At 41.5% G+C, this 72,089-nt stretch overlaps 4 protein-coding genes across 4 annotated transcripts in view; 1 reads left to right on the top strand and 3 right to left on the bottom strand.

The window, feature by feature from the left end:
• LOC133126146 (sodium- and chloride-dependent transporter XTRP3-like) overlaps positions 1–9,215 on the bottom strand; it is a 19,078-nt gene extending 9,863 nt beyond the window's left edge. The window contains exons 1-5 of the mRNA XM_061238018.1: positions 9,089–9,215; positions 3,283–3,423; positions 1,661–1,752; positions 1,121–1,348; positions 193–303 (exon numbers count right to left, since the gene is read on the bottom strand). Of these exons, the coding sequence (XP_061094002.1) occupies positions 193–303; positions 1,121–1,348; positions 1,661–1,752; positions 3,283–3,423; positions 9,089–9,215 (699 nt within the window). The remainder of the gene's footprint in view (positions 1–192; positions 304–1,120; positions 1,349–1,660; positions 1,753–3,282; positions 3,424–9,088) is intronic.
• A 16,818-nt stretch (positions 9,216–26,033) lies between these two features.
• Positions 26,034–30,162, top strand: ggctb (gamma-glutamylcyclotransferase b). Its single transcript, XM_061242714.1, has 4 exons — positions 26,034–26,141; positions 26,761–26,906; positions 27,157–27,289; positions 29,761–30,162. The coding sequence occupies exons 1-4, from the start codon at positions 26,034–26,036 to the stop codon at positions 29,923–29,925; spliced, it is 552 nt and encodes a 183-aa protein (XP_061098698.1). The 3' UTR covers positions 29,926–30,162.
• Positions 30,163–33,915: 3,753 nt separating this feature from the next.
• Positions 33,916–35,824, bottom strand: LOC133131350 (small nuclear ribonucleoprotein Sm D1). The gene is made up of 4 exons (XM_061247028.1): positions 35,690–35,824; positions 35,382–35,458; positions 34,796–34,987; positions 33,916–34,117 (listed from the first exon to the last, which is right to left on the bottom strand). The coding sequence occupies exons 1-4, from the start codon at positions 35,701–35,703 to the stop codon at positions 34,041–34,043; spliced, it is 360 nt and encodes a 119-aa protein (XP_061103012.1). The 5' UTR covers positions 35,704–35,824; the 3' UTR covers positions 33,916–34,040.
• Positions 35,825–40,216: 4,392 nt separating this feature from the next.
• On the bottom strand, positions 40,217–68,777 carry limd1a (LIM domains containing 1a). Its single transcript, XM_061217162.1, has 8 exons — positions 66,734–68,777; positions 60,040–60,141; positions 53,032–53,099; positions 52,153–52,215; positions 49,342–49,472; positions 45,241–45,292; positions 42,568–42,636; positions 40,217–42,059 (listed from the first exon to the last, which is right to left on the bottom strand). Exons 1-8 carry the CDS (start codon positions 68,121–68,123, stop codon positions 41,916–41,918), a joined length of 2,019 nt encoding a protein of 672 aa, XP_061073146.1. The 5' UTR covers positions 68,124–68,777; the 3' UTR covers positions 40,217–41,915.
• Positions 68,778–72,089: the final 3,312 nt, after the last annotated feature.

Genomic DNA, 72,089 nt, shown 5'->3' with positions numbered 1-72,089 from the left:
CACACAATATGAACATGCTGTACATATACAAACACAAGATATTAAGTCACCATAGGAATCCTAGAAAGATCACAAACTCACACACATAAACACAGTCAGTGTATAGCAGACAATAAGATGTGGGCTTTGCCCTGCTTCCCAGACAGTGTAAAACAACCTTTGGATTCCAGCAATAAGTATTGATTGCTTTACCTTAGGAGTAAACATGTAGCGCAAGCCATTCAATGCTCCATGCAGTGTGACTCCTCGGATCAAATAGATGATCAGGACCAGGTAGGGAAAGGTGGCTGTAAAATACACTACCTGAAAAGGAGAGGAAAGGCTTTATACATATGTGCATTTGTATTAGCATTATATTCACTATGCTTCATTGCAAATCTTCAGATACCTTTGTCTCTGCAGTATTAGTGCCAGCCCTGGCAATGGTTACAGCTCTGTGTTTAGAACCTTGTTATTTGGCTTATATAAGCAAATAATAATATATTGATTAATCAAATTAAAATAGTCAAATGTGGGCCCTCAAGCCCTTGATTAGTTGCATCAGGATGTTGGAACTCATTCTATGCATGGCCTCAGTCAGAACTTTAACCTTGCTCCTTAAAACCCTAAATCTAAGTCCCCCGACTTCAGACTCCCCTACTGACAAGTATGGCTGCTCATTATCTCTGAACCACATATTTTTCCTCTTACGGGCGTTCTTGCTACCACCTCGATGGCGTGTGCAAGGGGTTAACAATGCATTCCTTCCTAACCCATCCCCCGTCAATCTCTCATCAGGGGGGCCTAGGGCCGGGTCCTCGACAAGGATGTGCTTGAGATTGAACACATCAAACCCCTGGACTGGCTGGGGTACTCGGAAAGGTTTGGGAACCACTGGTTTAGGTCATTGCTAACCACTAAGTGTATGTGTCAATCATTTCCAGTCTTAGAAGCAAGAGGCTACTTATCTTGGTGTGTGTTTGTTTTCAGGGCTTCTAGTTGAAGTATAGCAACAAATTATTCCTAATGTTCTAAAAAGCTGAGGATTCAAAGAGAACATGCTTTTGCATCTTATTTGCATGATCCTCATTCAGGCATCTAACCGTGGTCTGGAGGGAAAGCTCCCCAAAAATAGTCTTACCTTGCCAGTGGACTCGACCCCCCGTATAACGAAGAAATAGACAATTATCCAGGCCAACAGGAGGCACAGTGCCTGGCCCATGTGAATGCTCCCATTCACGTTGATGGAGGAGCTGATGTTAAGTGTCTCCCTGTAGAAGAAGTATTGCGTGGGTGTGGCTATTTCACACTCTTCCAGGTACCCAGTCTGGTTTTCATTTAATGGACAGTCTGCCCAGGGTAGCACCTCCTGGAATACAATATGGGGTGGGGTGGGAACACACAAAAACACTCTCTGGACAGGATGAACACATTTCCAAAGTGATGTAATAATGATACTCCAAAATAGTTTCCATGTTTAAAAACCTGAACAAATCGTCTCTCCAAAAGCCACTAAGCGTTTGAACTGATAACCAGAGGACACCATAGCAGCAAACAAAACCTATATAAATAACCACAATTATGCACAAATAATGGGAAGTATTTACATAAAGTTGTAATTGTATAGAATAGCTTGTCAAGTCAAGTAGTAGAAGCAAAGACCCTAACTGATCCAGCTTACCTGGAATGAATGAAAAAGGTACCAGAAGGCCCATCCATTGATAATATTGTAGTACAGACACAGGAATAAGGATGTCATAACACTTGCTATACCTGAAAGTAATGAGAAGGAATTCAACTTTTGTCACATTTCCTTACCTTCACTGAACCCTTACTGTGCTTTTTCTCTCCTGTCACCTTAGGTTTTCAGTTCATGTAGCTGGCTTAAGTCAATACATTAGATCTTGTACGTTATTAACCAAAATGGTTAATAATTATGAGATAATGGTCAGTACATTTTTGCTAAATTCTCAGTCAGCACTTCATGCTAAATTAATCTTCAACATGGAAACCCAACTTATGAGACCATCTACATAATTGTCATTAGCGGTATGCATGAATGGTACATAGTGTATCTGCATAGTGTGTAGGTTATGTGTGTAGGTGTGCATGCAGATGTGTAAGCATTTGTGAGTATATAATAACAGAATAGTGTCAAGAACAGGCCATTACGGTCTGCCAGCTTGTGCCATCAAGACCTTCCAGCTGCAGAATGCTGCGGAACGCTGCAGCCCGCCTGACCACCTGCCAGCCCAGGTCAGCTCATGTCACCCGACTTTTTATTGTCCTCTACTGGTTGCCTATTGCTCTACACATCCGCTTTAAGGAGCTGGTGCTGGCATTCCAGGCAGCTAAGGCTGCTTCTTCACTTTACATCCAGACTCTAATTGCTCCCTACACCCCAGCAAGACTACTCTGACCTGCCAGCTCTGGTCACCGAGTGGTTCCCTCATTACGAGCACCAGGGGCACACTCAAGCCTGTTACCTGTTCTGGTTCCTCAGTGGACTGAAATAGTTTTACATGTAATCCATTGTCAGATTCATCAAATAGGCCCTAGTCTTTATCTTTGTTGTATTCTTAGAGGGAAGTACAGTTTCAAATGCTAAGGTATTTCAGTGTTCCTTGTTCCTGGTGCTAGGTATGCACTTTGCACTTTATTGTATGTCCCTCTGGATAAGAGCATCTACCAAATGCCAATAATGTAATATAATTTAATTCTGTTAGCTAACATTTAACTAGCTATCTGTCCAGGTAGATGTATGTGCCATGTTATTTGATGAACTGTAATTTACGACAAATTTCCATGTTGATGAATTTACCTGATATACTAGGCTAATCTAAAGGCCCCTTAATATAGATAATAATATGAACCAATTCTAGAATTTAGAGGTGGGGTTGTAGCACAGCATTTACATGCAAGAAATTAAAGAAATTGACTGCCTAGAAAGCATATAGCCTTTGGATTGAGCTCATATGGGAACATGAGAAGGTTTTTAACACAGGAGTGTGGTCCTGTCTGCCAGCTTCAGACAGGAGAGTAAATATAATGGACCTCATATAAGAACATTTTCATATTCCTAATGTTAATTTCTCTTACTCTTTTGTTGGAAGGGTGTACAAGTGTGCCACGTCAGGATATATACATTTTTGTTTTGAATTCCCCTCCTGCCAAATTTTACATTTAGTTTCATTGGTTATTATTTTCCAGGAATTCACTCATCTGTGGTTTTGTATAAGATATAGATGCACGTGTGTAGTGTGTACTGTATGTCTGGAGGAATTTGCGTCCTCACATGCTTACCCACTCCCCCAAGGTATGGGCTGATGGCACTCCATGCCCCGATGCTGCCCAGACGCATCTTTTGTCCAATTGCCAGTTCCATGTAAAACAGTGGCACACCCTCCACCGCCAACATGATTAGATATGGGATCAGAAATCCACCTGAGGAGACAGAGCCACCTTCTTCTCAGCAAACCAATCACTTTTGAGATCATCGTCAGGAAACTAAACTTCACATTTCAATGCATTTACATGATTCAATGTTTTTTTATAGAGTAAAGTAATCTCAGTTTTTCTAAATAAATCCAAACAAAGTGAAATTTTACTTAAATTAGTTCATCTCAGTCTAAAAGAACTATATGGTGTCATTCAATCACTTCCTGTTTCACTGGAGCATAAAAATGAAGGTAACAAGCAATCCAAACAATGCAAAATCCCTTTGTCATCCATCAGCATGGGAAAAGTCAAAGAACTGTCAACTCAGAAGAGACAGGTGGTAAGTGACCCTCAGAAGTCTGGTAATGGGTGCCAAAGAAATGGTTAAACATACCATTTTGCACTGTAAGGGCAACAATACCATGTGCCACGTCAGATTTAACAAACGCTCATAACTTCAGAATACAGTCCAAAATGAAGATGTCCATTATAATTCAGCATGTTCGGTACTGTAGGTGGTTTCCATCAGATAGATGGCATTAGGAATAACAAGAAGGGACGTAGTCTCCCACTGGTCTAGGGTCAGGCTGTAACAGAGGATAGTGAGATGGAGTATGTGTTTTCCTGCAACTTGGCAGGCATGACAGGACACATTCTGTGACACATCCGTCTTAGCAGGCCAAAATAAATGTTTCAGGATACAGTCATATGCATTTCTTACACCAATATGACCAGAGAGATCGTGATCATGAGCTACACTTAGCACCTGCTGTCTATATGGCTTGGGAACAACCACTTGAATCACAGGGAACTCATTTTCAGAGTTGGGGGGGTGTCCACTTGTGCAGAACCACATCATCATTAAGAAAATATGCCACTCGTCAGGCAAATCATATTTATTACATTATTGGCATTTAGCAGACGCTCTTATCCAGAGCGACGTACAGTTGATTAGACTAAGCAGGAGACAATCCTCCCCTGGAGCAATGCAGGGTTAAGGGCCTTGCTCAAGGGCCCAAAGGCTGTGCGGATCTTATTGTGGCTACACCGGGATTAGAACCACCGACCTTGGGTGTCCCAGTCATTTACCTTAACCACTACGCTACAGGCCACCCCTGTATTTATCTATGGCAACAAAACAACATGAGGAGAAAGATGCATCTGCTCTCTATGCTCCCTTCCAAATGGCATGAGAAGATCACAAGACCCTCACTCATTTTATTCTCAGGAACTACCTCAATATCAGAGGGAATAGTATCACCATTAGCAACAGTATCAGAATGTACAGGATCGTCACAGAAGAAGGTCTGAGAGACATCAACTGCATCTTGAAGTTGTGGGTGGACAAAAACCTATTTAAGATATTTTTTCCAATCATCGCAAGCTTTCCGCGATGGAGAGCCTTTGCTGCCGGGAATGTGATTGATGGCATTGCCTGTAGGCAGAAACCGAACACAGAGTTTGCATGATTTTTGTATGCTAAATGTCATGTGATCGCCTGGATGGGTGGCTGCCCATAAAATAGTGTCTGTGTTCAAGGCTGAGATTTGAGCGGCCGTTACTTTCTGGGACACAGGCTGGAGATTCAAGCCAAACACGTCCAGTGACATTGTCCTTAGAAGTTTTTCCCCATATTGAGGAAAAGGCTACAGTGACTGTGATTTTAAAAAGGGCTACACACATAATTTAAGCATTGAATCCAAATAAGCCCAAGTGAAACAAGTGTGACAGTGCTCCTTTAACGGGTTTAGTAATTAGACCAACAGTTTTAGCTTGTGAGTTTTAATTTTTAATATGGGATAGCCAGAAATAAGATGTTCAGATTGAATTTTGTTTTTACTGTCAGCATTGTAACCACCCAAGGCTTTTGTTGTATTTCCTACAGAGAGTTTTGATTCATATCACTGGGTCTCAGAGGCAAAAAATTATTTTAAATGTTTTATGTGTTAGAACTAAGAAATACTGTGGCTTCAATTAACAAGGAAAACTTAAGAAAAAAAGTAATACACCATGGTCTCATCCAAAATGCAGTACTTAAATTCCTACAAGAACAACCCTTTCAGTTGCTCAAATGTGGTTACTTTACAAGCATAACAGCACTTATGAAAATGTTTAGTTTTATCCCAGGCGAAGGTTTGATTATGCAATTTAGCATGTGTGGCAAGGGTGCAGTTTGCGGGAAGGAAGCAGGGCAAACATGCATGCAGGCACCAGTACTCACTACTAATCTCTGTAATTGCAAAGGAAAGACAAAGCAATGCCAATATTAAAATAAAAGTTTTTGTATATAATTACCAACAATCTTAACCATCCATCCATCAATCCATTATCTTAACCCGCTTATCCCGAACAGGGACGTAGGGGGGCTGGAGCCTATCCCAGCATACATTGGGCAAAAGGCAGGAATACACCCAGGACAGGTCACCAGTCCATCACAGGGCACACACACCATTCACTCACACACTCATACCCATGGGCAATTTAGACTCTCCAATCAGCCTAACTTGCATGTTTTTGGACTGTGGGAGGAAACCGGAGCACCCGGAGGAAACCCACACAAACACCAGGGAGAACATGCAAACTCCGCACAGAGAGGCCCCGGCCGACGAGGATTTGAACCCAGGACCTTCTTGCTGTGAGGCGGCAGTGCTACCCACTGCACCATCCGTGCTGCCTACAATCTTAACCTATATAATAAATATATAGGGTTAATAACAATGAAAATAGCAAACATGTTGTCCCAATTAGCCTACTTGACACCTGATGTTAGAAGTACTCAATACAAATTCTTCCACAAAATCTTTTACTTATACTTCATATGATGTCATGTCCCCCTGAAACATTTCATAAGTTCCCGTACTGGGAGCATGAATTCCTTTCTTAGACAAAGTGAAAAGATCAATGAATGAAAATTACCCAAGATGGTGAGAGGCTTTAGAGGGCACATATGGAGGATATTGAAATATACACAAAGGGATAAATACATTTCAACTCAGCTTCTCTTTATAGGGAAGCAACACAAAATATAAGAGAAATAGAAAGCCTGCAACTCAAACAGAGGCAAAAAATTTTTTTAAATAACAGCATATCTACAACTCTGACCAACAGATCTAATATATTAGACAACAAAACATAGATATATGTAAATAAACCAACAAGCAAGGAATCACAAACCATCGTGAATTGTTCTCATTCTGAACCCATAAACAGTTTAACAGTTTATGTGGTGTTCGGGTCAAATTGAGCCCTTTCAAATTTTCACACAAAATAAATAAATAAATATGTAAATTATTTTTATTTTATTTTTTACCTTAGACTCCATGGCCTTATTTTCTGTGAAACAACATGTAAAAGAATACATTTTCCACTGATTAGCCCCCACTGAGTACCCCCACCTACAAATTTACGCCCTTAACTGTTGTTTGGGTACATTTGACCTGGGAATAATGAAAGGGTCAAAACAACCAGATCATGGTAAATATGAACTAAAAAGAGGTTTTCACTTCTTGTTACACTAAATTCATCTGTAATTTGCTTGCACACATATATTCTTGTTGCCCTTCTATGAATAAGATTTGCAGCATATTTCATGGATTGGACACACAGCCCTCCCAACCATGTTATATACATATTGCCAAAAGAAAAGATCCTAAGCCTAGTGACCCACCTCCACCATCATATGCAAAACACATTTGCATCACAATCTGTGGGTAAATTCCATAATCCATCAATAAGATCAGAAGAAGACTCAGAGGACACAAAGACACAGGCCTTGTGCAGCAAATACAACAAATAAGCCTATATGTGTCATACACACACCGGTGTATAGACATCCATGCACACACAGTGTTCCGTTTTATCCAGTGCAGGCATGTATACACAGGCACACAGACACACCGTTACACACAGTGAGTGACGAAAACTGTTAAATTCTGTTCTTGTTTTAAACACAAAGAAATCAAAGTCGAGAAAACCATGTTTCATTTGGATTTTCTCTAGAAGAACATGATTCATTACAACTTTCACAAAAAACAATGTCATTGTAATTGTTGAATGTGATCTAGCAGAGGTAATTACCAGGCATTAATCATATATTTATCGATATTGTTTGGGAATAAAATAAAGACAATATCTGTCAAGTATTTTGACACAATTTTTATTTCTATATTGCTTTAAAATCCAGTTCCAGGGCAGACAACAGTATCAACATGTCCAAAAAGTGAACAGAACACAAAGGTTAATAGCACGAGTGAAAACACAAAGACGAGACACAACAAGACCCATTTCCTGAAATAAAAGTTAATCATTGAAATATGTGAAAATGAACACAAACTGTGCAACTGTTAATAGGCTACGTTTACAACTGTTTTTACAAGTTTCTATGTGAAATAATTGCCTGGAAAGCTTGCCGTCTAGCCAAAGATATACACACAGTGATGCATCTCAAAAAATAACTGAACGGCATCGCTGGTTAACATTTCCAAATCCAAATTGATCCTATTTAGAGGGCAGCATTAAAACATAGTTGCAGGTTTTGCACACAGTTTCTCACTGACAGATCGGGGATGGGGCGGCCAACGCTGGCCGCAATGCAAGTAGAATGGCATTGAAATTGTAGCCCACCCTCTTCCTTTTTTAAACCTGAAGTTTTTTCCCTGGAATGTGCTACAATGGAGAAATACACACCCTGAAGCTGGATTCACACCAAAAGCATTTGGCCATGTACTGTTGCAGGAATGCATGGCCGGTACTGAAAATCACTGTATTGAAGTTCTTAAGGTGAGTCAAAATGACTCATCATTTTGAGAACCAGGGGGGATTCACATTGGATTTCATTAGCTTCCTAATTAATTTAAAGCATACAAAAACATACAAACTGAAACATTCCTGAATATTCAACATTCAACAATAGGATTCATTTTCCTATTTGCCATCACCTTCCTGTCAGCTTCCTGGCCCTTCTCATCTGACCTCTCTCATTAACAATGAGAACAATATACATGAAAATACCAGGAGGTCAGCAGTTTCTGAGATACTCAAACCACCCTGTCTGGCCCCTATAATCATTCCATGATCAAAGTCACTAAGATCAAATTTCTTCCCCATTTTGACATTTGGTCTGAAAAACAGCTGAACCTCTTGACCTCTTGACCCCTGCATGCTTTTATGCATTTAGTTGCTGCCAAATGATTGGCTGATTAAATATTTGCAGTGCAAGCTGGTGTACAGGTTTACCAAATAAAGTGCTCGGATGTCGGGAGTTTACTTTTAAATAAGAATAATATTATAATAATAGAATAACATTTGTTTTGAAGTTCTGCGTACATACGATGTTTGACAATGTCCTATAGTGAGTCCTCAATGTAAATATGGCACAGCAATGCAAACAAAGTCAGGTACTGCTTATCAAATAACTTCAATTTACAGTTTTTCCTATGCAATTTGGCATTTGCACGACATGTACTTAAATGAAGGTATATACCTCAATATGTCCTCTGAAGGTAAAAGCCTCTAATTTAACAGTTTCACTGAATTTTGTTAGATTATTAATCAGCAGTGATTTTGACACTGTCAGTATTTGACAAAAGGTTGAACATCCACTTGTGTAGGATAGAAAGACAGTCATGGTTAGTATGAGTGTTAAAAATCATTTTGGAAAAGCAAATCCTACCTCCACCGTGCATTTGACACAGATATGGAAAGCGCCAAACATTGCCAAGTCCGACTGCGTAAGATACACATGCTAGGACAAACTGAATGGGATTATCCCACATAGGTCTTCCTCCTTCTTTGCCCATTCCTGAATCCACTAGATTGGATTAACACACTATAAATGTAAAAACAAAATCCTTAGAATGCAAAAATCCTGCAGTCCTATCCTTGTAAATGCGGGCTACTGCAAATAAGACGGACGTTCTGTTAGTTATGCGCAGTTTTAAAGCACCATTAAAATGAATCCCCTCCCACTCCTTTGGAAGAGCGATGAATTGGTTGGAGTTGCATAACTCAGGTGAATGTTTAATTCTGACGGCGTACTTAACCTATTGTTAACACATCGTGTGCCCACTCCAATGCAATGCGTATGTGTATGTGTAACAAACTGAATAGCACATTGTCCAAATTCATTCAATACAGCCTGATGACACAGATAAATGACAGAGAATTGAATGACACGCACAACGTCAGGTAATATGGAGAAATGTAGACAAATGCATTTTCAAATGTAGTCAGTACAACAGCGCACATCATCATCTAAGCCTAATTGAGAACTTTTTTTTAACTTTGGCGAAAATAATAGCATATGTATGGTGTTAAAACAGACTTTTGTTAATAACCCTTCATGAGTTTTCAAATAATTCCGCCACTTACACGGTCGGCTAGTACCACACATGTTCTAGGGGATGAAATTATAAATTCAATTTAGTGAATTTATCCGTTAAAATGTGATTTAATCACTATACGTACACTTAACGAAAAATGATACACCACTCTTACCTGCCGTGCTTGCTTGTATTGCTTGTATTGTATTACCAGCAATAACAAAACGTGCTTCAAGATTCTTTCAAATCTATGCATTGCAGACATTTGCAATAAATACCGTGAATGTAAAATTCTCTGAATGTGAGTGCAGAGATTGACCCCAAGCATAATAGGATGGTCAATTTAAATCGAACATGATAATGTCACATTTATAACTTTTTTAGTCCAATTAAATGCCATTAATAAGAACATTGTCATTTATTAGTGTTCCATTAATAAAAACAAATTGCTGTGTAGTAGTATAAATAAAGCCAAAACTAACACTGTGATAAAAGGCTAAATTGTCTTGCATACGTATACGCAGTAACATCACGATTATGAATGTAGTAATCAGAATAACCACTTAATTTAGTCTATTATTCGCGGAATATTTTGTTTTAATATCAGTATTTATTTAATAAATGTCATTTATATTTAGTTCAATGAAATGAAATGAAAATGGCTATAGTTTAATGATAACGATAATTGACCACTTCCATTTTTCAGCGTTGATTTGCAAAGAAATGTGACGTGACACTCCACATCGATTGATCAACTACCGCTTCCTTTAGCCTGGCCAATACGTTTTGTTGTAAGTTCCTCTGAAGAGTCCGTCTAACGTGTGTGTTCGGGAAACCAATGTACCTAAGGTTTGTTTTCCAAGAGGCAGGTTTACTCTTAGAATTTCAGGAGCTGAAACACAGCTGAAGTAGAATGGATACAGATGTTTGTGGCTGTGCATGGGCGGCTTAAACACAATGGAGCCACAGACACGATGGACAAATCCCCTTTCAAATTTGATGACAACATCACCAAAAATGAGTATTCTGTATTGCCTTTTCTAAGCTATGTCTAGATGGGTTTTCTTTAGAGACTCCAAAATGACAGTTGGTAACCATATTATATTATAGGCCTTATGAGGTGTAAAATACTATTTATTGTAAGTGTAACAAGCTGAGTGAATTGGGGTCCAGTTAATTTTCCAGCTCTGCCTTTATGGTGGATCAAGGGATAAAGAAACTATCCAAAGGTGTACATTACATGTAACTGGAAATTAGTAAAATGTGGTCACAGATTTGTTTGTGTCTTAACCAACAATACTGTGCTTAGGCAGAAACTGCATACAAAATTGTATTTATTATGTGCTGTAAGTGTTGAGTGAAGTGAAGTCAATATTAGGCAATATATATTGATAAGATTATATTGCTTCTATATTGATTTTTTTTTATCTACTGAGTGATACTGGCCTTGGAGGGGGTGAAGGAACAAACTGTTACAATTATTTGCATGATTTCAAGATCAAAGTGCATTCATAAGACATGGTGTCAAAATGCCTTGATGTGTCCTACATTATTTAGACTGTTTAAACTCACATATTAAATATGTATAGTGAATGTACAAAACAATTTTGTCTGAAATTAAAACCTGAAACCAGGCCAGAAGAAAACAGGATTATATGGTTTAGCATATATTTTGCCACACAATGGGAAAGTATTTGGAAGATCCACACAAAGATAAGAACACTGATGCATTGGATTATACATAGGTCCATTAGGCTGTCTTCCGGAAACAGTTTCACTTTGCTCAGTCAGTGGGGTGGTCAATGGTGCATGGCACAGGTGCACTGGCCCTGGCTACTGAATGTTGTTTTTATTTTCGCAAGAAGCGCACAGCTCGAAGCGTGCAGCGTAGATGGAAGGGCTGGATTAAACTGAATATATTATCAGTGGGTGTTTTGATACTGAAGTCATGCATAGCCAATCAAATGTCCCTTTTCAAGCTGTACACATTGAAAAGTACAGTACCCATCGTCTATTGCTGCAATGGAAGACCAGGATATGGATATACATCGCTACTAACCAGATGTTTCAGCCAAGACATACTTTTGGGTGGTGCAGAGTTGGCATGTTTATTGAGTTCTAACATCTCATAAAGAACAGAAATCCATTTGAATTTGTATGTACAGTATTTTCCTGTCTGAATATCAACAAAACAAGATTGCTTAAACATTTGTTACGTTTTTGTTATTTGTTGTGTAAGTCTTTAGCGTTTCCGTTTACTGTTACCCTCTGCGCACACCGTAGTCAGGTTAATTGACAGGTTCATTCATTCATTCCCTGTCAATCGTTTCACCTGTCTCCCACTTCCTGATTGTTTCCCACACCTGATTGTCATTTCCCTCTCGTTACCTATGTATAAAAAACCCTTTGTTTAGTTCATTGCCAGATTGTTATGTGTCCCGACCATACTCTCCAGCAATATTTTCGAATTGATTCCTGTTACGACCTGTTTTGTCCTAGACTTTCGCCTTTTGCTTTACCCATCTTGTTTTGAACTGTAGTTAATCGACCATTTTGGCTTTTCAACTTTCGTTTCCGGATTCGTTTCTGTTTGGCTTGCCCATTTGTTATCAACCCTTTGCCTGTGACTTTGACTTGGTTTTGGATTATCCATGCTATCTTTGTTTGCTGGTGTACTGACTCTCCGGCTGGACACTTATTTACGAACTGCCTATTCCCTGCTGATTCTGTTTGCTGGTTATCGACCCTTGCCTGTATTCTCTGCTGCCAATTTTACAATAAAAACTCTGAACTCCTGACCATTTTAATTTTCCATTAAACCTGTAGCTAAATAGTTTAAATACTGACAGTAGTATCTTGAAGTTTTACTAAATAAAACCAAGGAAAATCATAGCATTCCATGATCACATTTACAACTGTAAAATGTCTATGAACTGTAGCTCAATCAAAAGTAAAAAAACTATATTATTCATACATAACAATGACATGCTTACTAAACTGAGCAATTTCCCTTAGACTGGAAAGACGGGCCCGCATCACAACTTTCACCTTGGTTATTTGCATGACCCACATGTACAAACTTTTTAGACTAGCCTACCTAAGACAAAATAACAGTTTGTTGTTTATTTGTCTTATTTTTTTATTTTTTAGTATGTTTATTATTCACATCTGATTTACAGTTTTTATTTCTATGTCATAAGCATTGCGCCGTACGCCATGCACACAATTTAGAATGTAATGAACAACAGTGGAATATTGAAGAAGGTTAAGATATGTATTTAGGCAAGTGACAAATAAGAGCTTCTGGTTTAGAAAATAAATTAATAAAATAAAAACATTGCACCTGCTATAGATTGTACATCAATGTGTTCAAGTCTCTAACCAAAATTATGCTGAAAAGTGGTCCAATGTAGAAAATGCCTACTTGCACATGACATCACACTGTTGTTGTTTTCTCAAGTCAATCGATTTAAGTTAGGCCTATGCATTTTTTCTAATCAGTGTTATCCAGCCAGACTGAAATTGTTACCCAGCAGGAAAGGCTTTTAAACAATGACTTACTGATTAGTCCCAAAAAAATAGAGCTCTATAGAATGATAAAAGCAGGTGTTTCTTTCAACTCAACTTGTTACTTTGTTGCTTGGATAGATATGACCATGTCTATAAATAAACGCCTATTGATTAGTCTGGCAATAATTGACCTCTATAGTATGATTTACAGCATGATAAGGATGTTATGACTCATATTTTATTTTATGTACTGCACTTCTTGCATAGCATATTCATTCCTTGCTCTCTTTTTTTGCAAGAAACTACTCCCTAGCTGATGGCTCCGTATTCTTGTGGGCCCCGAATTTCCCTTATAATTTGACTACTGTACTGTACATGTATTAATTCCTAATGGTAAAAATAATATATTTACAAAACCTATGAATGTGTTGCATTCTCTTATGTTACTTATGGACATGGATTGGATTCTTTTTTTTTTCTTTACAATAAAAAAAAAGCTTAATTACGATGTTAATTAAAAATGTTAATGACATTGTAATACCCAATGCCAATGTTCATTTTATAGGCCTATCTGCAAGTCGTACAGTATTCAAATCTTTAAAAATATACCCTCCCCCCCAAAAAAAAAATAGGTTCCCCAATTATTGGCACCCCTGGTCTAATACTTTGTGAAAAACACCCCCGGCAAAGATTATGTCCATGAGCCTTTTTATATAATTTGTGATAAAGTTGGGGGGATTTGGAGGGATTTTTGACCATTTGTTCAGGCAGAACTTTTCAGAATCATCGATACCCCGCTGTTCAGACCAGAAGGTTTTCATGGGATTCAAGTCCAGAAACTGTGATGACCATTGCATAAAATGGTTGTTGTTTTTACTTAACTATTTCTGTGTGGATTTTGATGTATGTTTGGAGTCATTGTCTTGCTGAACAATCTACCTATGCCCAAGTCTCAGCTTCCTAGCAGTGCCAAGATTTCCTGGTATTTTGTTGAATTTTGGTTCCATCTGACCATAGCATTCTCTTCCAGTCATAATTCCAATGAGGTTTGGCAAACTCAAGATGACACTTGGGTCCTCTTCCTTGCTTAGTCTAGAGTACCTTACTTCAACTGCCATCCAGCTCACATAGTAGTTGACACTCAAGATCCGCTCTTACCGGAGTACCTGCAGGAAAGCCACATGGACATGGGGAAAACTTGCATACTTCCCACAGAAAGGCCTTGGCTGGGATTCAAATCCTGGGCCTTCTTGCTGTACGGTGACTGTGCTGTGCTATTCACTGCACCACTGTGCAGTTTCATTACATTATAATGATTACTATAATCTCCTTTTAACTTTGAATAGATTCAGTGCAACCAACAATTGCTTACAACCACTTTTAAAGTGAAATTGGCAATACTTTTAAACCACTATTCAAATTGTTTATTTCCGTATAATGGATACTTACATAACTTATGTTTCAGAATTGTTGGGAATTGACACTGAAATACTCCTCTAGTCTAGAGCATTTCAGTGAAAATCAAGAACCAATTGTGCAACTAGGCTCAATGACAAATCGGCCAAGGTACCATTAAATGTTTCTGGAGAATTGAGAACTGTTGTGCCAGCAGACAGCATAGTGGGGGGTGCTCATATTTTGGAGGGAGGACATTTGGTGACAGGTGTGGAACGCAACCGGAAACAAAATAACAGTGGTGAAAATCTTTATTGTCTTCAATGGCAATCTCTAGCAGATGTTCTTGCAATCCTTGGGGTGTAGTGGACAAGTCAATAATAAACAGCGGAGGGGGGTGGAGGCCCCAGAGAGGAACACAGCTGTATAAGTTATTGAGGTCTTTTTTTAGCTGTATACCACTAGCAAAATACACAGCTGCAGCCATCTGTCCCAGGTTTGCTTTGGACATCAATAGATTTGTTTATTTGAAGAGTCAATTGGCCTGACTGTGCATTATGTACCCTGCAGTGATGTTTTGAACAGCCCAAATCACTGTCCAAGAGAATCATAGGCAAGTATTGCAATGAGGCAAAGTGATGTGTTGGATAGTTTATTGGCAGATGAGTACTGGTCTGAACATCAGTCCAGTGGGCTTTGTAGGGGCGTCTGGGCTGATAAAATGTATTAAATACCTTTCAACCTACTCAGTATTACTATGTGTGTGTATTACTTGAGTAATACTTTATACTAGGGGTAGATAACTCATGTTTAAATAATGAATAACTCATGCATGACTCATAATTTAATGCATGAATTCATGCATGTTGTAAAATAAACTCATGTGACACTCTGATAAATTATCAAGGCACTATTAGTTAATGTGATTGTTTGACACTTAATGGATCATCCATTTATGAATGGTAACTTATAGTTAAGTCATACATTAATTACCATACCATCAAATGAGCCATAAGGTGGACAAAAGTTTTTCAAACCAGTGCATTAGATTATACTCTCCAAACATGGTTCGATTTTGTAGGAATTATTTTTTATTTATTTCATTGAATACATTTTTTTCAATAAAGCAGCAAGAACCACTCATATACTCACATAGTTTTTGCCAGACACGTAGGCCAAAAGAATCGTATGTTTCTATTATTGAGTGACTGACATACCTTGTTGAAACACCCATGTGTGAGAAGGCTGAAGCAAGAAGTACTGTACATAGGGTCTGGTATGGAAGTTTTGGCAAGCTGTAACAAGATGTCAGAGCAAACAGCTATGTCGAGTGGGTTTATTTCAAGTCCATGCTAGCTAGATAGAAGAAAGCAAGAAATTCATACATGAATTCATGGGGCTAGAGCCTATCCCAGCATACATTGGGCAAAAGGCAGGAATACACCCTGGATAGGTCGCCAGTCCATCGAAGGGCACACACACCATTCACTCACACACTCACACACTTACACTGGAGGCTTTTGGATTTGGTTCCAAGAGGGCGAAACCCCCCCCCAAAAAAAAACCTTGTTAGCTTGATAGGGTCTGATTACCTAACCAGCATACAGCCGAGTGCTAACTAAGGAAAAAAGGGGGGGAACTCTGTCTCTGTCCCCTAACGGCAACAAAGGTGTTCACCTTAAATGCAAATCTACTTACCGTGTTTAAAATAGTTTTTTTTAAACGCGAACTAATATTAGCCTCTGATTCAAACAACTTCACTTCACTCAATCTCCTTCGTCCCTTTGCAAACACCAAACACCCAAAACCACAAACAGGAAGTGCGTAGACACATAGTGCGTAGCAAACGGCGTCAACATTGTCGCAGCCTCAACAGCGTCTCAGCCCACAAATCCATAAAGGATGTGGATGTGTGAACGTGTTCGCCACAAAATTCCAGGAGATGATGGACAGGGATACACAGAAACGGAAAATAAAACCTTCTCCCGAAACTAACCCAAAGGTGATTTTCAATGAAAACAGAAATAAAGCCCAAACGGCTGTTGAACATAAAACAACCCTTAGAAAACAGGGCGAAACACCAAACCAAACTTAGTGCTTAAAAGGTGAGCACTGACGGTTGCAGACAGAGAATCAAAAGAAAATACAACCTAGCGGAAAAATACTAGGCACGAAAAATAAAACCCTTGAGATGCAGCTCAGGAAGAAAAAACAAACCAAAATACATTACTGGGGACAACGTCCCTCTACCACCGGCTTACACGAGCCTAAAATAAAAAGAAAGACACAAAGACCCTTTAGGAAGGCTTCCGTGTACAACCCTTAATACTTCCTTACCTGTTTTGTTTTGTTTAGTAAAGTCAGACACACCAGCACAGTACCTGACTCGTAACTGACAGAGTCTACCTTGTGCTTATACTGGCTTTGCGCAAGAGTGAACAGTTGGACACAAAAGTGTTGAAAGACTGTCAGTACTGGCCTTAAATACTCTTCCGTGGGAGAATTCCCCTGGCGCTAATGAAGCCCAGGTGAAAACAATGAGCCCCAGCCCTCTGATGGTCACACTGGGTCATTACCTCCCACCATGACAGGACCCCCCTACTAAGGAGCAGCCCCAGGCGCTCCTTCCGCCTCCCGCCTGCGAAACTCACGAATAAGCTCTGGGTCCAAAATGTCCCTCAAAGGGACCCAACAGCGGTCTTCAGGACCAAACCCCTCCCAGTCTATGAGAAATTGTTTACCCCTGCCCACGCGACGCTCCACCACAATGTGACGCATCGTATAGACTGGACCCCCGTCAATTAGCCGTGGAGGTGGTGGAGAAACCTCCGCAGGGGCCAACTCACTTGTCAACACCGGTTTAAGGCGGGAGACGTGGAATGTGGGGTGGATTCTCGTAGAACGGGAGGCGCACTGTAACGGGGTTGATCTTTTTGATAATTTTGAATGTCCCTACATATCGAGGCGCGAGCTTACGTGACTCGACCCGTAAAGGCAAATCACGCGTGGACAACCACACCCGTTGTCCCACCCTATAGCAGGGCGCCGACCAGCGACGCCTGTCGGACAACCTCTTTTGGTTGGCAGTAGCCCTTAAGAGAGCAGCCCGCACCTTGCTCCAAGTGGCCCGGCACCACCGAACAAAGACCTCCGCAGAGGGCACTTCACCCCCTCTCTCCAATTCCTGGAACAGTGGTGGAGGATACTCAAACTGCACCTTGAAAGGCGAGAGACCTGTGGAAACATTCTGTAGTGAATTATGGGCTTACTCCCCCCTCATGAATTGGCGGCTCCATGAAGTGGGGTTGTCGATTGCCAGGCACCGGAGCGTGATTTCGAGTGTTTGATTGGTGTGTTCCATCTGCCCTGGTCTGGTTTCAGGGTGGAAGCCAGATGAAAGGCTCACCGAAGCAGCCAACAGAGAACAGAACGCCCGCCAGAACCAAGAAGCGAACTGGGGTCCGCAATCCGACACCACGTCCTGAGGCAGATCGTGTAATCTAAACACGTGGTCGACCACCAACCGTGCAGTCTCCACTGCCGATGTTAGTTTCGGCAGTGCCATGAAATGAGCCGCCTAGGAACAGGTAACGGCCGCAGCTGCCCTGATGGTGGACGGTGGGAGCCCTTGCTGCACGCGCATACCGGACACGCGGCCACAAACTCACGGACATCCTTTTCCATCCCGGGCCACCAGAACCGTCGGGACAACAAATATTTCGTATGGAGAACCCCACCAGCCGTGAGGCGGGTCCCCACTGTAACACTTGGGACCGGACCCCAGCGGGCTCAAAGAGCCAGTTAGGCGGACCGCCTCCTGGATCTGGCTTTCGGCGTAATGCTCTTCGCACTGCCGATTCCACCTCCCAAATAATCAGCACCACAATTTTAACCCCTGTGAGAATTGGTTCAGGATTGCGTTCCCTGTCCGTCTTGTCGAACCCTAGAGAGGGCGTCTGGTTTAGTGTTTTTGGACCCGGGGCGGTATGTCACCTTAAATGAAAAACAGTGCCCAGCGGGCCTGACGCAGGTTGCGTGTTTTAGCAGTTTGAATGTATTCTAGGTTCTTATGATCCGTCCATTTTTTACATTTACATTTTAGTCATTTGGCAGACGCTTTTAATCCAAAGCGACTTACAAGTGCATAGGTTCTACCATAAGTCAAAGCATCACATCCAGAAACTAGCAAAATACACATGAAATGCTGTTCTAAACATAGCTGTCATCAGAAGTGCATTTTTTTATTTTTTTTTTGGGGGGGGGGGAAACTACAAAGTCCTCAACAGTCAATGAGAGGTCGATTGACGGAGAGGACTTAGCAGGGATGTAGAGAAGCTCAGTTTTGGCAAGGCTGAGCTTCAGGTGATGGGAAGTCATCCACGCAGAGATATCAGCCAAGCAGGCAGAGATCCATGTGGTGATTTGGGTGTCGGGGGGGAAGGAAATGAAGAGTTGGGTGTCATCAGCGTAGGAATGATAAGAAAAGCCATGGGAAGAGATAACAGAACCAAGAGACATTGTTTATAGCGAGAAGAGGAGAGGCCCAAGAACCGAGCCCTGCGGGACTCCAGTTCGTAGGGGGTGAGGGTCGGAAACTGAGCCCCTCCAAGTCACCTGGTAGGAGCGACCAGAGAGGTAGGAGGAAAATCAAGCGAGTGCAGAACCTGTGACACCCATCCCAGACAGCGATGAGAGCAGAATCTCATGGTTGACTGTATCGAAGGCGGCCGACAGGTCGAGGAAGATGAGGACAGAGGAGAGGGATTTTGCTTTAGCAGAGTGGAGTGCCTCAGTGACCGCGAGCAGGGCGGTTTCAGTGGAGTGGCCACTCTTGAAGCCAGACTGGTTGGGGTCATGGAGATTGTTGTGGAGAAGATAAGTGGACAGTTGGGAGCAGACCGCCCGTTCCAGAGTTTTAGCGAGAAAGGGAAGAAGAGAGACAGGCCGGTAGTTGTTCAGGGCAGAGGGGTCAAGAGTAGGTTTTTTGAGCAGGGGAGTGACTCTGGCTCTCTTCAGGGAAGAGGGCATGGTGCCGGAAGAGAGGGAGGTGTTGATTAGAGAGGAGAGAAAAGGGAGAATGTCATCAGATATAGATTGTAGGAGGGGAGAGGGGATGGGGTCAAGAGGACAGGTGGTTGGGCGGTGGGAAGTAAGGAGTTTCAGTGTGTCGGTGTCAGAGAGGGGAGAAAAGGAGGTTAGGGAGTTGGGGAGGGTAGGAGGGTCAGCAGGGGTGGAGGGTTGGGAGAAGGAATTGCGAATAGCATCAACCTTCTTTTCAAAGAAGGAGACAAAGTCATCCACACTGTGAACGGATGCTCCGCCCCCTCCAGCCAGTGCCACCATTCCTCTAAGGCTAGTTTGACAGCAAGCAATTCCCTATCCCCCACGTCGTAATTTCTCTCAGCCTGTGACAGCGACCGAGAGAAAAACGCACAGGGATGCACCTTTTGATCTTGGGGAGACTGTTGAGATAGAATGGCCCCTACCCCGAGCTCGGAGGCATCAACCTCTACAATAAATGGCAGGGATGGGTTCGGAGTTATCAGGATGGGTTCTGAACAGAACCTTCTCTTCAACTCGACGAACGCCGCCTCCGCACGCGGTGTCCACACAGAACGCGCCGGGGCATTCTTTCTCGTGAGCGCCGTGATAGGTGCGACTACCGTGCTAAAATTACAAATAAAACGTCGATAAAAATTGGCGAACCCTAGGAATCTCTGCACCTGCTTGATAGATTCCGGGGTGGGCCAATTCTTTACGGCGATTTTTGCCGGATCCATCTCCGTTTTCCCTGGTGATACGATAAACCCGAGGAAGGATACTGAGTTTGCATGAAATACACACTTCTCCGCCTTAACAAAAAGGCGAGCCTCTAAAAGACCCGTTAGCACCAGTTTCACATGACGAATGTGCTCAGAGATGGTAGCGGAGAAGATCAGAATATCGTCCAGATAAATGAACACAAACTTCTCCAGCATCTCTCTGAGCACATCGTTGATGAGTGCCTGGAATACAGCGGGGGCGTTGGTAAGGCCGAACGGCATAACTAGATATTCATAATGGCCAGAATGCGTATTGAAAGCTGTTTTCCTCTCGTCGCCTTCTCGTATGCGTAGGAGGTTGTACGCATTACAGAGGTCTAATTTAGTGAACACTGATGCCATCTGCAAACGCTGAAACGCAGAGTTCATCAGCGGCAGGGATATCTATTTTTCACCGTAATAGCGTTCAGCCCCCGTTATCAATGCATGGCCTTAAGCTACCGTCTTTCTTTTTAACAAAGAAAAAACCCGCTCCCGCCGGTGATGACGACGGCCTGATGAACCCATTAGCTAAGGCGTCACAAATGTATTCTTTCATGGCCCTGCTCTCAGGGACCGACAAAGAATAAAGTGCACCCCGGGGCGGAACTGTACCGGGATGTAAGTCGATCGCACAATCGTACGACCGATGTAGAGGTAGCGTGGTCGCACGTTGTTTACTGAATACTTCGGCCAACCCGCAATATACCCTCGGGACATTGGTTGGCAGCGGGAACCCCATAGCCCCTACCATCCGGTCCTCACCCCCACTGACTGCGGTTTGAAACAGGCTCTCGGTGTCCCAGTCAGTGCCATCACTGCCCTCACCCTCGTCAATAAGACGATTCCAATCATAAACTGAGTCCCACTCCAGACTCCCCTCCTGCTCCTGCCCCTCCGGCATCCTGACAGTAGGACTAAGGGGCTCCCTAGCCTCCTCCTCATCCAATTCGGACCCTATGTCAGTGTCTATGGGAGGGACCGAAGAAGTATACATATGATTGGAGTGAGCAGCGCATTGCGGACCCCACCGGGACACGGGATTGCTCCGGTTACCCCAGTTAATTTGCGGTTGATGCTTAACTAACCAGACATGGCCTAAAACTATCGGATACGCCGGGGATTCCACCAAATAAAAATATATACGCTCCCGGTGGCCCCCAAACGGGATCCGCATAACCACCCACTCTGTCTTGTGACAAACCACCCCGGACCCCAATGGGCGGCCGTCCAGCGCCGTAATGGATTGGGGCTGCGGCATCGACCAAACCAGTAGGTTTTTTTGTTTAGCCCACTGGCGGTCAATAAAGTTATCCACCACCGTCAACGATGTGCTCAAAGTTATCCAGCGTCCGCCCTCACTACGACCCCCTTCCACGTCAGTTCAACCGAAATCACTGTGCAAAAGCTAATACCTTCAATATGTCCCACTAGTGACTTTCGCTCCACTAGTGGGACTGTTCTTTTGCTTTAAGGTCGGGGCAGTTTCTTATCATATGCAAGAAACACAGCCCTTCTCTCCAAGGTCGCCTCTTAGGACGCGCCAGAGTTGTACTGTCTAACAGCATCCGCTCCCCCATTTTGTGTGCCCCCTGTCTCCCCTCCGCCTCTATACCCCTGCTTAGAGAAGGCGGAACCGGCCAATTAAACATCCTGCTGCCTATCTAACCTGGCTCGGATCTCGTCCTGGCGCTGGAACACTAATGTCTGCTGCTCGGCGGTAGCAGCCTGCTGTGCATGCAATTCCTGCAGCGCCTGCTCCTACCTACCTAGAGCAGCCTGCTGGGCGGCTATCACCGCTTCAAGAGGGGAATCTCCCACCTCCATTCCCGCACTAGTCACTGGTCTCTCCATGATGGCTTTTGTGTTCTGTGAGGTCGGGGCTGGGCGGAGAGCCAGAAGTGACTAAGGGTAAAACCCTTCTAAGCGAACGTGTTCGCCACAAACTTCCGGGAGATGAAGGACAGGGATACACAGAAACGGAAAATAAAACCTTCTCCCGAAACAGGGGGAGGAACAGAAACTAACCCAAAGGTGATTTTGAATGAAAACAGAAATAAAGCCCAAACGGCTGTTGAACATAAAACAGCCCTTAGAAATAAGGCGAAACACCAAACCAAACTTAGTGCTTAAAAGGTGAGCACTGACAGTTGCAGACAGAGAATCAAAAGAAAATACAACCTAGCAAAAAAACACTAGGCACGAAAAATAAAACCCTTGAGACGCAGCTCAGGAAGAAAAAACAAACCAAAATACATTACCGGGGACAACGTCCCTCTACCACCGGCTCACACGAGCCCAAAATAAAAAGAAAGACACAAAGACCCTTTAGGAAGGCTTCCGTGTACAACCCTTAATACTGAATGCCTTCCTTACCTGTTTTGTTTTGTTTAGTAAAGTCACACACACCAGCACAGTACCTGACTTGTAACTGACAGAGTCTACCTTGTGCTTATACCGGCTTTGCGCAAGAGTGAACAGTTGAACACAAAAGCGTTGACAGACTGTCAGTACCAGCCTTAAACACTCTTCCCTGGGAGAATTCCCCTGGCGCTAATGAAGCCCAGGTGAAAACAATGAGCCCCAGACCTATGGTGGTCACACTGGGTCATTACCTCCCACCATGACATATACAGTATGAGGGACATTCAATTAAAAGAAAATAAAATGTATATTTTGAACATATTTTCACTGCAACATGTTTTCATCATCCAAGACATGTGTATGATCTTTTTTCTTGATTCTTGGGAGGTTAAGTGTACAAACAAATATGATTCATGACACTTGGTTGTCCAGGGAATTAGCTCCTCCGTGTGTCTGGCTAATTAGTGCATATTGGCTCGGGTGATCTTGGCCAATTAGTCTGTCAGGAGAGCAGTAGGCAAGAACGTAACCAGGGGCATGTTCATTCTGAAAATGTTTTGTAACATTTTGTTATGTTTCGTTACAGATTCTGTGTTGAACGATATGTTTTCTCCCAAGGGTGTGCAACGTTTTGGAACAGGCTTTGTGGTATGTTTGCTCCTGTTTAGTGGGTGTGTCGGGGGTGTAGCCCAAATCAATAATGGCGTAGGCCTATGCTTTAAAGGCTGGAGAATGTCTTCTCTGATGTCATAGGAGCAAACCGTTCTATGTCAGTCAGTCCGCCCATGGTTTGCAACAGGATGTTCAAGGCGCCACCGTTTCTGTTTAGATAAATGTTTGTTGGGGCTGAAAGTGGCCCTAGGGCTTGTCCCTCCCCTCTCTGGCGCTGATGAACATGGTGCTTGTCCCTCCCCTCTCTGGCGCTGATGAACATGGTGCTTGTACCTCCCCTCTCTGGCCCTGATGAACATGGTGCTCATCCCTCCCCTCTCTAGCCCTGATGAACATGGTGCTTGTACCTCCCCTCTCTGGCGCCGATGAACATGGTGCTCGTCCCTCCCCTCTCTGGCGCTGATGAACATGGTGCTTGTCCCTCCCCTCTCTGGCGCTGATGAACATGGTGCTTGTCCCTCCCCTCTCTGGCATTGCAGAACATAGTGGCGGTGGGGGCGGGCTTCTGTGACGGTCTGCGGACAACACCAAGGCGGCACCAAGGCCCCCCCCCCCCGCCTCCTGTGGTCATCCGATAATGATGCAAAAATATACGTCATGTGGGAAATCGTTTTACAAACCGCTCTGAAAAAGACCCTAAAAGACAGATCTTTACTAAAAGCTTTACCCAGATCAGGATGGAACACCAATCAAAAGCTCCAGGATGATATAAAAAGCTCCAAAACATGAAAGATATGTGCATGGGCCTTTAAACAATCAAGGGTTCATAGCTCTTTGATGCTTAATTATCTGCAGACAGCACCAACCTAAGAACTATTTTCCACTATTAACACTGTGTGGCAAATGAGATGTCCTGGATTTTACTTCTGTTGGATGATTAAATGAATGTGTGTTGATGGCAAAGTGCATCCCTTGCCCTCAAAAGCCTTACATTACGCCTCTCAGTCTCCGCAGGGCAAATGGCCTCATAATTGGGTCATTGCACAGCCTAGTAACATCCAAAACAGTGGTGAGGTAAAGTAATGAGGACACAGGTATTTTGTGTCAGAGATTTTTCCTTTTCCAAATGGTACAGTTCTAGCATCATGTGTCCTCTCTCCTACAAATCATTCATTATACTACTGAAAACATGGAAAAGCTTATAAGGATGTAGTGTTCATCAAGGGTTATGAGAAAAGTGGGTAGATTTGGAGTGTGTGCACTATGGTGTCACTTTAATGCCAAACATCTGTAGTAAAGAGTGTGCAAGAAATTAATTTGAGAGCAGAATTCTCCTTGCTCTTCTTGCCCTCAAAGTTGGCTTTGTGCACTCAGATTTGCTCAGTTTAATTTGCTTAAAATGCAGTGCGAGTAAAATTAAAAGTACTGTAATAATAGTTGCAGCTATATTTGGGATAAGGTGTATACAGTAATTTGGGTTCATTTGTTGCCCTTTCAAGGTTTTATAACATAGTCTCTGAATGTTACAGTTTGTGTTTTTAAAACATTACATTTTTAAAATCTAATTTTTATATTTTGTTTATACTAAAGTCCTTTGTTAGACAAAGCACATACTTTATTTTTGCTTTTTCTGTGTTCAGGGTGTGGGACCTGTGTATTGTTTCCAGCATATCAAGGGGAACGAATTGAACCTGAAGGTTAATCAGTGAAAGATGTAATAAAATCTCACATTTCTCCTTCAGATGGGCAAGGCTTTTATTATTTCACTGCCGAGCTGCTGCTAAGTGATTATCTGTAACATTGTCTGCAAAGTTTACTCCTTTGAAGTGTTAGAATTGTTTCAATGCATACATTTTCTGATCGGTTGATTTTTAATACCTCATGGACCCAACACACGCACTTCAATGATGACATGATGATTAGGGCAATTATTTGGAAGTCATTGCTGGTCAATCAACAGAGTAATTGTAATTAATGTACTTAATTTATGATGTTTTAAAAATATATATTTGGTAGGTCTATACTATTTTTACAGTGATGGAAAGCTCACTGATGAGATTAAAATAATGAGGGATACTATGAGCACAATGTGTTGTCCTTAACTAGACATGAAGGTGTGATAGAAAATGTACATATTGTGAGTTTTCGAAGCGTATGCAGAAAAATACACTTATATTAAGCCCAATATTACTATAGCTCTAACCTGACTGACTTGTAACCTGACTTAATGAATAATATAACCTGCATTTTAGAAAACAATGTATAATGTATAGTGGGTATACAATATGTCCTTGTAGACATACTTAAAATGAATGATTACAGGATGAATTAATTACTCTGGGTTATATGATAGCGCACCTGCTGGTTTCCACAAGGGGGCAACTGTCACAAGCTTTGCAGTGCATGGCCAGATCAGAGACAATGGATTTGCATGAGAATGGCATGCGGGGGAAGTCTAGTATAAAAGCCAAGGGGGTCTCTTTAAAGTCGACACTCATGTTCATTGCCGGGGACGCTACATCGCCCCTGTGTCCTGCTGACTGTGGTGATCTCACCTTCTCCCTCCTCCTCTTCCTCCTCCTCACCCTCCTCTCCTCATCATCTTCCTCCTGGCATGGACAAACACACCTTCCTGTACTTCGCCTATGGGAGCAATCTGCTGAAGGAGAGACTGCAGCTTAAGAACCCCTCTGCCACAGTGCACTGCGTGGCCAGGCTGAAGGTATGGGCTTTGGAAGCTGGGGAGACACATAAAGAGCACTCTTTTTGTTTTCCTGAATGGACACATTCAGGACAGATTTTCCTGAATGAAATCTTGCAGTATTGAAACTTAAGGAACTGTTACCTCGGTCTTTCCAATTAGCTGGGTCAGAGCACAATACAAGAAACATGCTTGGGAAAGTATTTAGTTGGATATTGGATGTTTTCCACCATCCACAATGAAGCTGGCTGTCCAAATCAACTGTGATAACTAATCATTATTAGTTAGTTGTTAAAAAGAAACATATTTAAATCCTGTCCTGTTACTGAGGTTAATTCAGATGTTTTAGGGCCAGTTTTAGAGACGCAAATTATTTCTGGTCCTAGACTAAATTCAGTTTTGAATAGAGATTCTCCATACAAAAATCAGTTTAATCCAGGACTAAGCTTATTCTGCGTTTGTGAAAACAGCTCGTAATCTTTTAGATTTCTATTTCTGCTGTCATGGTTCCAAACATGGAACATGAGCATGTTGGTGTCAACCTCATCACACATTCTCTCTAGAGTCTGATGGCAGTGAGCTTTCTGTATTGGGTTTTGAGTGAGGGTGAATATTCATTCTCTTATCCACATCTTTTTAGGACTACAAGCTTGTCTTTGGGAACCACCAAGGCTTGCCTAGTGCCCGTTGGCACGGGGGTGTGGCCACAATTGAGCACAGTCCTGGGGACGAGGTGTGGGGAGTGGTGTGGAGGATGAACGTGGCGGATCTTGAATCCCTGGACAGGCAAGAGTGCTTTTCTACATAAATATAATGTCCATGAGCATTTCTCTACAGCTCACCACACTATCTCAGGTTACAACAGAAGGGTGGGGACTGGCGAAGCTGTGCCTTGCATTGCTATGGTAGACAATGTTAACGTTATTACTGACATTTTAACTGGTTTTGTTCAAAATGAGAAAGCAATTTTCTTCACCTTTTACTGTACAGTGGACACAGTGTGGAAAACTGATGCTGTCTTGTCCTCACCCAGCAGACAGGAAAGTGTGAAACTGGGAGCCTACAGCCCTGCGGAGGTATCTGTCTCCACCAGGGGCCCAGAGCTGAGCTGTCGAACATACATCATGAACAGTTGTGTGTACGCACCTCCATCTCCACAGTATCTGAAGGTAAAGAAATCTTTCTTCCATTTCTTTCCCCATCGCTTCTTCTCTCTCACACACAAATTTGTTTTCACCACCAAATACTGCAATGTGTAATACAGAATACTGGTTCAGTATCCATGTACTGATTATGGATACCATGGCTTTGAAAGGATCAGAGCATCAGAAATTACAAATACAAATTCACCCATCTAAAGGGTTGATTCTTAAGTGTCCATGTATTGTACATTGTTAAAATGCAATGAAATTAAAAATTGTCTTAAGTGAGATATTTAAGAATCTGAAATTTATTTAAGTCTCAGCCCTTATCACATCCAGAAGATGGTCTGGAATAGAAAATGTTCATAAGTTTTCTGGCATGTTTTTTTACACGAAGGTGAGACAGAAAAGGTCAATATCACTACAAATCACTGTTAGGGTGTTAGTGCCCTACACTAACACCCTAACCACTGAGCCATCATTAAATTATTTTCCTGAATTGCTTTGGGTCACACACTTACATTAAAGGGCAAAGAACAATGTTGGGTTGGTGTTCTGGCTTTTGCTCCCATTCTGAGCGTCCTTTGTTTTCCAAAGACAATGGAGTACCACTGTAGCTTGGTCAGGGGCTTTGGGGACTATTGAAAACACACTCCCCTCTAGCCCCCACCCCCTGCCCTGAAAAATTCTGGAATATGCATTTTATTTTCATATTCTAGGTATAATAGGTAGCCACAACATCTTTTGGTAGAACTGGATAATCAACTTGTTACGTGTGCTTACGAGAGCTTTGTTTTATTACGTTCAAGCCAGTTGAGTCATGCATTTGAAAAAACATACATTGTTTCACTGGTGTGTGCAGCTATAATATGTGTGTAGTACAACTGGCAAAGGAAACACTGCATCATTCCCAAGAGTTCCCTTGTTTCTGTGAATATTTGGCCAAACATGGTGGTTAGTTTCACTTGTTCTTCTAAACACTCAGACATGGTGTATTTTGCAACTGCAATGCAAAAAAAGAGTCAGAGTCATCAGGTGTAATATGTCTGTGCAGTCCTAAGTATTTTGACAGTGGAGTGATTTCTGTTATTTTGGCTCTGTATTCAAGCACATTCGATCACCCAATTTTGTTAACACAAGTTTGAAAATGACATACCCAACATCAAATTGTTACTATATTGTTACTATATATTTGACTACAGGCATAATTTGCTGTTTGGGGTTTGTTTTTCCAAGAGTCAGGTTTACTCTAAAACAAAGTCACAGAAGCTCAAACACAGTGGAAATGGAAGCTTTATTTCTCACCAAAGAAATATTGTTTTGAGTGGATACAGATTATTGTGGCTGTGCCTGGTGCACTTTGAAAAACAATAGTTTTTTTCTAAGCTATGTTGAGGCAGTTTTCTAAAAAGAACATTTAAAAAATAAGTACAATAATCACAATAATGACATATTGTATAATATATTGATTGAGGTCCATTGATTGAAGTTTTTATTTCAACACATTTTCACATGCTATTTATTATTAAAAAGTGGGCTTGCTCATTTTTTATAAGCATACTGAATAATAATAAAATATTTTTAGAATGTATTTAGATGCTCACCGACATAAAATTGGGTCATGTCTCTGAAAATGCCCTCTATTTTGGAGTCAAAGGTGTTTTAACTGTCTTCCACAGAAATCGTCCATTTAGACCTCGGCATCGCAAAATGTATTTTTGCTAGCCATACAAAACATAGATAATAGCACTCCTATGTACAAATATATTTGTAGAAGTATGCAATGGCAAAACGGACAACAATTATAATTCCTCTGCAGAAATTCTAAGTAAACAATGGACATTCTATCAATGTTTCTCCGAGTTAGCATGTTTTTAGAATGAGAAACTGTTATGCATTTGGTTCGCTGGACCCTTGCTGTAAAAAGAACACTGACGCTACCTCTTGATTTGTGTGGTCTGTGGATTTCCAAAATGATTTTAATCCATGAGGTCTCCCCATGCTTGTTTTTCCAACATAAGGAACAGCTGTCGTTAAAGCAATGGCTTACAATAGGTTATACAGATAGAACCGTGATTTTTAACACTTTCAAATGGTTACAATTGTGATTACACCGTAAGAAAATGATCGAATTAAAAGAAAAACCCACACCAGCTCTGGGTGAGATTAAGGGGTTCATTCAAGGGTATTTACAGCCAGTCGGGTGATCCGTGTAGGATTACATCCCTTTTTATACATAGTCATGTAATTTCACAGTTGCCTTCTCAGCTGTTTCTGATTAGTCAGGTGTATTCAATCACTTCCTTAGTGCAGGTATAATAAAACTTTGATTGCCTTTGGAGTTTGTTATTGGTGTTTGTCAAAATTAGTACCAGAGTTGTGCCAATGACAGTGAAGGAAGTAAATGCACTTTGTACAACCTAACTCCTTCCCCATGCATGTCATTTAGCAAAGGTACACTGTTGTTAGCGATTGCCCATGTTTTGTACCTGTCACAGGTGATAGTGATGGGAGCAGAACAGAATGGGTTACCAATGGATTACCAGGAAAAACTGAAGGCCATTGAGACCAACAAGTATGAAGGACCCCTGTCTGTAATGGAGGAGCTGGACCGCGCCCTGAGGACATCAGAGATCAGTCCTACACAATTTCTGCCAAGTTAGGCTAAATCAGGATAATTACCATCTATCAGCCCCGAGGTGTGCTGAGGATATTATGAGGATATTACATGAGCGGTTTTGTGTAATGTTCTTATTTTAACTCCAGGGGTCCATTCCAGATAGCAGACTCAATAAGTCTTAAATATAAATCTGTCGTGCTTGAGCTAGATGCGGCATGAAAATTGGGTGGTCTGATACCAAAGGTGCTATGTTCTAAGTAGTTTAACACATCTATGTGTAAATACCAGGAAATAAAAGCTGAAATTCTGAACTCTTGTCTCGTGTTCATCTATTTATCTCAACCCCAAATGTATTAATTAATTCATTCATTCATTCATTCATTATCCTAACCCACTTATCCTGAACAGGGTCACTGGAGCCTATCCCAGCATACATTGGGCAAAAGGCAGGAATACACCCTGGACAGGTCGCCAGTCCATCGCAGGGCACACACACCATTCACTCACACACTCATACACTCATACCCTCATACCTATGGGAATTTAGACTCTCCAATCAGCCTAACCTGCATGTCTTTGGACTGTGGGAGGAAACCGGAGTACCCGGAGGAAACCCACTCAAATACGGGGAGAACATGCAAACGCAGAGAGGCCCCGGCTGACAGGGATTCGAACCCAGGACCTCCCTACTGTGAGGCGACAGTGCTACCCACTGCACCATCTGTGCCGTCTCAAATGTATTCAATGTATTGCAAAAACAAAAGAATTGCCCTTGCTGTTCCAGTACTCTTGGAGGGGACTGTATATGCACAGCAGTGGCCCTCATATACTGGACTGTGTTTCTTTGCTGCTGTTCATTTAATTCAGCTTAATGCTCACTGGAGTTGTTCTTGTTTTTATAACTTAGTTTAATATTCAACAGAGTAGTTTACAATGGATTCTGAACTTTCCGTCTCGCTTAGAACTATACATTCTCCAACAAGGGAATCACTGTACTTTGATCCCTTATCTTTGCACTCAAGTGTTTATTGTCTGTCATTGTGATGCCCCTCTACCTGGGCTGCATAGATAGCCTAATTGACATACTTTTTGGTGGCATTTATTTAATGCTGCATAAGAACACATCTGTGCATGAACAATAGGCGTGATCATTTTTAACCAAAGTGTGACATTGCCCATTATGAACGTCTGCTTGAGATTTACTCTCACAGCACTAACCATGCGTACACGTAGCAGCACCACATGGTAGAATAGGGAAACTGCAAGTGGAAAGCATTGCAGTAAAAGAACAGAGAACATACCCTTTCAGGTATTAAATGTCAACATATTTGTACCACTTTTTATGAATTGTAATTTTATCTACAGTGCAGTCCATAAGTATTTGGACAGCAGTACAATATCTGTTATTTTGGCTTCGCACAGTACATTGGATTTGAAATTAAACATTAAAGTGAAGACTGTCACCTTTAATTCATGGGTATTCTCATCCATATTGGGTTATCCATTTCGCAATTATATTCCTTTTTATATGTTGCCCCATTCTAGGGGGCGAAGAGTAATTGGACATTTGGCTTCTCACCTGTTTCTGATTGATCAGGTGTATATAATTGCTTCCTCAGTGCAGCTAACATAAAGCTTTCAGTATCTAGCCTTGATTCTAGAGTTTTGATTGCCTTTTGGAATGTTATTGGCATTTGTCAATATGAGGACCATTGTTGTGCTAATGAAAGTCAAAGAAGCCAATATGAGGCTTCAAAATAAGAAAAAAGAAACATTCACAGACATAGGCCAAAAATGTGTGGATAAAAAGGTGTCCGCACTTTAACCTCATATTCATTGTTCAATTCCATATCCAATGTGCTGGAGTATTTCTTACCTATTTTTCTGTAACTGTTTGCAAGTACAATAAGCGCAATATGAACATGGACATTTTATTTGTCATGGCATTGCAAAGCATTGCAAGCTTCTGGCATAATTTAGTTTATGGTAAATAATCCCTCTAAACATGAAAAGCTCCAAAATGAGAAAAAATAACAGCTTGCTAGAATCCACAGGCGTACTCCAGGAGTTAAGAAGTCGAAAATTGCACTTGATCTGAGAAAGATCTCAAAATAGTTGTTCATTGTTGAGACAATTATAGCTGGTTTGAGAACACATAATAAAACATCAGATAAGATAGTGACTTTCTTTGATTAGCTTAACGGTCAATAAACACTTCTCATCAGTGGTGAGAAAGGGCAAATGCTTTTTATAGGAGGGGAGCAAACCATATCAAGTTCTCTGGATAAGAAAGTCTTTGATCATTTCAGTCTAGTCATTTCTGTTCAGTCCTCAGATATTTTCACAATGATCTTGGTCAGCTGTGTCATTGCATCATTAGAGCATACACACAAGAAAAATATAAACAGGTTGCAGTGGTCTTCACTCCTGGGGTCTGTTCCAGATTGCGGACTCAATAAATCTTAAAGGAATACACCAACATTCTGGGAAATATACCTTTCCGACTTATCCAGATATAGATGAGATGTTCAATTTCATTTAAATTTTTGAGCATTCACTGGCTCGGTTTCCATGTTAGCATAACGTGTTAGCTTAGCATAAAGACTTGAAGCCTATAGGAGTCAGTAGCCTAACCCCTTCAAAGTGAATAAATACACCCTACAGCAACACCGAAGCTGTCTTATTTATACGGGATATCGTGTATTTGAAATACATGTGAGGGAAAAGTTTTTTAAAACGAGAGACGTTTCTTTACACATGAATGCACATGTATCCTCTTCCGTCTTCGACTGGTTGAGCGCACTGATCCGCGCACCTTCTGAAGGTAGAGCTAAACACGTGTGTTCAAGAAGGATGCAGTCTTGCTGATGAGGCATGCACAGGTCCACTGTTTACTTGGAATTTCTCTGTTGCAATTATCATTGTTGTCCGTTTCGCCGTTGCATACTTCTTCAAAAGTGTATATAGAAATGCTATTATCTTCGTCTTGGCTCTCTCGAGCGCAATTAATCCAACCGTATCTGACCAGTATTTGTAAAGTAGTTGGGACAGCATAAGCGTTACCCCCATCCCTGTGTAAGAAAATTCTGTATAACTTAAGCATATTAAAGAACCGACTACGGAAATGTTAAAGAAGTGACGACGAAGCAGCATTTTAGCGAATGGCATTACGTTTCCAATCGTGTATAATTTGTTAGGCTCGCATAAGACAACACAGCATTTGTTCGCGGGGGAAACGAAACTAGCATTTTCAAAACGCACATGGAGTTCGTTCTTGAGATTTTATGGCAAAAATGTTGACGAAAAAATGTATTTTGCGATGCCTACGTCTAAATAGAGGACTTGGAGGAGTGCCAAGGAATAAGCTCTCGTCAGAATGAATATTTCTGAAGACTATGAAAACACCATTCACAACGCAATATACGCTGAGTGAGCACATCATTAGGTCTAATAAAACTTATTAGACTTAGGTCTAATAAGACTTCAATTTGGCTTTTAATGGCAGTGCGTATAGAAGTTTAAAACTACTACACTGCCATACAGAAAACCAAATCATTTCTCCATCATAAGGCAAGATGTTACATTTCCTTCCCTGGTTCATACCCACTTGTCACATCGTGGAGGTCCGATTCAATCAGCCATCCCCTCAAAAACTGCTCACTATACTTTCCTTCACTGGACCTTCTACTATTCTAGCTAGTTTTTTGCATTAACTGTAACCAGTTCAACACATATTAATTTCTGTAATGGATTTCTTACTTCGGTTTTATCCGTCCTACCGTTACACCTTGCCGACCAGCAGTGGAGCTTTTTCTTGCCACTGTTTGAAGGTTTTTATCCCAAATGGAGATTTGTTTTACCTCATGTTTTTGACTCTGGCATGGTGTCTGCCCCTTTCCCTTCTGCCATTCTGTTACTCTGTAAAGCCTTTGTGACAGTCCTCTGTATAAAGGGCTATACTGTACAATTAAAATTGAACTGAATTGAATATTTGTTTAGATGCATGTTTTAAAAAGATTACACTACTAAAAAGTGATGTGGCTAGTGATTAGGTTTATTACAAAGCAAAACAAAAAAGATGCTTCAATTTCCACACGTTTCCTGAAATATGTGTAAACCAAACAACGAAGGCTTGCAGCATGAAGAGAGACACCTGGTTCATCTTCTGGGTCCCCCTCTGCCCCGGCCTCGGCCACGACCTCGACCCCGACCGCGGCCTCTACCACGGCCTGCCACTGGGGAAGGAATAAAGTTGAATAAAAGAAAAGCACACAATTAATTTCACACATTGGCAATGTTACAAAGATGAAAGACTGAAATGATGGCTTAATCATGAATCCGATTCAATTTCAGTCATCAATTTTAAATGCGTCATCGGTGGGAAGACCAAGTGCAAAACCAGAATTCAGACTTTGGGTGCATAGTCATGTCAATTAAAAGGCATGTGTTGAATGCGACTCTACATATGTACATACCGAATTTCATAAAAATCTGCTCAAAAAATATTTTAGAGAGAATAGTGGTACAGTGCCAACAATGCCAATCCCACTAATCCAGCCATTTCAAGAACAGGACAGCCATTTTAGAATGGTTGACAACAGTATTGCAGCCAACATAATTTTGTTGTTAAAGATATTTGGCAGTTGAACTCCGCCAAAAAAGTGTCTAAATATGAACAAGAATTATAACATTTCTTGTTTCTTTCAACTGTCAAATAAACAATGTGTGGTGATTGAACTAAAAACATTGGAAATTTCCAGTTAAGGCCATGGTAGACAGGCAATGATTTTTAAATGTATTTGAGCAACTGGTTGCAAAAAGGATGGAGATAGCGAAATGGAGCTAATATATTAGCTAATAGCTAAAAATAAAATATTTGCTACATATTAGCAGAACACTTCTGCAGCATTTACCAGCTTCCCTCTTCTTAGACTTGACTTTAGGTTCGATGTCAACCAGCAACGTGTCCAGAGGCAGGCTGTCTGGCAGAATGAAGTAGCGGATGTTGTTGCCACGAATACTTAGGGACTCCAACTGAACCGGCTCTCTGTTTTTCAGTGTCATTTTCACAGCTTTTAGGTGGGTATTCATACAGACATCAACTCCTGAGGGACAGAAACAACCGAAGTCCAACATTCAGAAGGTAAACTTTTTGCATCAGCAATCCAGTCCAGTCAGTGCCTATTTCACACTTCTGTGTACATTTGAGCAAGCTCAGGGCAAGTTTAGTTTCCGTTTCTTTCAAATAATGCCATAAAGTGCGACATACGTTTTATTATTATCCTGTTATTCTGGCTAATGATAACGTGACATTATTAAGCATCCGTAACAGTCACATCTGCAGCATTCAGTGAAAATGAAGAATAAAAACGCATTCCGAGCTCCTTAGTCAAAGTGAGCTTTGCATATAAACTTTTAATATAGCTAATCATCTCCAAACTTCTCAACTTTTGACAGGGGGAAAACAATGTGCCTAATGTTGGGTTCAGAGGTAATAACCTGTGATAGTTCCGTGGACCTGAGTGCCATTCTTCAGTTCAATGGTAACGGTCTCGTGGCTCAATTTCATCAAAAATCTGCGGAAGCGAAATGACCACAATAACATTACGAAAGGTAGGCAATGGTCACAAATGTTAATTTGTTAACGTAACATTATGATGAACACTTCCATGAAACAAGTTAACGTAGCATCTACATTTACTAGCCACCACACCTAACAGGCTAGCTATCATATCTTAGTAACGTTAGCTATTTTCTTTGTTAACATTACAGTCCAGGCTAATGATGTTTGCTTCCGAACAACTCACCGTACGAGTTTCATGTTAGCAGTAGATTCCGCAACGAAATCCTCCGCCTATATTTAAAAAATTATACTGGAGTCGAAACAGACTGCTCGTTCCAGCACTCAGTTTGTATTTGAACCAGGACGTGGATTATTTTACAGGAAGTAGCTAACTCGGCGAAAACCAACGACGGCCTCGTTTTAAAACCACTTTATTTATTAAACAGCGCCATCTCACACGTGGAGGTAAAGGAGAGATACTGTGGCAGGACCAGAAATAAGCAGATCACTTCAAAGCAGTTCTGCAAACAACAGTGGGTTAAAATTCCTCCACGATGTTATGAAAGACTGATTATGAAATTATAGGAAGGATCTGGTTGCAATTACTGCAGCTAAAGGTGGTTCAACTAGTTATTACGTTTAAAAGGGCAATTCATTTTTCACAGGGGTGATTTAGATGTTTGATAACTTCTTTCGTTAAAGGTGGGTGAATGGTGGTTGAATGTGGTTGAATTTGCCAGTTGTCTTTAGGCAACAATAAATATTATTTTTCTAAGCCTATCAGACTCTGAACCACTCTCCCCTCACTGAAAGAGCTAGTTATTTCCACTCAAGTTTTTGTCCATGTGTCACCTGGGGGGGAGGGAGAGACAGAGACACCTCATGCATGGTAAGTGATGCATGGCACTGCATGGGTTCATATAGAGTAGCATGCAGTACATTATCATTTTTCTACATGGCCAACTTGCTGCTACAATTAGTTTTCTCACCTACCATGAGGGAGCAAATAACATATAGAGAAGGCAACCAGCATGATGATGGGGAGCTGGAAGCATGCATAAGACCGCATCATGTCACAAACTACTATAGAGAGAAATTATAGCATTGTGTGTGCTATAGAGTGTGTGTGCTAGGCATGTTCACGATTAACCTGTATACATTTGAACTTCCTCCCGTCTGTAGCTGTGCTATTCCAGGCATGCTCTCCACCCACCTCTGTAATCCAATAGCTGTGCTGTTCCAGGCATGCTCTCTCCCCCTGTCTGCACCACAGTGGTATACATGGAAACTCACTGTGAGGAACTTCCAGTCCCTAACTCTAGATTTGAACCTTAGAATCTATTCTGTATCGTACAGTTTTCTAATTTACCTTTGATTAATTATTTATGTAAACCACTCCTTATTCCAAAGGTACCTTATGGATGCATTTTCTTCTCACAGCCCAGCACTACAATACTTGATTTAAGTAACTAACTAACTTGTATATGATTAAGACCTTGAAGTAAAATTAGGTGCCTTAGTGCTGGGCTAAAATAAAACCCCCCACCCACACCAGCCCTTTTAGGATAAGATTGGACAACCCTGTGCTTGTGAAATGATGCCAAACAGCCTACTCTAAGACATGCGAGTGCATTAATAATTATTGCGCTAAATGTAGTGAATCAACCGTATAAAAGGAACATAATAGTACAGTAGAGCTGACATCGTTTTATTGGCCTCCCCCCCTTCACTTGGCTCAGAAGGGTATATATACCTAAATATACACCATGCTGGGAGGGGCAGTGCGGATCTCTCACCTGCATCAGGAAGAGCAGGCAAGCCAGCAGGCTCTGGATAACGTTGATCCGGTCCAGACAGTCCATGCAGTTGCTACGGAATGTTCTGTCCTGCTGCATCAGCACCCTTCCCTCAGGGTCCACCAGGAAGCAGTTGCACGGTCAGCAACAGTGTAATGGACCCAAACAGTGTAACTGCATTTTAATCACCTGTTATTTATTTAGCAAATGTAAAACGTATTACCATTTCATCTAATTATTTCCATTCAGACTGTTCAGAACAGAATTTTCCTGTGCTTTGCTGAATCCACTGTACCAAAGGAGGCAACCCACCTATCACAGGACCTATTAGTGTTAATGTCATCGGAAACCCTATCGATAACCAAAATGTCCTTGGCACTCTCATCACAGGCTTCCATGTTAAACTTCTGGCCAGATAGGGCACCTGACCTGGAAGATGAGATGGGGAGAGATGGTGGAAGAGAGAGAAATGGAAAAGGGCATAATGGAGACATTATATTATAATGCTTATTCAACCATTGACAACCTTATTGAGGTGCAAATACGAAAACTTGTAACTTCAAATCTTATGCCTTCTGTAATTCAGTCCCACGCTCAGGAGCGGATTTTGGCTGAAGCAAATGAGGCAAAGCAGCTTTACTGAGAGATACACAGCACTGTCACATCCCCAGACTCTGAACCACTCTCTCCTTACTGAAATGGCTAGTTATTTCCACTTGAGTGGTGGATGTAACAAATATTCTTTGGTAAAAAGTAATCCTCAAGTTAAGGGAAGTGCAATTTAATTGATATATTTGCATTTTTTGCATTAAAAACCTAAATGATTGAATTAAAACAGGCTTGATTTGAAATGAAAATGCTCCAGCTAATTGTCCACCGATGCTTTTGTTAGTTTATTGTCCGACATTCACACTAGCATACCATTTATTATGTGTGGGTCTAAAAGACCACACAACTGCCAAATTCAATCAAGGTTTTCTGCCCAGATTGCTGTTTTCCGACAGCCCCTAAGCAGCAGATCAGAGTAATTTCTAACAGTTTTTAAGGCTGTGATGCACAGGCAATATTGCCAGCAAGAAGGATGGAACAGAAATCAGTGAGGCATTATGCAAAAACTTTGTGTTCACACCTTCTAGACACAACGTGATACAATATAGTGGTTACCTGCAGTCGTTCCTCAGAAATACACAAGCCAGTGGCAGGGGAGTAGGCAGGACTCTGGGGATGCAAGGGGCCCCATGGCCCATAGAATTACCACCACTAAAGCAAAGATGGTGAACCCGACTAAGGAGGCGCTGGGACTTTCCATAGCCATGAGAGACGTTTCATGTTTTCACAGCTGAGGGGATGAAGACAACATGGAGGCTTTCAACACTATTACATAATGCTGGAGACATGCCAGGAAGAGGAGGGGGGTAAAAATAATGAATACCCCATGGTTACCAGAAAAAATGAAATCAATAATTCAAGACAGAGGCAGTTTCACTGAAAGACCAAGAAGGAGGACACTGAGTACTCTAATTGAAGGGACAGTTCACCTGAAATTAAATTAAAGCATGTTTCCATACTATGTATGTTTAAGCAAACAAAGTATTCATACTACACAAGACGCATTCAACAGCTTATGAACGACTCTGCTTCGCCTCAGGCGATTTACTACCTCCACATCGGGCGTTAAAACTGCATAACGGCCAGCCCCTCAGTCATTATCCCTTACATAATAAGCCCACAATAATAACACAATAAATGTATAGTATGCCCTTGCAGCAAAGGCAGAAAATAACCAGTGATACAAATATGATTTTAAAAGGCCAATAGGGGTGGGGGGGGGGGGGGTACATTTCATCACAAAAAGAAAAACGGACAAACTCAAATAACCTGTTAATGTGCAAGACAGCACCTGATCACATTATGATTATAGCCAGAGGGGGCATGAAAAGATAGCTCAGGTTGTTGTGAAGGAGGTTATTCAGAATGCACTTTTTACAGAGGACAACCTTATCACAATAACTAGTGTTGGGCAGTACGTGAATAAAGATGAATTCAAAGTGTACTGGGTGTACTAGATCATTACTCTCAATGATTTGTTCGTATGGTTGTGCATGAATCAGCGGTGAAGGCGGGTATTCTAGCAGAAATTTAAGAAAATCTGGCTGATTGTGATCTAAGGTTGTCATAACTAGACAGGAAACTGACCCAAGCTGAGTTAACAACCAAAGGAAACCTAATCGTTAAATTTTTCAAACGATATATTATGTATAGTAGCTTGTGAAACAGTGATTGTTTTGGTCTAGAAGACTTTTAATAGCTTTTTTAATTTTTAATTTATTTACTTATTTTTGTACAGTAGAGAGCCTATGAAGCCCTGTCTTGTTCCCAGCCTCTCCAGTTCCTATAAACACTCTATGGACGCAACTAAAACTGAAGGGCTGAACCGTTGCGTTGTCATGGAAGCGGCTGTCAGTCAAACATTCAGCCACGCAAGGCATTCTGGCTGTTGTTGTAATTTTTGTTGTGTTTTGGTTAGGGTGGAAGAAAAACACTATTTGCTGTTAATGCCAAAGTATTCCTTTAACTTATCTGTGAAAACTGAGTAATTATGAAAACACGGTTACTCATTTGAAAAAAAACCTGTCTTTATGCACTTATTAAATGACAGGGTTAATCAGTGTGAACACTCATATGGTAAATGGTTGGCATTTATGTAGCGCCTTTATCCAAAGCGCTGTATAATTGATGCTTTTCATTCACCCATTCATACACACACTCACACACCAATGGCAATTGGCTGCCATGCAAGGCACCGACCAGCTCATCAGGAGCATTTGGGGGTTAGGTGTCTTGCTCAGGGACACTTCAACACAGCCCGGGCGGGGGATCGAACTGGCAGACGACTGCCAGACGACTGCTCTTACTGCCTGAGCCATGTCACCCGCATATTGTTCCTCATTAATACATTTCAATGATCCAATCAATTTATGTTACACCATTTATTGTACATAATTTAAATAATGTTATCAAAATAAAAGTAACAGTGCAGTAATTGAACAGAATGGAAATGCAGTTTGATTATGGACTTAATTTTAAATCATTATGTTTCACTTGTTGAAAATCCTTTTCTCAGGTCATATTTCAGAATGAGTGGACACTAAAAGCAACATAAGAGCAGACTTGAAATACAAAAAGCAAAACAGTGCAACAGCATAGAGGTATCATGGGATATAATCAATCATACAGGAGACAACACATTGCATTCGTTTTTAACAATTATAATACTAGTGATGTATTATACCATAGAAATGGAAGAGGCTATGGAAATAGATCTTAAATACAATTTCAGATTACCTTCATTCCGATTACAAATATTAATTATATAACAAATGGAAGTTTGAAATAAGTTATTGACAGCATTGTAGAGATGTTAAGAACATGCCTAAAAGACCATCGCTGATCGTAAATTGAAATATCTGGACTGGGATTTACAGACATAGTATAAATATAGAAGATGGTCCATGTTGGACATAATCCGACTCAGCATCACCATACTTCAGCACCAAAGGGACTGAAGGTTTGTTCTGGCAGGAAAATTACCTTGAATATTCTTCATACCTTTCCCACTCTTACACATTGTGTAATAAGCAAGATATAGCACATTTAAAATGAACACCCACAAAATATGTATATGAAATACCAAAGAGTTGAAGCATTCTTTCCATTTCTTTCTCTTGTATGGGGGCACACGCGCGCGCGCGCACACACACACACACACACACACACACACACACACACACACACACACACACACACACACTGCATATAATAAGGTTGTATAACTGCATTTTGAACCTATATTTAGTTGGTTTTTGTCTATAACAAAAGCACAATGACAAAAAAAAAAAAAAGAAATTCAGAATTGGTGTCTTCCAATATGAGTGATACAGAATTAAAAATGAGAAATCAGGGTGTTAGTTTGGGTATAACCTGTCAGCACTGCAAAAAACATGGGAGCATGAGACACTGAGACACCAGGCCAAATGTTGTAAAAGGAGGGGACAAGCTAGTGTCTTTCCCATTGCTGTTAAAACATAGGAACACATGGGATGTTGATAATAAGTCAAGCTCAAACTGAGAGAATGATCAATCTATGTTTAAAAGTTTATGCGTAAACTCTGTTCACACGGTGGTGATACAAATGAGACCATGACACTGGCTGATATGGGGTGGGTTTTCAGAATTATATACAGTACAGGCCTTTTGATGCAGCTCTCTTAGCTCATAAATATGCAGCAAAACTGAAAACCCACTCTGCTATATCTAGTCTTCCCTAACAAGAGAAACACACAGGCGTACAAGCACATGGCATACGCTTTTGTGTTTGATACTTTTACAAAGTAAAACATTGCGTCAGTATACTAGCACATACCAATATTTCCTACTGAAATGGTATTCAAATGTAATAATATTCATAAGATTTGTCAAACCCATTGCTTCCTTCTTCCAATATTCTTTTCTTCATTTATTATATATTTTTTACTTCAAGTTCAGAAACAACAGGGGGTTAAATCAGTCACTTTGCTCTGAAATGCTCTTTAAGCGAGTGGTTGATGTTAGCTTCTGCAGCATCTGAAGGGGTAGGCCAGTTTCTGCTAAGAGCCAGCAGGTGGTGCTAAACTTCTAGAACTGGTGCTGGTAGACGGCAGAAGCAGGTGGTGAGCAGTTAGGCTCGATGTGCTTAAGGTGGCAAGTATGGCACAACAGATGCCCATCCAGTGGGTAGCAGCGACGACCCTCCTCATCATTCAACTCCATATGACAATCCTGCAGGGGGAGGGAGATGGCATAAGAGAGAAAATGTCAACTCTGCATAACGTACTGTATACCCAACTCCATATACCATAGCATATAAAACCTCGCTCTAATTTTAAGTCAAATAAAATAACCTCATGGGAGAGTAGCAGCATCGTGTAGCTGAATGATTGCAGGGTGAAATTAAGGAACATTAATGAATTAATACAACATCTGAGTTATCAGCCCTTGATATACAGCCAACATATCAGTAGAGGGCGCTGGTGAGTAATGAATTGTTCCAATTTTTTCTGCCATTCTCAGGAACCTGTGGAGGCAGCTTATAGGATACATTTCTCAAAGCAACAAACGCATAAAAATAAATCCATAAATATATATATATATATATATATATATATATATATATATTGTAAATACTGTATTTAACCTTCTGGCCAGAAGAAAGCAAAGTTCAGTAAGGTCAAAAATCAATAGAAGTCCCAATGTTGCAAATTACATGCAAGAGTCTGGGAGAACTCACCTCACATTGGTAACACTCAACATGGTAGTCCTTATCCATGGATACAACTCTGACCGTTTCATCAGAGCCCTACAAACACAGATGGAGTAAGAAAAGTTCAGATCTTCAGACCTTAAATTAAACAAAATAGTTTGTCTTTTGCGTTTGTTTTGTCCAACTGTGCTCAATGAAAAACCATGGTAAGCCAGGTGTCCGCTTAGCGTCAGAGAACCAGCACTTCAGTGGTTTACTCATTCAGTGGGTCACTTTTTTTTCATCCGAGCGAGAAGATGTAAAAGCCAGATGGGTGATCTAACGAATGTTGAGTTTTATTTTCTCACACAGCAACTTGTGTGCCACCAAGTGCAGACAACGACCTCTTCTCACAAACAGTCTTCACCACCCACTGGCCATAGTTTTGGCAGAAAAGATGAATTAATTAAATTGGGACTGTCAAAACTAGAGCATCGTCACTCAACCGCATGTCATTTATTCAGTTGACATGTTATATACTTGTATTTTATTCAGGATTTATAACTTTAAATTAGAAAATGGCTTGTGAGTAGAACAGCGATAAAGACATAGGCTATGTTTGCCACTTCTACATGACAGTAGGTCCTTTAACAAGGATCATGTAGACGTAAGACTGACCAGCCTGTGGAGAATTCCAGCCTTCTGCCTTAAAAGAGGGAGGGGGAGAGAGGCTGCATTCCTGACAGGTCAATTCTAATTTTGGAGGGTTGAGAGGATCGGGTCAGCACAGTACCGAGCAACAGGCACACACGTGGGCAAGGACAGTGAAAACCCCCCCTCCCTTTCCCCCACATGTCAGAGCAGAGCCCCTTCATTTCAGATATTGGCCTGTCAACAACCCCCCGCCCGCCCACCCACCCCACAGCCCCCCACAGCCCCCCACAGCCCCCCACAGCCCCACCCCCCCAAGTTCACAGCTGCCCTCCGAGGATGTTTCAAAGGGCTGTGTATGCTGTGGACTGGGTTGAGAGAACCTTTATCCATGGGTATGTTCTTATAGCCAGTTTTCTGATAGACACTTCATTAACAGAGGTAATCTTAAATATTAACAGAAGGAAAAGTGTTCAAGGGGACTGTTTTTGTTCATTTTGTTTGTAAGTAAAGGAACTTGAACCAATGATAACTGAAGGCACAGCAAGTCATCACAACACATAAATAACTAAATATCTTATCTCCAATCTTGCATTTGGTTTTAGATTTCACAAAGGAAATGCCATGGGGTTGGGCATTTTTCTTTTCATACAGGAAAATGTTAAGAAGAAATCAATGGTTTATTTTTCAGAAAAAGGTCAGCGTGAGTCTTTTTTCATGCTGCTCGGAATTAAATCCCTCTTCAAAAAAGAACATTTATTTAATTAACTGATTTCTTTACAAACATGCTGTGCTGATCTGTGCTTTCATAGTCAGTATTTTTCTTCAAAGATCTTTGTAAAGACATTGGACAAACACCAAGCAGATTCCATAGATAGCCATCAATCTGAACCCCAATGGTCTTGAAGATGGTCTTTGAACTGAAACATTGATGTAATAATAGCAGAGATCACATAATATGTCTGTAGGAATATGTTATTAATTTAGAATATTTAAAATCTAGTGAAGAGAAAGTTACCATGTTTAGCATTAGTCTATGTACTGGCCATGCATGTGTTCAGGCATTTATCTCAGGCGTACCACAAATATTTAAATATTAGACACTGTTTCATGCTGTGTATAATAACACATAGTAAAGACATATACTATAGTACTGCAGGAGGGGGCAGCACTGCTCAAAAATGAGGCATATCTCTGAAGCTAACAGTCAGCCTATTGTATTTCCTGCCCAGGGATTGTGGATGAAAATGAGCTCTGTAGCTAAATCTGGCACAACAGTGTTGTGCATGGTCCCTGACAAACAAACAAAGAAATAAATAAATAAATAAGCACCAGGCACATCTCTGGAGGTTACAGGGAGGAGCTAATTAAGTTTTAAAGGAGTCCTGGTCAACTAAAACCTGCCCTACCCCTTCTAGGTGGCCATTTTGTACCGTACCACAGAATACTCCCAGTAACACTGCTCAAGCCATTGGGCCTGCACTTGTGGTAAACACTGACTGGGGCACTTTGGAGCCCTGGTGATCGATGAGAGCAATGCCTCAGCCCACCCCTGCCCACAGCACACCCGCAGAGTGACATCACCACCGGCTCAGCGGGCAGGCCTGCACTTAAGTGTTCTATAGCCGCCATGCAGGAATACCTGATCATCTCTCATTACTTTAAAAGCATAGAACATTAGGTGTGTCTCAACAGTACTCATACGTTACACACTCACACAGCTCTTGATGTGGTTCATTTGGAAAATAAATGTGAAAAAAAACAAAAAAAAACAAAAAAAAAAACTGAAGCATTCATGTTGTCATTGTTTTAGTAGATTCACACAGCTATTAAAGGGGGTGGGGGCATGGGAGGTTTCTAAATATAAGCCTCTACCTTATTGTGGGGGCTTAGTCATTGCAATCTTGTCTGTGCTCGTGTAATAGATATAACTTGTGTTTTCAATATGTGACTTTTGTCACTTGGGATGGATTTTTCAGTTATTTTTTTCCTGGCACATCTGGACATGAGTCGCAACAAAGGGGCTGAGAATGATGTCGAGCCAAGCAACAGTGCATCATGGGAGCTGACCTCAGACGGCAGGATTGGTTGTCCACATGCTGCACACTTGGGCGCCAGGACCCTGAGGGAGAGGTTGAGACAGGGAGAAAGGAAATACAGAGTGAGATCCCATGGGAAGGACAGGCATGCTAGGAGGAGAGCCAGACATCCAAGCAAACTGGGCTCGTCTGAGCCCCTGGGCCCCGGCACCTGCTCCTCATTCTATAAATCCCCATTTCAGTCCTGGAAAGTTACACACCAGACCAGACAGGCACAGACTACGAGAGCGTGGGACTGATGAGATCAGCCATCGCTGGAGTCAGGAAGTAGCCAAGTTTGCAGATGTGCTGGCGCTCCCCCCCTTTCCCTGAATAATTCAACCCAAAAGGGAAAAAAAGGAGAGGGGAAAGAATTTGGTTTTATTTTTGAGGCTGAAAGAAATTTCTCACAGATGGCCAACAACAGACTGTTTGAATTCTCAAACAATGGTGACTACATCTCACAGCAGAGATAAGTGGTTTTGATGGTCTTTAGTGGTAACATAAAACACACACCCACACACACACAATCTCACACATAGCTTCCCTCTCTACTCCTTCCCATACAGTACATACAAATATATAGACAATTTTGCAGTGGGTAAAATAAACAACCGTGCATAACAGAGGCACATAGACATGACAAATGATATTCTGTGAAAACGTCTCAGCTTCTGTGGATTCTGGCTAAAATTTAATTTCATTCATTCCTTCAGATGATTGGTAGTCCGACTAATTCTGAGAAAACTAACGTAAGAGTAACAAATCAGAGATAATTAGAGAGCTTGTATATACTGTGTCTATAGCCAGTGTTATACACTCAGTGAGCACTTTATTGAATTTTTTAGATTTATTAAGTTCTGATTTATTCTGCTGCTATAGCCTATCCACTTAAAGGTTTCATGCATTGTGGGTTCAGAGATGATCTTCTGCAAACCACTGTTATTTGCATTACTGTCACCTTCCCATCAGCTTCGAACAGTCTTGCACTTCTCCTCTGACTTCTGTCATTAACAATGTGTTTCTGTCCACAGAACTGCCGCTCACTGGATGTTTTTAGTTTTTCGTACAATTCTGTGCAAACTAGAGACTGTTGTGCAGGGAAATTCTTACATACTCAAAACACCCTGTCTGGCACCAACCCTCAGTCCACGGTCAACGTCACTTAGATCACATTTCTTCGCCATTCTGACATTTGGCCTGAAAAGCAGCTGAGCCTCTTGACCACGTCTGCATGCTTTTATATATTTTGTTGGCACCACATGATTGGCTGATTAAATATTTACATTAGCACACTGGTGTACAGGTCAGCCTTATAAAGTGCTCACTGAGTGTATGTGTGTATACGCAGGTGTATACGCAATATGCTCCATAATGTTTGGGACAAAGACAGTTTTTCCCCACAATTTTAGTTTTGTAAACAATGCACATGTGGCTTAAAGTGCAGCTTCCCAGCTTTTATTAAAGGGTGTTTTTATATATACATTTTGGTTTTACCATGTAGAAATGGAAGCACTTTGTAAACAATCCCCATAGCTTTCAATAAGTCTTAATTCTTGGCTTTTGATTGCCTTTGGAGTCTGTTGTTGGCCTATTATAATACATAATATAAAAATACCCTTTAACAAAAACAGCAAACCTGCACTTTATGCACATGTGCACTGATTAATTACAAATGTGCAGTACAGAGCCAAATCAAGAAAAAATACATTTGTCCCAAATATTATTGAGCATACTGTATATGGGTGATGAGGCAAAAATCGGGAAATTTTATGTCCTTTGATTATATTTCCTGAAAAAAATTGTTCTATAATCTTTTTTTCTCCCTCATTAACATTAGAATCATGTTAGATTCTCTTGAACAGCTTTCGACACTGAATCTTCAAACATTTTTAGATTAAGTTAACCCCAGAAAAGTTTTCATTATGTATTTTAATGATAAAAACATAAATAATTCAAAACAAGTAATGTAGTTTAGTAAAAAAAAAAAATACAATTAATGAAATTTACTACAAAATAAAAAAGTCATATCGCCAAGCTATTCATTTGATTTTTATTCTAAATATACCTGTTCTATGCCAGTGGTGTCATTCCCATCACAACAGCAACTATGCTTGTAAATGAAGTCTTTTCAATTTAAAAGTTACTTGGCTACCATGGAAACATAGTTAGTTATGTCTAATCACAGGCAAGATAAAGAATCCTGAAGAGATGTCCTGAAAGTGAAGATAAATAATAATCCATAAATAAATAATAATCTAATTATCTAATTAATTTAATTAAACTGTGAAATTATTTTAAAAAGTTACATAAATTTTGTATATTCAGTGCACATCAGGTTTGCTATCGTATGCAAAGTACCTTGCCAACATTAGCCAAAAACCATACTTTTGTCATTCCCACAACAGTCATTCCCAACAGCAATGATGGTAATGACATGGTGTGGTGGAAATGACAAGATCTATAATATCACCAGTTTGGTCCTTATTTAAAACTTACAAATACAATAATTTGTATTGATGTAGAGCATGGTTATCTCATCAAGACAATGAGCTCCACTGGCTCCCACAGATTATTTTGACCAATGAGAGATGACCTCATATGGTATCAATCAGGGAACGTACTTTGACTTGTGCCTGAGCCCCATCTAGAGGCATGTGGAGCTGGACACTGTGGTCTGGAAAGATGGTTGTTCCCTCAATGAGTAGTAGACTGTTACTGCTGGTTTATGTGTTTTGGTAGCCTTAAACAAGCAGTGCATCACAGTTCTGATACCGATGCATCATAAAATGATCACAATACCTGAAGGAAAGGTATCAATAAGATAAGATTAATTAAATTGATTCATGTCAATATTTGCCCTACATATACAAATGTGCTTGCAGTAATAATCCTACAAAAAACAAAAGAAAAAATATTTATTAAGATTTAAAATAAAATAGATACAAGTTTCTCTACCTGTTTTTACAGTGAAATGCACTGCATTTAATTTCCAATTATATTAGACGTTCAATGATGTGATAGGAATGACATTTTCCAATGACTTCCAGTGAAAAATTGGATATTGTCAGATATTATCCGATATTGTATGCAGACAGATTTAGGACTGTAATGAGACTAATAGACCAGTGCTTCAATGGATTTCATGTTTTTAAAGTTTGCGTGCCCAATTGTTCCCGTTATTGCAGAATCACCCAAATATTGTTCTTACAAAGAATCAAAATTCAAAATCAGTTTGTTCTATACAATAAATCAGATTTCACAATTTGCCATGAACATACACTGTGTGTGTGTGTGTTTATAATAATAATAATTATCATCAGTGATGCATGATTATCATGAATTCAAGGGGTGAATGCATTCTGGATCAGCTGCGATTTGATTCGGAGGGTAATTACTACATCTTAGTGAAACAAAAGTGAGGATTACTATTGTGCATCAGCTCTATGATTCACGGGGTGATACCCCACTGCGTCTCTGGAGTGGATATACGGGGGCTCAGCGGGGTGGCTGACTGCGCTGCACATGGGCTGTATGATAACTTTTGAGTCTCAATGGAGTGATTATGGGGTTGAGGTCTACAGCACTATGAGGGGGATGGAAGGCTGACTTGATGTGCTGAGCACATTTACCTTGCTCTGTGGCCACCAAGTACACATGGAAGGGGAGAAACAAAAAGCAAACAGCATCATCAGCACAGGGAGAGGCAATCCACAAGAGCAGCATACTCACTGGGAAGAACTCATACTGACACGTGTGCACAAAAGCTCATTCATACTTTGTACCGTTAGATAACCACTACCCTCATATTGTGTTTTCTTGCCTACATTGTGTAATATAATAAATGCCGTTCACTACATATTCTTCTAAAAATATTTTCTTAATTTCCTTTATTGGGTCCTCATAATACATTCGCAGTGTGCTGGTAGGGGGAATACTGAGGGCAGGTCGACTAGAAATAGACTTGATGTACATACAGGTGAGATGAACACTAGGCGGGCTACTGTGCTGGTTTACATATTAAATTACAGTGGTAACATCCAAGTAGGAGAGGTGTAGTGCTGCTGTACATATAAGTGCCCTAGACACTCACTTGTGGTAATCCCTGACGCAGTAAATCTTGTTCTCCGTATCCACAGTGAATGGTACCCCATCCAGGCTCTCATTACAGACGACGCAGCGGAAGCAGCCAGGGTGATAGGATTTGCCCAGTGCCTGCAGGATCTGGGGGGCACGCAGAGGTCAGAAGTCGTTGTGTTAGCTAAACTTGTATTTTCACATATGTGGAAATGTGATGTGAATTAATGTAGGTAATGTAGGTAAAAGTGGGTAAAAATATCCCCTAAACCATTCCAGCAAGTAGCCCCTGTTAAGATATACAGCTGCCCTTTTGTAGGATATGGGCTGTTAGGACAAAAATAATAAAATGTGAGGATATGTTTGGTGCTTCCAGCAGCTCTCTTGCTTAAGGGACACTGCTGAGCCTTGAGGAGAGAGAAAATATTCCATGTTCAAAAGCACAACTAATAAATGGAGACTTGTGATCTCACATTGTGAGTGCATGCGTTTGTGCCCTGGTTTTCCCTCCCCATGAGAGACAGAGATGGAGAGAGTGAGAGAGAATCACCACTTCCTCTCAGCTTCTCTCCACATGTACCCACAGGAAACCCATTAACAGAAACATCTGCCCCCAAGTGAATCTGCTCTCTCAGTGAGGAGTGAGGTGGTCTGGAGTTTAGACTATTAAGAGCCATTTGTGCTGTGAACATGCATGCTCCTGTCTTTTTCCGAAACAGCTGACAATCATTAATAAACATCTCATATAAAGTAAGGGGGCACTGAATCTCTTTTTCCAATTCAAGCTGATGTGGTCTGCTGGCCACAAAGAGTACTAAACGTAGCAGTAGATTTACAGTGAGCTCCGGGACAGACATATTTTGTTTCTACCCAGTGCAGCATGTCTGGGACAAATGGCCTCAGAGGTGTTAGTCCGATGTGTACATACAATTGCTTAATGCAGGTATTAGGCAGCTTTCAGCATCTAGTCTTGATTCGAGGCTTTTAATTGCCTTTGGAGTCTGTTATTGCGGTGCGGTGCAGTTATTGTTGTGCTCATAAAAGTCAAGAAAGCCATTATGAGGCTGATAAATGAGATAAGAACAGTCAGAGACAAGCCAAAAAGACCGGCCCAAAATCCAAAGCACCCCCCTCATCTGTGAAACATGATTTGGTCATGTATGGCTGCCAGAAATGCTGGCTGACTTGATTAATTGATGCAACTGCTGATAGCAGCAGAATGAATTCAAGTTGAAGCAAATGCCTCCCAACTCATAGGATGCTGCTTAATCCGACAGCAAGACAATGATCGCAAACATACTGCTAAAGCAGTATATTTTTTACTGGTCAAGTCATTCACCCGGTCTGAATCCAATTGAACATCCATCCATCCATCCATCCATCCATCCATCATCTTAACCCGCTTATCCTGAACAGGGTCGCAGGGGGGCTGGAGCCTATCCCAGCATACATTGGGCGAAAGGCAGGAATACACCCTGGACAGGTCGCCAGTCCATCACAGGGCACACATACCATTCACTCACACACTCATACCTATGGGCAATTTAGACTCTCCAATCAGCCTAACCCGCATGTCTTTGGACTGTGGGAGGAAACTGGAGTACCCAGAGGAAACCCACGCAGACACGGGGAGAACATGCAAACTCCACACAGAGAGGCCCCGGCTGACGGGGATTCGAACCCAGGACCTCCTTGCTGTGAGGCGGCAGTGCTACCCACTGCACCATCCGTGCCACCCCCAATTGAACATGCATTTCATATTATAAAGATAAAACTTAAAGGAGTAACATGGTTGGTCATACTTTCTAGGTTTTTATATGGAATTTGCACAAGAGGGCATTGAAAAAAACATGATTAAAGTATTAAATATATCTGTTCTTTAGTTTTGGAGACCCATAGTTTGCACCACTGGCCTCCAGGCTAGACAATGCAAATATCTGACTAATGTTGGGTTCACTTAGAGCCTTTTAAGGACCATTCGACCTTTTTTGGTTATATTCATTTAGCTAGCTAGCTAACGTTAGCTAACTACCTAGTTAGTACGTTATAGTTGTGCTTTTATCTTAACCTGGCTAGCTAGCTAGCTAGCAAGAATTATCATTAGATAAGTCAGTGTCCTTACCTTAGCCATCGATAGTTGATATACTAAGTTAGCTAGCTTGTGAAAATTCAGTCTTCCAAGATGAGCACATATCATGGAGGTAGCTATGGTAAGAAACAACAATGTGTGGAAATTGGGATAATAACTCATTGACAGTTCTCATTACCACACCCAGACAGGTTGGTACTTTTATAGTGAGAAATTTAAGCTTAGAAAAATAAGTTTAAAAATATATTTCAATGACAAAATAATAAAATAATTATGCACATCAGTTTTGTTGCCTAAAGACAACCACCATGTTACTCCTTTAAGGCAACAAGCTCCCGAAACAAGCCGGATCTAAAATGGCTGCAATGCAGGTCTGGAAGGGAATTACCAAAGAAGTACTAAACATGACTTTCACTTACATAACATTAATATGTCCCAAACATTATGGTGTTCTGAAATCAGGGAACTGTGTATACAAACCAAAGTGTATAAAAATGCACTAACAAAGTTGAGAATGTGCACTTTAACCACACAGAGCAAAAAAAATAAAATAAAAAGATTTGTCCCAAGACACACGGAGCTCACTGTAAGTCATGGACCTGTACATCTTGGCCAGTGATAAATGTATCGCAGCTATATTCTGGGCCTCCCAAGGTCAGATAACCGCATGCTCAGGAGTTTCTGTCACACATGCACACACACTCAGACACGGCTCAGAGAGAAATAAAGGAGCCTTACCATGTCCATTATTAAATGTCCACACACATTGCACTTGTCTGCCGACTGCTGGAAACCAGAGTACTGCCAAAGAAAAAGAAGATTAGGAAGAGGGGCAGGGGGCTACCAAAGAAAAGCTGTTCTACACTTACATGGGCTCTCTAAGCTTAAAGAGTAATTGCACCCACTGTTTCAGCCAGGCTCCAACTTCTACACAATTTTGAATGCATTCAGGGGTGGGCAGTGTAGCAGTGTTCCGTGTAGTACTGATCCGTAACAGTGATCTTGCCGACTTTGAAAACGAGTTAAATAAACTGACAAATTTATATATTTGGATATCTCATCTATATGACAGAGGTACCCTGAAAAGAGTACACTGACATCACGATTGGGGCAGGGCCAGAGTGGACAGCAGAGATCATTTTTCAAACTTTATAGGGCAGCAGAAAAGGTTTTATGCCAAAATGATATTATTTCATAAATGCTGAAATAATGGCATGGACTAAAATATTCCACTGTAGGCATACAAAAAAAGAAAGAAAAAGATCTAGAGTGTAATTACCCTTTATGCAACATTGCTGGGGAGAGAGGACATCCTCAATGTTAAAAATAATTAGAGTTAATAAATGGAGCTGCAATCTCACATTGGGTGTATGGGCTTGTGTCCCGGTTTTCGCAAATTCTAAATGGATTTGCGGAGCGATATTTTGTCTGTTTTGATGAGCAGCAGGATTTTCTGGAGAAAATAAACCCAGAAAAACCCTTGATTTGAACCGTATCGAATGACTGGCACAAGGCTCATGCTGAGATCCATTTTTAAATGACGGGTATTCCTTTTTAAAAAACATATAAGACCATTTAATGTCCATGTTTCCTTTCACATGAATGTCTTCCACTCACCAGGAAATCCTCTTCACAAAAAACTTTTCCACAGACATAGTAAAATGCTTTCCCCCGCAGCTTCCGACCTGAATGACAGAGAAAGGGGGAGGGAGAAAGAGAAGATAGTGAGAATAGTGAAATGCTGTTCTAAGACTTTTCTCTTTTTTTATACTTCAACAGCACCATGTTCCAGGAATAACAGGACAATCTTATCATTCAGCCATTTTAAATGAAGCACATCACCTGTGTGAACTTAGGTGGGCCTCATTCAGAAAGCCACGATAAGGTGGCAATCCATTAGGAATTAGTTTGGATTTATATAATCATTCAAAGATATTTTTGTATTGCAAAGCATAAAGGTTGTCCAAAATGCTGTCTGTCAAAACTGTGTGCATCCTGGTCAATTACCCAATGAATATCAATTACATAAACAAGTGTACAACTTTAAAACATATGAGATTCATCATGTGAGGACAATTAAAAAAGCAGAGTATATGGAGTATAATGATTTATACAATTGCAGACACTCTGAATCTGCAATTTCATCCTAGTTATATCTAAACACCAAATCCAGTAGGAGTGTCAATCTCCTATTTAATCTGAATCATATAGTATCCTGTATGATGACAACCAATAGCAACAGCAAACCCACAAGAATGTAATTAAGTTAGATTGAAACAAGCTGATTAAATGTCATATAGTCTTATAGTCTTGAGGGCACACAGAAAGGCTCTATTTTCAGAGACAAAGTGAAGGTGCCACAGTTGTGGATGGACGATAGCAAAGATTCCATTCTGACAGAAGAGGTGAAGGTCTACTCTCAAGGCACAAGATGAAGGTTTAACGCCCCGGAGGCCGATGCAAAGGTGAAGGCTGCTGGGACACACAAGGTCCTGTCCCTCCCATATGGTGATGCTGATGACAATTCCCATAAGAATCCAGGCCTTGCATGATGTGGACATTTGCCAGGAGTGCAGAGGCAGAGGCTCCAACCAAATCCCCCCTCCTCCACCCAGCACAGATTCATGTGGACTGTGCCCCACAGGAAGAAAGGACATTCCTCACATTTTCAGAAGAGGGGGAGGCTAAGCTATTAACCCTTAAACGGCCTATCTGAGCACCCCCCAGGAAATCTACCACCCTGGATAAAACTTTGATAGTCTCCCTACCAAAATAACAGCCTTTAACCCTTGTATATCAATCTTCAAAATTGTTGTAAAAAAACTTTCACAGAAACATTTGGGAAGTGATTATTAGACTTTTTTTTAGCATGTATTACAGAGATGTGTTTGTCTTTGTGTGGAAGACTGCATCCTCTCTCTGTCATTCTGGGAACTGAAGCCTGATACTGTAGACCGGAGTAGTGTTGGAGAATGCACAGTTAAAGGCTCATCTTATGAAGACCTAGTGAGCATATTTACCAGGCAACAGTAGCACAAAATGAGCATATGACACTGTAGGCAACTCTCACCCAGGCATTGCATATCTACTGGTTTGCTGATCCTATGCATATCTCAGTCACAGAGGACATGCAATGTTGGGTCACCTTTGAGCTCTGAAGTAATTCAATGAGACCCAGCTGCATGCACAGTGTAAGGACACACTGTTCCCATTGGTAATACACATTTTCAACATTTTCAATGGCCACAGTGTGTCTCAATATACCAGACACGACCTAAAAAAAAACAGTGCATCTTGATATATTTTGTTTGTAGCGGGATATTCCAAAGCACTAAGCACATGTATGTACCGTGTTAGGAGGAGGAAGAGAAAGACAGCGGGTGGCTACTGTTGCATGTTGGGACCATGGACATTCACAGGTCAATGTTAGGGGTCTCCATGGCTAAGAGGAGTCTATTAATGGCAGATCTGCCAGTGTGGAGAAGTGAAGTGCTTAACACAGTCCTGGTGCCCGGCAACCTGTTGCCAGGTTACAGTGAATAATCACAGCAGCTAGGGTTTGTGAAGTTTCAAGAGGCTGCTAGCTTCACTCTCTCCAGAGACAAAAGCTAAAAAAACAAACCTTCCAACAATTTCTGGCCCCAAATTCTAAATTTAAATATAAAGCTATATATGCATTAACGCCTCACTCGGCCCCTACACTATAGTACCACTACCACTGGTGACACTTGATCCTCTCATAGCATTTAGCCATGTCACATCCTGCTTTTGGCTCAGTTTTTTCCTAGTTGCAGTTTTCAAGCATATAAATAACTATATTTCAAGACTACCCCAATATTATAATTTATATACAATCACTGAACACTGTACTAATACTAGGTAGGGCCTCCCTTTGCTCTCAAAACAGCCTCAATACTTCATGGCATGGATTCCGCAAGATGTTGAAAACATTCCTTTGAAATTCTGTTCCATGTTGACATTATTGCAAAACGCAATTTGTCAGCTGCACATTCATGCTGCGAATCTCCTGTTCAATTACATCCCAAAGGTGTTCTACTGTTCTACTGGATTTAGATCCAGTGACTCGGAAGGCCACTGAAGAACACTGAACTCATTAGCATGTTCATGAAACCAGTTTGAGATTACTTTTTGTGACATTATCATGCTGGAAGTAGCGATTAGAAGATGGGCACATTGTGGTCATGAGGGGAATGCACATGGAGATGAATGCTCACAGGCCTCTATGAGAGGCATATGGGAAGGGCACGAGGGACTGAAGTGAGCACAACAGCAATATTAGAGTGAGATTAGAGTGGGCAAACCAGCAGGTGGAGATGTGGGATTAGAGTGAGTTGAGGCATAAGATTAAGCCCACTTAATTCTACCGCCTTCACATCATAACACACAAAGGCTGACAGACATGTGTTTTAATTATGGCCCAAAACAAAAATCCAGCATGAGACCATCTGGACTGTCAACCTGAATTGTGGCAGTCATGGTCCAAGTGTACCTGTAGGCACTTCAGGTTCAGCAGTGTTTGGCCATCAGTACAGATGCTTAACTAATTACACAATTGAGGGATCATTTGAGGGATCATTATTCATGAGTGAAAAACAAAAAAATTACACCATCATGGATAAGCGCAGAACAAGCAAAACATAGATTCACAAGTAACATTAAGACCAATGTCAAACCGTAAAATAATATCAGCTAGGGTGAAGCGGATATGATGCATTTAATCTATTTTGCACATTGTGTCATTTATCTTTAGATTACAGGACAAAGATTGTAACAGCCTGGTACATCAAAACCAAATACAAAAACAGCAGTCGAAGCCCACAGAGGGAACACTGAGAGGCCACTTGTCGTGAGGGCAGGGTATACACATGAAAGATGAAAATAACAGCAAAACCAACAACCTGCTGCTCCCTGAGAACATGGGCATGCTTTCTTGCGTTCAATGGACACTTGATCAACACCGACACCAATCAGACTCCACTGTCCCATGGGGAAAGTTCCGGTGGAGTGTGGAAGTGATGCCCTTCACAATACTTAGTCCATTCCCCTGATAATTACTTAAGTGCAGCAGGGAAAAGAGTAGCCAAAAAAAAAAAATTATAACCATGCCTATACCCATGGAAACTATAGTGATTAACCTTTATTTGTTTTGTTTAATTGGCAAAGTACTTTTTGCATGTAAATGGTGGGCATTTATATAGCGCCTTTATCCAAAGCGCTGTACAATTGATGCTTCTCATTCACCCATTCATACACACACTCACACACCGACGGCGATTGGCTGTCATGCAAGGTGCCGACCAGCTCGTCAGGAGCATTTGGTGGTTAGGTGTCTTGCTCAGGGACACTTCGACACAGCCCGAGCGGGGATCGAACCTGCAACCCTCCGACTGCCAGACGACTGCTCTTACTGCCTGAGCCATGCCGCCCTTGTTTAACAGCAGCAAAGAAGCATAGGAGAATGTACACAAATATTCAGGCCCCCTGCACACGTGTAATTCACTGCAGAAGAGTTAGTTGCACTAGTACTACTGAAGAGTATTCCTGGGTAATTCTGCTGCGGGATACCGTTCAGTAGTACCACAGCCCAGACACAGCCCTACCCCTGATCAAATGATTCACATCTAGATGTATTTTGAGATCGGGGTTATTTTAAGTCAGGTCACTAAAATGGTCTATTATTAAACATTGCAAATTCAGAAATTACAGCCCACCATGGAGCCATTTATAGAAGGCATATGTTCACAGAGTACTCTGTTTAATCCATTAGCTGGCTAATCAGAACCTTCCCTTGTTTGTACAGAAACCAGCTGATTGGCCAAATTAGAAAACTAAAAATGGGCATTGTCCATCAAAACACACAGCAAAAGCTGCTTGTGCATTCAACAACCAGCACTGTCTAAGTAACAAAATCCCCTCTGCCTTAACTGTGGGCAGGTAACTACATCCTACTACGACATGAGCTCATTATATACACTCAGTGACCACTTTATTAGGTAGACTTATACACCAGCTTGTTAATGCAAATATTTAATCAGCCAATCATGTGGCAGCAACTAAATGCATAGAAGCATGCAGACATGGTCAAGAGGTTCACCCGGTTTTCAGGCAAATTTCAGAATGGAGAAGAAATGGGATCTAAGTGACTTTGACCATGGAATGATTGTTGGTGCCTGACAGGGTGGTTTTGAGTATCTCAGAAACTGCTGAATTTTCATGCACAACAGAGTTTGCAGAGAATGGAGCGAAAAACAAAAAAAACATCCAGTGAGCAGCAGTCCTGCAGGCAAAAATGCCTTGTTAATGAGATAGGTCAGAGGAGAAAGGCCAGACTAATCAAAGCTGACAGGAAGGTGACAGTAACACAAATAACCACACATTACAACAGTGGTATGGAGAAGAGCATCTCTGAACACACACGTCAAATCTCTGTGGAAAGGCCACAGCAGCAGAAGACCAATAAGTCTAAAAGTGCTCACTATATGTAAGTTAACCAGCCTTATACTTACCTAACCTGCCTGTTTCACTTTGGTTTTGTTTTCTTTTTGGGACCTGTGGCCTTATATGGAATATATGCATCAGCCCCACTGGCTATTTAAAGCTTTTACCTTTTCAACAGTAATGATAGCAGTCCTGTTCTTTGTAATTTTTTCCAAAGGAAGGAGACAGACACTAAGACAGTCTGTATGTACACACACATTAATAAGGTTCTTGACATTCTGGTTTATACTACCCAGCTTCAACACTGTTTGCAGTTTTATCCTTCGCTCCAAAAAAGGAAGGCTCCATCAACATACACATTGACCTCTGGAAGCTGTGTGGATTGTACAGACAGTATTTGTGAGGGTGTCTGGTGGAAGAGGAGCGCTTTCATGGGTGAGTGTAAATGGGACTGCGAGTCCTTTCTGTGTGTGGGGCCAGGCCCTGCGTGACTGTTCATCCTGTCTCCTCACAGCAACGTCCCTGCCCAGAGTCAACAAGCCCTCTCTCTCCTGTCACCACCATTTTCTCTCCCAGTCTCTCCTTCCCACACTCCACCTTTCCTTCTGTCATTCGCCATTCCTCTCTCCATCCCTGACACTCCCTCTCACCCCAGACCAGCGTTGTCAGACAGATGAAAAAACACAAAGAGTCTACCTATTTAGAGTATCAATTCAGAGAAGATATGACTGATCTAAACACAGTCTAGAAAGGTTAATAGTCAGTGCAGACTGGCACATCCATACAAAAGTGAAAGATTACAAAGATCTGTGCAGCGCTTCTCTAATTGCACATACAGGAAGTTGCAGTGAACTCCAGACTGATTCATTTATGGCTTCTGAGCAGATTTTGGCCTTTTTGTCAAAGGAGGTTTCAGTTTCACCGAAAGGTACTTCTTTAGACCCTGGACCATTAAACACTCATGGAGTATGAGAACAAAACAGCTGTTTAATCTGATGCTATGCTGCTGATATGGAGGTCAAAGGCCACATACAGCACTGCAGACTAATGGGGAGAACCAGACGCCATTGGGCAAACACGTTTTTTTTAAAGGAAATAATAGGCCAACAGACTTTAATTGGCTGTTATGGACATACCAGGGCAGCAGTGATCCACAGGGATTTGGGGCTTTCTTGCTTGACCGAGGAAGCCCTGGAACAGCGGTTGCCCTATAGAGGGTGAAGGGAGGGGTGCCCCAAACCCAACTCTGCTTGTGCATTGCACTGCCCAGATGAATCATCCATCACTAACCACTATGCTGCATGATAACCACAGCAGTGAAACAAATCAGAAACAGGAAACAGACCAGGGGGAAGGAATCCCTAACACCACTGACAGCCAAGTAACCATTTCATCTCCATGCCTCCTGTTTCTCTCTCTCTCTTAAAGGTCCCATATTGTACACCTTTCCAGGGTTTTATTTTAGGTCCTGATATCCATAAGAAGACGCTTGTGTGGGCTTAAATACCAAAAACAATCTCTGTCGAGTTTCATTTCCATTCTCCAGTACCTCTTATGAGGTTATAGTTCTGGCATGTATAGCTGCCACGTGTGCGGTGATAGCAGCAGCAGGAATAATTCTGAAGTGTACAGAGGCATCTGCTCAAGTTCAATCATATGCCTCCAAACTCATTGAATGGTGTTTCATTCCAAAGCAATGTTCCCAATCATACACTAGTGCATTATATTTACACAGTGCACTTATTTTAAGAGGTGCTTACTACAGGAATGAGGGGTATGAAATGTTTTATTTAACAATCATTTCTGAACGTGTATTTACTTTGGTGGAGAAAAATGGAATAATCCCAGATAATAAAAGGGCTTCTACCATAAGGAATGGGGTTCTGCATTTCAACTTCTGATTGTGTGCAGGTGGCTGCTTCAGAGAGGTTAAGAACTATAATTATAAAGGCATGTAATCTTTGGTTGGTTTTCCCAGTTTTGAATGCACTTGAAAGAAATGCATTTTTGTTTGGAATGTTAGACAGAGAGTGTGAGTGTATGTGTGCGAGATGTGTGTGTGCGCGTATGTGCATGTACGTATGAGGTGTGTGTGTGAGGTGGGTGTGTGTGTGTGTGTGTGTGTGTGTGCAGGGAGGTAGCTACGGTTGGTCTTATTGTACTCACTGCAGGCACTGCAGGTGAAGCAGGTGTCATGGTAGAGGCTCCCCATAGCCTGGCAGGCTTGACTGGCTCCATACACTGCCTTGTTACACTTCACACAGCTCCCTGTGAACCACACAACAACCAAGTCAGACACGCAACTCCCTGCGAACTGTAAAACAGCACTGTCAGGAACGCAGATCCCGGTGTGACCATGGAACTGAATCCCGTATGGTTGGAGCTCATTACAGGAGAAATACAGTGTTTCTGCCAGGATTTTAACACACATCCGTCTCCTAACTGAGCAGAGTGTCTCAGAGGCTTACATACACCAGTGAAAATTCCTGCAGGTACTATATAAAGGGCAGAGTCCAGGAGAGGAGGCCTATAATCCCTGTGAAAACAGCTGCATATCAGCCTGCTATCATTACCCATAATACCCTGAGCACCAGCGCTGCGTGCCAGTTCATTGCCGTCTCCCGCTTCTGTTCTGCAACCAGTTATCACCATTATATACATACTGCAGAGCAGGAAGGAGAGAAAGAAGGGCCATGCGTGTGTGAGAGAGAACAGACTGCTATCAGGCCATATCATTAAAGGAGGGATATAATGTCATTTGTTTGTTTGGCTTGGCAAACCAGCTGAGAATTTTGCCTCATGAGCACTGTAATCAGAATGAGGATCTTTCCCACTGAACACAGCCCCACAGCCCACTGCCAAAGACCCCCTCCTTTTTCAGAGGAAAAGTGGAGAAAGACTCTGCAACAGCAGTGAAGGGCAATGGGAGTGGCGGTGCCAAACAACCAAATTATATTATTATTATCATTATTATTACAAATAATTACACTCACAGTAGGCTCAAAGAACCTAGTGTCTTCCTTTCCTAAGTGGCACAAGAGCATCCATTTAATAACAATTTCCATGAAGTGCAAGGTCTCATCATACTAAACAGCACTCAAAGGCTCTGAACAGAACACACACTGTTGGTCATTAAACTGTCCTGCTCATTAGATGCACCTATCTGCTTTAAGTGTGAATCATTAAACACCCACTTATTTATCACTGCTATTGAACAGATGTTCTTTATTGTACTTTGATTTTGTTTATTTCTATTAGCCAGGAAGAGAATAACGATCAACCGCCCTAAAAATAAAAGGAGAATAAAACAAGACTGAAAAGAAGCAATTATACAGAAACTTACACATGCAGACAGGGCAAAGTTAGTTTAGAGAAGTCATCATAGGAATAGTCATCAAAGGCATAGTCACCCATATGCAAGAATCTCAGGACACATTTCAATACGTCCCACCAGCTGGGAGCACAGAGTGCAGAAACAGGATAAAGACCCTTCTTTCATACACGGTGTTCTGATCTACGCAAGGCCCACGTGCAGAAATGGCGAGGGAGACGCCAGTAATGCACCAGTAATGTTCAGTGAAAATAACATAATAATAAGAGTCATACATGGGATATTCCCCAGAGGAGCAGGCCTCAGCAACACACTTTCAATGGACACACAAAGCTTCCTCTGTTAGCTGGAATCCAGCAAACATCACGCGTCAAAACTTGGCTACCCTACTTGGCCTGTTCCACACATGCGGCCCGGCAGAAACACACTACCACAGTGGCCTGGCTCCTCCTGGTCATTACTCTAGGGCCGTGGTGGTGACCACTGATGATGGGTGGCCATCAAAAACATGTCCCACCTGGAATCCATCAGGATGAGACAGTCAGAACCACAGCAGAATATACAGTCAAGATTAATGCATCTGGTATTACATTACTGGCATTTGGCAGACGCTCTTATCCAGAGCGACATACAGTTGATTAGACTAAGCAGGAGGAAATCCTCCCTTGGAGCGATGCAGGGTTAGGGGCCTTGCTCAGGGGCCCAACGGCTATGCAGATCTTATTGTGGCTACACCGGGATTAGAACCACCAACCTTACGTGTCCCAGTCATTTACCTTAACCACTACACTACAGGCCACCCCCTGTATTATCATCCTTGTGGAATCTGATGTTAATGTCTCTGCTGGGTCTGAGAAATGGGTGGCTTTATTTTGGCAGTTTCAGGGTTTTCAGAAACACACTGGAGACCAGACTATGTTTTTCTCAAACCCATTGTGGTTGTGGGAATGTTCTACAACCAAAAACAAGGTTGTTTTAGAGAAAATACAGTGTACGGAAGACCCCATATTGAATCAACATACTAAAGTAAAAAATAAGTACCCAAGGGTCAGACAAAAGCAATCCTTTTTGGCATGAATCCACCTTTCAAATAGTAGAGCTTTTACAGGCACAGGGCAGCTTGTTCTGCACAGAGGGAAAAGAACTCCAAGACGAAAACCCACACCCCCCAATGCCCAGCTGTCAAAACTTTCCACCCTGCACAAATTTCAACCTCCGTTCCAATCGTTTCCTCTGCTTGAAGCATTCTACAAAACTTCTAATCATATCTCCGTAAGAGCCATTTTCATGGAGGAGCTGGGGATTTAAGAACATGCTGTGATTTCTGGCAGCCTGTAATATTCTGTATCCACTTCAAAACAGAATGCAGATGCTTCCATAGGAAATGCATCAAGGCTGCTGGAATTCTGCCCTCAAAAAAGATTCCGAGCTGCATGTCCCTTTAAAAACACAGGGAGAGGGAATATTACTGCAAGTGCAATCAAAATCCTCCAAGCCATTGTACTTCTTTTAATTTAGCTTTGGTGTGATCTCTGAATGCTGAGGGCCAATTGAAGCACAATATTAATTTACAGATTCCCTAAAGTCAATTCAATTGAACAAATCAAAATGCAATGGGAGGATTATCCTGGCTGGAGAGTAGCCAGGTGGTCAGATTCCAAACAAGAATACTTAAGCACCCCTCAGGAAACAAAACAAGATGACAGCAAATATCTAGGCCATTTCCATTAAATCAAAATATTAATTTATTCCTAGAAGTAAAATTCCAATTTGCATTTTATCTCTTTTTTTATTTATTTGTTTATTCTCCGCAGTCTTTTATAACTTTTTGAATTTTTAAGCCTGGCCAAGGTCAGTGAAGACAGTGTGAAGGAACATGTGGGTTATATAATCCATAACTAAAGATATGTAATGCCAAGCGTTGGGCAGGGAACATAAGGGTCAGGTCCTCAGTGAGAATGTGGTTCTTGTACACAAAAAAACTATTCACACTCAGCTCCAGTCAATTACTCACACTTCCCTGCACACAGGAGACCAGGAACCAGCACGCTAAAAGAATGCTGGGGCCACAGAAGGACATATGCCATATGCACCCCAGCCAGACACAACACAGTGGGGTAATCCTTCATTAAGCTGAGCTATAAACAATATGCACAAACTAGGATGTACCCCCTCCCGGAAATTCCCCCCATGTTCTTTGTCTCCCCCAAACCCCATTCCTCATCCTAAATCTACCACATAAAAAGGTCCTGCCCAAATGACTCCAGATGGACGGAAAAGGTCCTGCCAGAGCTTGGTAAAATGGATGAATACCCAGTTAACTTCAAAGCGACATCATGCAACACTGCTCTATACCAGACCCCACTATACTATGTTAGACTTTCCCAGACCTGTGAATCCACTTCCCATTCCCCAAAACTCAGCTTCCATTTTTCAAACATTCCTTTGAGTCCCTCAGTACAGTTATTAAGTCATTTTCACCTTCCAATAAACTATTGTAGATACTGTATAGTCACAAAACAAATGCTCAGTCACAATTCAAGATAGTTGATTTGCTCTACACTTCAATTGGTTTGTAGCAAATATGTGTGTTTAATGATGGGCAAAAATATGGGCCAGTAGAGGTCTGTTGAATCAAGGTGAACTGCAACTTGAAAATCTATAAAACTTGCTAAATCTCGGCAAAAGTATCTGGATGGATAGACTCTGGGTAAGTGGAAACATACTTTGGTGAACTGCCCCTTTAAGTGATCCGCTTTATCACCATTGATATGTTATTACAATATTAAGTGGCATAGTGCACAACTGTTTATAGAGACAATACAGATCAAACATACATTTCAGCTAAACTTGCAGAAGCACATATTTTACTGCGGCAGCTACTCTGTATGGTTTTGATTTTGGCCATTGAGTTTTTTTGGGGGGGTTTCTTGCTTGCATGGCTTCTTCACTCCTGTAATATATGACCCTCTGGAGTAAAACAACAGCAAAAACTACATTTATGAGGGCACTGGGATTCCCACAAGCTTCAAGAAACTCGTAATGTTGGGCAGAGCTACAGTACCATGTGATGTCATACAAACCAAGCTAAAGACTACTCAGTGGTTTTTGCACATCTGGCAAATGAATGAGACATTTTCCGTTTCTTTTTTTCCAGTTGAGTATGATTGCATACCTACAGTTTTTAAGTGGGTAAAGGAACACAGTTTCATTGCTCAAAGAAATCTATTCAATTTGACGCACACTTGTTGACAGAGCTTTTAATTTGTATTTTTATTGTTTGAATTACAATTATCATTGTGTTTTAAAACAGTATCGATCACATGCAGATTCATTGTTACAGAAATTTAAACCAGGGTTACCCAGATTTTTGCACCCCACTGTATTGGAACACGCTGTGAAACAGCATCTGTCCCGCAGTTCTAGTACCTCTCTAATATCATAACTTAATTCTGAACTACATCAAAACCACTTATCTCATATAAATACAACAAAAGGCGACTCATCTGAAATGGCTATCCTGACCAGATAAAGTCAACCAGTGCTATCATTGGTCATGTAGATGTAGGAATTTTATCACTGGAATGAGATTCATATCATCTATGTTCCAGCTTCCTGTGAATAAACACACACACACACACATCTCAAGGAGTTTCGAGCTCAGCTGCCACAGCTCCATATAATAAGGGAACAGAAATGGCTGCAGTAGGGCACATTATGAACATCTGCTTTGCTGACAAATCACATTCCTCCCCACCTCTCCCAATGGTTTTGTCATCAGCTGGTCAGAACTGCGCGCGCACACACACAACCACACACACACACACACACACACATAGATTGACTCTGCATCAGCGCTGAGCAGATGCACTCTGCCTCACTCAGTACTGCACAGAAGCATTATGCCTCAGTATTGCCCTTTTCACCACTGAAGTTTAATCATTTGCAAACTTCAACCAACAAATTGAACAAAATACACACTAGGGCAGAGGAATCCTAATGGCAAGAACCCAGTGTTATTGTGAAACAAATCCCTGAATATTGAAACATTTCAGATTTTTACACATATACCGAATAATGTATAGATGTGCATTACCGGGTGTGTGATAGTAGCCAGTATGCCTGGGACAAATGCAATATTAAACACTAAACAATAAGCTCATAGAAATAAAGCAAATGCATAACTTTGCAATGACCTCCCCAGTAACTTACTACATGCAATATTTGATTGCTTCTCACTCTGGTTTCAGTAATCTACTACAGGGACGGCCTGTAGCGTAGTGGTTAAGGTATATGACTGGGAGCTGCAAGGTTGGTGGTTCAATCCCTGGTGTGGCCACAATAAGATTTGCACAACCATTGGGCCCTTGAGCAAGGCCCTTAACCATGCATTGGTCCAGGGAAGGACTGTCTCCTGCTTAGTCTAATCAACTGTACGTCGCTCTGGATAAGAGCGTCTGCCAAATGCCAATAACGTAATCTCACTGTGATCTCACAGTTACCTCACAATTGTCTCTACTTTGCTGTTGCACCATTTTAAAGAAATTAGATAAAGTTGAGAGATATATTGTTGGCATGTCGAAATCCCTGTCCTGAGTTTAATTTATATACAATGTTGATTCTTTTCCACAGAATTTGAAGATAAGCAATAAAGTTCAGGTTGCTGGGTGGCTCATTTTGTAAGGCATGCTTCAGAGCACAGACATGTCCTATGGACAGGAGGGGGTCAACAGACATCACACCTGCTGAGTCGCACAAATGGTGTATTCCTCCGATTCATGTCTGTGTGATCATGACGTTTTAAATGCTGTATATGAAGAAGGCATAGCTGACAACACATGCTTGTCTGCTCTCCCAAATTGATGATTCACTTCCAAGTTTGGTTAAAAAGGCGCAAAAGCATGAATTTCAAGTTCAATGACGTGCAATGGCAAAAGGAAAATGTGTGTCTGATTCTGCTACAAGTGAAATACCAAAAGTGCTCTTTATAAATGAATCACTACAGACAAATCATTATTTTGGGGCTGGGGGGCTGATAATCTGCTCATCACAGCTTTGTTATTAATGCAATTTCCATATAACTGGCAAGTTATTAAGCCAAAAATTAAACAAATAATTCCTCCACCCTCCAGCAATCACAGCCTTTAACCACACCGGAGCATTACAATTTCCATACTACACGGAGGCTCATATGGAGAACGCAAGCAAGAATTTATGGTGGTAACAAAATAATATTAGTATTTAAGTCTGAAAATATGAAATAAAACTGAGGGGCAAAATAAATAGGAATCAGGGGCCGCAGACAAGTACAGTACACACTCAAACACACATGGCAGTGTGTGTGTGTCATTTGATCTAGTGAGGACATTCTTACATGCATGAACAAACAACCCTGGACGCAATCAGCAAAGGCCATGCTAAAGTTTGACTGGTTCTAATTTCAGGAACCACTTCTAAGGTTGACAGTGTAGCATAAAAAAGCACAAACTTGGACAGACCAAAGACCCAGAGGGTGAAACAGGTCCTTACCAAAGTAGTCAGCCTTTGGCTGGGCGTCCATCTCCTTTTCCAGACGCTTTGTGAGCGCTTCTAATTTTATTTCAGCTGCCGATGGCCCCGACTCGGGCTGTATAAGGAGCGTCTGGCAGGGTAGTTTGAGCGCTCTGGGGGGGCTTTGGGCTTCCTGAGTGGGAAGCTCACTGGCACACACCTGCGGAGAGGGGGGTGCCTGGCTGCTTGGGTCCTGGGGGGCAGGCAGGACTGAGGCCACCTGGCCGTTTGGATCCTGAGCCTGAGCACAGCTTGTGGAGGGTGTGCTCGAGGCAGAGGTGCGACCCTCTGTCCCAAGGGTGGCAGGCTGGGGTGGAGTAAGAGACACAGGGGGCTCCCCAGATAATGGCTGGGCTGTTCCAAAGGGAATGATGGACACCCCATTCTCCTTGCCAGCCCCTTCTCCAGATGGGTGTGGAGCAGCATGAGGGACTGCTGAGGCCTGCTGGCAGTACAGGTCTGCAGTGGTATCCCCACCTCTTGCTCTAACCCAGTCTGAGGGGGCAGGACCCGGAGCAGGCTGAGAAGGAATGCTCAGCATGGGCTCCAGGGAAAAAGAGGGTGGGGGCAGGCGGGCTGGAGGTGGTGCCACCGGGGCATGGGGGGCCCCAGTGGAGCCTGAGGATAGCAGTGTAGGAGCCATTAAGCTACTGGAGAGAGAGGTAGGCTTCTGGCCCACAGGCGTAGCCTGATGTTGCTGCTGGGCTGGCGGAAGGGTGAAGGCTGTGGCCCCACCAGGGCTTGGACCCCCCTGAACAGGGTGGCCACTCTGAGAGGGACTCCATCCTGCTGCTGGGCTGGATGGGAGGCTCCCGTGCGTCGGCAGTGACAGAGCGCTGTAATGAGAAGCGCTTGGGCTTATGGGCGATGAGGGTTGGTAAGAGTGCAGCTCCAAACACTCTTTGTTATCGTAACTGTTGCCGTAGTTGTATCCTCTACTGCCTGGAAGTTCGTGCGGGGGAGCTCGATGCTGCTTTTGTCCATCGTAAGCGATGTACTGATTCGGGCTGACAGGGCTTGATGTGGGGCCAGACAGTATTGGAGGTTTGGCCGCTGCTTCACTCGTTTGTCTGTAGTTGTTGATCGGCGGCCTGTCTTTGGTGTAAAACGTGCCTTCTGGAGCTCTGCCGTGACCACCGTAACCTCCGTTGACCCTCGCTGCCAAACTGTTTTTTGCCATTTCCTCTTGTTGTTTTTGCATATGGATTTTTGTCATTTTAGATGCAAATACTCTCCTGGTTTCTTCAAAATCCGGATTATTGCTTGCGTCTCTTTTCATTCTAAACAACCCGTCCTTGGATGCCTCGTACATATTGAGATCTTCAATAAATTTGCTCGCCTCCAGCCCCAAATCGTCGTATTTATCCATTTTTAAAAAATACAATCTGATGATGTTGTTAGTCTAGAAGAAATAGTTGACTAATCTTCAACGTTTAGTGTGCAATTACCAGGGTAGAGCCTACAATAACTAGGCTACAGTGTATAGCAACCTATAATACAAGCACACTTCCAAAACTATAAAATAGCCTACTCATTACTAAAAATAGTCTATGAAATATCTGATTTTAAGTTATGCAAAGTCTGGAAAAGTTATGTAATCACTGACTGAATCAAAGGCAAAGCACTTAAATAGACACTACTTATACGCTGAAAGAAGTACTCGCCTTGAAACGTGATCACGATACAATATAAATAACGGACATATACAAAAAGTTGCGATTTAAAATAGCTAGATCAAGAGACAGAAAGGTGCTGCTACATTAAACACAATAATACAAACTAACCTACAGAAAAGTCGGTTTCAGGAAATCTCGCGCTCTTGAAGATCTCTTAAAAATCCAGTCGGCTATTTTGATTTTGCCCGCGGTAAATCTTAAGGGAGTAATCCTTTCGGAGTACTTGATGACCTGTGTCCAAAGCCAGTACACGTGTTCAGTTCCACACAATCTGAAATGTATTTTATGTAGGCTAGTTCGTAGAAAACAACTCTTCTGTGTCCTACTCCAACTCCGCTCCGACCAAGATGCGGTCTGGTTATGAAGTGAGATTCGGGCTTGCCCCCTTTCCCAGACCTCAGCTATGGCGCTGAATGCGGAAGCCTCAGACACAACTTTTTTTTTTTTTTACTTTGTAGAAATTCAATGACTGCGATACACAGACAATCTAAATATCTAATCGCAGAAAATATGAGTCCAAACTCATTCCCTCGCATAGTGCAGAATTTAAATAAATAAGTATGCCCAGTAGACCGTAGAAATGCATGCGGTAGTGAAATACTTTAGAAACTACTCGGGAAGATCGTAAATTGTTGAGCAGACACACTTAGGCGCTGGACTTCTAGATAAAGATACAGGGTACAGGGTACAGGAATCATTCAGTGTCGTCTCGGCTCGTTTGAACTACTTGTCTAACGAGACTTGACATCGAGAACGCTTCTGTTGTATAGAAAATATGAATTATACTGTAACCGACCATTGTAGGCTTCATATCCCAATATCCCTTAAAATTTGTGAGGAGTAGTGTTGTGGAAGTCTGGTGCTGGTGCTGTTTTATTGCCCTTTCTACTACTGCTAATTAGCTGCAGCAATTGCCAGACGAGTGCTGCTGTATGACCCCCTGCCTTAATTGGAAAAAAAATTCAGTACTGTATATTGTTAATGAATTTCACTGATGTAGTTATCTATACAGTAAGGAAAACAAACATTGCATCAGTATTGCAAATTGTGTATAGCAGCCTGTGCTTGCCCCCCATAGTTCTACTGTAATTCAGTGGTTCTCAACCTTTTTGTCCCCCCAAGGCGCTTTTGCCCCTTTGTCCATGGAAATATTCCACGGCTCCCCTACAGGAGATTTTGCCAAATTTTGCTAAATTGTTTCCAATGAGAAAATTCAGCAAACTAAGAAGCACACATGGAGCTGGGTTGCTAAACAGATGCCAGAATGCACTGCTGTGATAACATTTTTATGGTCTCCAATATTAAACACATCACTGAGCTTATACTCAACACCCCAACCCTGGACAGACACATGCTTCTGAAGACTTATTGACCCCTTCCATAAATATCTGCTGTTCCCAAGCAAGCTGCCAGTCTTCCTGATGTCTAATTGCAGGGTATTGATTTACCAAGAACAGCATCAGAATTAACCACTCTCCGTCAGATTAAACATGTTCTTCGAGATCACTGATAAAACCTTAATGTCAAAGGGGTTGTTTTGAGATCTGCCCCAGCCAGGGCATATTTATTGACATTCTGGATGGAAACTTGTGCATCCCATTGTTCAGGGGTCTGGCCTGCTGAGATCAAGCTGTATGATGTACAAAGCCAATGTGCTATAACTAGACCTACAGCCATTAGAGTTAATCATCAGTCATGCTTCATTCACACTGCTGAAAGAACAGAATATCTACCAGTACAGCTGCTCTTTTCTGCTTTGGTACAACATCTGTGGTCAGTGAATATACTGTAATTTCAACATTGTGAACTGATACCTATCTTACTGTATATGAAATGAAATATCAACATAAAAACATGGTGTTCTGGTCGTACAAGAGGGTATTTTGGTCAAGTGACTTATTTTCTACATTCTAAGTAAAATTCAACCCACTTGCGTAATCCAGTCAATGATGAAACCAGTGATAATCAAATTAAGCAACTCTGTTATGTGTAATAATAGCTGTTTCAGCAACAGAACAATTGTGAAATGGAGAGTGACTGTACAAAGTACCCAGGGAGTCTGTTTACTGACCCTGCTCTGTGGAACTTTGAACAAGCTCCATAAAATACCTTGTCAAGATGAGACATCGCAAGCAATAGGTCAGTGTGCCAAAACAGCACAAACTTGCAGGTAATTACCATCATTTTGGTTGTCATGGAAACAGTTGGTGATCAAAAACACAAGTGACATGCACTTGATGAAGTCTTCCCTGCACAGTATTGACATGTCAGAAGTTAGAAATGCTATAAATTGTGGGGGAGGGGGTCATGTTTCTAAAAATATATATAAAAAACCAAAGTCATCCTCATTACTGAGAGAGGTGACAGTAAGTTGTTTTCTGTCCTGTTAGACATGCTCAGTGCCCCTATTCAGTATTCAATTCATTATTATTCTGGGTTGGACTGTTCTGGCATTTACCAGGGCTAGGTAAATGACACTGCTGTTCTGGGGTAAAGCTTCTAGAGCCAAGACAGGAATATAAGATTCTTTGGCTTTGTGCCTCACTCTTTCCCTTAATTTGACCTCCATGAAATTAGAGTGCTTACCCTTCCTTAATGGTCACCCTATAAATTCAGATTCAACTGCATCCGCAGAACTAGTCCTCTCCAGTGACAGTCCAGATCCCTCTGGACTGATACTCAGCCAGGAGGATAGATATGCCTCAGTCTACAGGAATGGTTTTCACTGAGGGATCAGATGCAGGAGCACCAACAGTGGGCAGCAAACCTACAAATCACACCAGGTCAAAGTGAGTCAGCAAGTACTGACTGAATTCCCTATAGACAAATTAAATTCAGAGTGGATGGTCAAGCTCGCCACCAATAAACTCTATCCACATGAAATATAACCCCACAAAAGTCTACCGATAACAAACAGGCCACATAATGTACACTGCCTAAAACTCTACTCACATTAAGTCCAACTACCCACAGACAACTACATCACCGCAAACTATCCTCCAGAATTATTGGCACCCTTGATGAATAAGCACAAAAATACTGTAAACTAAAAAGTAATAGTTATTGATACAAGCTTTATTTTCCAACATATGTGAAGTGAAAGCCACACATCTATTAATGTCCCCAAAAAGCAGGTTTCACAATTATTGGTTTAATACCTTGTGCAAACACCCCTGGCAAAGATGACAACCATGAGTCTTTTCTTATAACTGATAAAGTCAGAGAACACATTTGGAGGGCTTTCTGACCATTCATGCACATATCATTTTTCAGAATAATTGATATAGTTGGGTTTGTGTTTAGGGAGCCACCTTTTCCGTTCAGATGGGATTTAAGTCTGGAGACTGAGACGGCCATTGTAGAACATGGATTATTGGTTATTTTCACTTAACCATTTATGTGTGGATTTTGATGTACACTCAGTGACCACTTTATTAGGTAGACTTGTACACCAGCTTGTTAACGCAAATATTTAACCAGCCAATCATGTGGCAGCAACTAAATACTTAAAAGCAAGCACATGTGATCAATAGGCTCAGCTATTTTTTAGACCAAATGTCAGAATAGGGAATAGGGAAGAAATGTGATCTAAGTGACTGTGAATATCTCAGAAATTGCTGATCTCTTGGGATTTTCACACACAAGTCTCTAAAAGTTCG

This window comes from Conger conger, chromosome 1 (assembly GCF_963514075.1).
Source record: "Conger conger chromosome 1, fConCon1.1, whole genome shotgun sequence".
Classification (NCBI taxonomy): Eukaryota; Metazoa; Chordata; class Actinopteri; order Anguilliformes; family Congridae; genus Conger; species Conger conger.
This window is presented reverse-complemented; position numbering and strand designations above follow the sequence as displayed.

Bases quoted from the DNA above. Each gene is read 5' to 3' on its own strand.
- ggctb (XM_061242714.1), top strand. From the start codon at position 26,034: ATGGACAAACACACCTTCCTGTACTTCGCCTATGGGAGCAATCTGCTG. The intron at 26,142-26,760 runs GTATGGGCTTTG...ACATCTTTTTAG, and splicing joins ACTGCGTGGCCAGGCTGAAG to GACTACAAGCTTGTCTTTGG. The intron at 26,907-27,156 runs GCAAGAGTGCTT...CTCACCCAGCAG, and splicing joins GATCTTGAATCCCTGGACAG to ACAGGAAAGTGTGAAACTGG.
- LOC133131350 (XM_061247028.1), bottom strand. The intron at 34,988-35,381 runs GTTATTACCTCT...TCTGTCCCTCAG, and splicing joins GGTCCACGGAACTATCACAG to GAGTTGATGTCTGTATGAAT. The intron at 34,118-34,795 runs GTAAATGCTGCA...TTCCTTCCCCAG, and splicing joins GTCTAAGAAGAGGGAAGCTG to TGGCAGGCCGTGGTAGAGGC.
- limd1a (XM_061217162.1), bottom strand. From the start codon at position 68,123: ATGGATAAATACGACGATTTGGGGCTGGAGGCGAGCAAATTTATTGAA. The intron at 45,293-49,341 runs GTGAGTGTCTAG...CCTCTCCCTCAG, and splicing joins TGCGTCAGGGATTACCACAA to GGTCCTGGCGCCCAAGTGTG. The intron at 42,060-42,567 runs GTGAGTTCTCCC...CTCCCCCTGCAG, and splicing joins TTGAGTGTTACCAATGTGAG to GATTGTCATATGGAGTTGAA.